The sequence below is a fragment of the Labrus bergylta genome, chromosome 17, assembly GCF_963930695.1.
Source record: "Labrus bergylta chromosome 17, fLabBer1.1, whole genome shotgun sequence".
NCBI lineage: Eukaryota > Metazoa > Chordata > Actinopteri > Labriformes > Labridae > Labrus > Labrus bergylta.
In genome coordinates, this window is record NC_089211.1 from 16,202,522 (window position 1) to 16,274,610 (window position 72,089).

General features: G+C 39.9%; 1 protein-coding gene across 2 annotated transcripts; it reads left to right on the forward strand.

Annotated features, from left to right (window-relative positions):
* Nucleotides 1-8,818: 8,818 nt before the first annotated feature.
* olfm1b (olfactomedin 1b) lies at nt 8,819-33,040 on the forward strand. Of its 2 annotated transcripts, none has more exons than XM_020634610.3 (6): nt 8,819-9,387; nt 17,946-18,095; nt 18,812-18,967; nt 21,235-21,454; nt 27,876-27,982; nt 30,862-33,040. In XM_020634610.3, exons 1-6 carry the CDS (start codon nt 9,322-9,324, stop codon nt 31,534-31,536), a joined length of 1,374 nt encoding a protein of 457 aa, XP_020490266.1. In that variant the 5' UTR covers nt 8,819-9,321; the 3' UTR covers nt 31,537-33,040. The 2 variants fall into 2 exon arrangements, with proteins under 2 accessions (XP_020490266.1, XP_020490265.1); XM_020634609.3 differs by lacking the exon at nt 8,819-9,387 and adding an exon at nt 15,874-16,640.
* Nucleotides 33,041-72,089: the final 39,049 nt, after the last annotated feature.

Here is a 72,089-nt window from a genome sequence, read left to right on the forward strand (position 1 = left end):
TGTTTAAAACCTGAGCAGCATTTGAATCTATAGGGATGGATTTTTTTTTTTTCCTCAAGAAATAATCACACACATTTATTCTCATAAATCACCACAAGCAGCTTCAGCAAAGTTTACCAAGGTCTGACTTTGAATACTAAGTTACTTTTCCTGGCTACTCATGAGGACGTTCATTTTCTTGTGTGCTGTTCAACCAATTTAACTCGTGTTGCATAATTGTACAATTTATGTATGAAACTGTTGCACAGTGTCAGACTTGAAAATCCAATTTCCAGATACGTGTATTAATGACCAGTGAGATATAATTTGCTGTGAGATATCAAGCAAATCAATTGTACTGCCAAAACGACCTACCCCTCATACATCATACTAGTGTGAAATATTACTGGAATTGTTTTCATTGGAATCAGCTAAAAGGGGATTTGCTTATACCTGTAGTGTATTACCTGTTTAACTTACCCATTTGAAGCAGCAGATACCTTACAGCTTACATGTAAGGGAAAAAAAATGTATGTACAGATCCAAGACATTTACATTAAGCTGTTTAGTTGTGTTTCCGGCCACTCGAGAAATTTAATTCCAAAATTGACTTTCTTTCGCTGACTGACTTTTTATTTTACCATGGGCTTAAAGACAAACCTTTAGATGCTAAATGCTCCATCGTGTTAACAACAAGAGAGTATTTATGCTCTTAGGGTCGTTTGTTTCAACTTTTTCCCTTTTTAATTTGACACGAGACATTTTGAAGGTGATATATATGACGTTTTTTCCCCTCTGTCAGAAGTCTTAGCATTCTCTTTGAAACCTCAAACTTGCAGGCACTGCGGTAACCTTGAATTCAAGTTCCATTGAAACAGTAACATCTACACTGTCACTTTTTAAGCATTTGAACAAAGTGGCAACCCTTCTGTGTTGAATAATGAAGCAGTTGCGGAAGTGCAAAACCCTGCAGTTTGCCAAGTGTGAGGCTGGCTGCAGAAGCACTGGAAGTTACACACCTAGTCAAAAAAGATAGTTTTTACAGCAGAAATGAAAATGTTTACAGCCTGGTGGGCGGCTGTGGCTCAGTTCGTAGAGTTGTTCGTCTCTAAACTGGAAGGTTGAGGATTCGATCCCCAGCTCCTGCAACAACATGTCCAATGTGTCCTTGGGCAAGACACTTAACCCCAAATTGCTCCAACTGCCTCGTTAGAAGCTAATGAGTGTGTATGAATGGGATAAGTTACTTCTGATCTTCTGATGGTCACTTTACATATAGCAGCCTCTGCCATCAGGGTCTGAATGGGTAGGTGTGACATGAGGTGTAAAAGCGCTTTGAGAAGTCAGAAGACTATAAAGTGTTATACAAGCTCAAGTCCATTTACTATTTACCATTTGGTTAAAAAAAGCTAAATCAGTCTGATTAGCTGATGTGTCAGTTGGCAAACACTGTACGGGGGGTGGTGTAACGGTTTGTCAAGGTAGGTCGAGACAGCATTTCCAGTTTGGCTTGTGTGACGTCATCAGGCTTGGTCCATTAATGTTTACAGTCTATGACTTCAACCGAAATGCCCTGGATTCAAGAATTATATGGATGACCTCATTCATCAACCAGTTGTTGGGTTCGTCTGCAATTTGACCTTAGGAATGTTTCTGGTTTTTTTTATTGCATTTTTGCTGAAAATGATCTATTTAAAATGCTGAAAAGAGTGTTGAGCGTAAACCAGAAAAAAATATGTCTCTGGCATGTTTAACAACCATGAGGTAAATATGCCAAAAATAGAAGCTCTGGGATAATTGAGTATGTCATTATTTGATCCACTGTGTACACTATTCATTGCAATTTCTTTAATTGCAGCAAAAGCTAATACAATTCTAAAATAGATAAGTTGAGCCAAAGAAAACCCCTTTAATTTTCACTACTTCATTGTAGAGACACATTTTCAATTTGGCAAATGCTTAAACAAAACATTGCACATGCAGCTGCTGTATACTTCTCATATACAGTAAGAATCATTTCAATGAATGCTGATATACACTGCGTTGACCTTCAAGGCAAACATACTGCAGAAATCTGGATCCTAGCAACGCTATTATTTGAGGACACGCAGAAGGTGAGGCATGGCTTCGAGCGTTTACAGCGTAATTAAGACACACAAATCTGGCCACCCAGTAGGGTGGAAAGCACATTGCTGAGAAGCAGCTCCGTCCTCTTAACTACTGATCTGGCAACTAGCGGCATCGTCCTGTAATTAGCTCTGACATGAATACAAGAGCCACACAGAGATGCTGTGTGTGATGAGCAAACAAAGGATGGTACCGTATGACAGAAACACTAACATCAAGAACAACTGAGAGCTCGCCGCTGCTCTGTTCTCTTCAGCATCTTGCTTTTCTCGTCCATCTGTCCTTCTCCTGCTGAATAGTTCCCAACAATTTTTTTGTTTTGCTTATCCATAATGTCCTCAGTCTACTCTGCCTCCTCCTGTGTCCCATTGTCCGTCAACGTCCCTCCATGTGTGTGTGCTGCATCATTCCTGCCTGACCTACATAACCTCGAGTCATCAATTTTGTATTACTGATGTATTATGATGCATGGATCTCGATGGCAGAAAAGTCCCACCAGGGGCGGTGAGCAGTGCCATGTCACTCACACACGCATCACACACACACACACACACACACAGGCACAAATCAGAGCCACAGCAGTCGTTCGCTGACATAAGCCCTCCAGCAACAACACACTCGAAAAACAGCACTGCAGCCTATTCAGGGGCAGAGAAACATGGAGAACTGACTGCACAGTCTGAGTGGGGACGATAATATCTCAGCCCAGACTCGAGATGAAATGAATAAAGAAATAAATGGAACGGATAATTAAGACACAAAGAGGGAAACACACGAACGTTGATCTAAGAAGAGGGTTGAAGCATGCTAACGGAAAATACAGGGAAACAAATATAGACACACTGAAACCCTTTAGACCCATTCAGTCAGTCAACTGTGAAGCTGTTTTGACAATGTGGTTCTTAGCAGCACATGCCATCTGTTTATTAGACTGGAAGTACTAAATAAAAGAGCATCTACAGTAAGCATGTTGCATCGTAAAATGTGTAAGGACTGGGTGCATTTGTGGCTCAGGATGTATACGTGGGAAGCATATATTTGTCTATTTAGGATTTGTTGCTGTTGCTGTAAATGTCGGCATTAGTCAAATCACAGTGCTTAGTCAGTGAATCAAAGGCAGGGCCCGAGGGCTGGCCTGTAGGCTTCTCTGCCCAGGGGCCTAGTGTTGCCTGTGTTTACCGAAGCAAACTCTGTGGGTTCAGGAGCACACACGCAGCCCACACAACCCCAAAAAAAACAACCAGCCCATAAATGTCAAACACATGGCGGATTTACCACATGAAAATCTTAGTCATTCTTGAACATGATGGATTCATGATAACATCATGCTAGACAAAAGAAGGGCTTTTGTTTCTAGCCATCGATTTAAATGTCAGTGGTCGCTAGTATATTCTGTCCACCGGGTGAGTTACCTGGCAACGTCCTGTATCTCATTGCTTTCCTTGAGCCTGACGCTAAGGCCGCTAAAGACACTGAAGTGAATCCTCCTAACGCATTATCATAACAGAGCTCTTAAATGCTATTTCGGCTAACAGGCTGGGGTTGCTGCAGTATAAACATTCTAAATTAGGAAAGATGCTAACATTTCCCTGAACTCTGGTGGGATATATATACCTGATATTTACACAGCTTATTGAAATAGCATCCAAAACCTGCTTCTACACAGTGGGTCTAGAAAAATGTCAAATGCAGAAACTGTCTCCGTGTTCTGAAAAGTCGCCAGCTGTATTAATTGTAATTTAAGTCCTGTGTGAAAGGCGGACACTCTCCAGTTCTTCCAGTTCAGTTCCAGTTTTTTTTATTAGTTTAATGAAGCAGGTCAGATCACAGAGGTTTGACATTAATGATCTAATTAATCTCTGTGATTCTGAACTTGCCATAAAGCATTAATGATTTTTGGACGTGGCGATGGGAGAGGTCGTATTATGTATTTGACTTCATGGCGACATTGATGAAATCACTCCTGGATTACTCCTGTAGTGTGTCTGCTGACATTACCATCGGTGTGAGAGCAGCATGAGGGAAATATATTCGCCTTGCTGTGTGCACCTGATGCTGTGAACACAGTCTAATATCCTTCTGCTATAGTACACAATCATGTAAAGCAATCATCGAATTGGACCTTTTGAAGTAGATGGCTGTCTTTATCTCTCCAGGCTGAAAACATGTTTCACAGCTAAGATCTTAAGATGAGTATAAAATCTGTTTACTTCATGGTTACACCAGTCTGCCTGGATGGAAATTAATAAGTGAAAAAAAAAAATCAATCAGGCCACGCTTTTCCAATTGCAGGAATGTGGAATTCATGCCGTTTGTGCCAAATATTAATCTTTATGCTATGGCCTTGTCCTGAAAGTCAGCTATGCCATAATCAGCATGCCATATGTGAAATCTTTTGTTCGACAAGGTCAGACCTATTGGTAATCAGTAATGATCTATGGACAAACTTGTCATTTTGTCTTGACCAAAAAATATAATTTTTCATCTCCGTTTTCCTCGGTTTCATTTCCTCTTTTTGCTTTTATCAGCCACTCCTCTACCGTTCTAAATTTCTTTACAGACCTTGAGCACGCTCTTGCTTATCCTCCCAAGGTCTCAGGGCTAAATGCTGATTGCAGAATGATTATCTAAGGCATCAACACTTATTCAAGTTCATCTCACAGGGCACTGTTAAATCGCGCTTTTATACTTTTATCAGGCTCTCCCCTTCAAGCGCAAAAAACTGTTCAAGGTCCAGACGAGGTTGCAGCACAGGTTATGTACAAAGCATTACCATGACCTAATTGACAGGCAAGAAAAAGCTTTGATAGCTATCTGTAGCATCAAGCCTGCAGAGAGCACAGAGAGCAAAAGTGATGAAAAGGGGAAGTAATGGCAGTACGCCTGAGAGGAAAGACACAAATTGTATTAGGACCTAAATTTAAACTGAAGCTCTTTTACTCACTTTCTCTCCGTCTCTCGCTCCCACTCTCTTTCGCACATTTTGCAACAAAGATGAAAAAAAAAATGAAAAAAAAAGAAGCTCAACTGGCAAAATAGCTGTGCCTTATATTTCAAATGAGGACACAATTTGGAAGGTTTTTTCCTGTGGATATCTACGCCTAATCGCAGCTTTTCAGGTATTTTTTCTGCACAAAGAGAAAAGTAAAGTGACTGAGAGAAGAGAGAAACAGAGTGATTTATGCCTTCAGCTCAGGTTGACTTCCCCTTTCAATGCACCTGCAATAAAGACATTTTACATACATTTACATGCAAACAAGACAGGCCAGCTATTTGCATTTTGAGCTCAATGGGCAGGGAATAAATCTTGAGGAGTAATATCCGTACGTGCAGCCACATTAAATCAACATCCCCGTTCAGTTTTCAGCTCCGTTTGAACTGCCTTTTCTTCAACTTCTTCCAAATCACAGCGGTGCTCCATCATCTCCTATTTCCTCCCTTGGCGTTCTTCAATCACTTATTGTTTTCCCATTTATCACTCCTTCACCACTGCCCTTATCACAATCCCTTATGAAGTGAAGAGACACATTATCCTGCCCTTATACTTCACACTAACCAGGGTGCCCAGAATAATCAAAGCTGTCGTTGTAATTAAGTTTTTGTTTTTACAAGCTAAGAATGTGCCAGAGACCGCTGTGCTTGAAGTGATCCAACTGAAGCTTTGTGTCTTCTTTAACACACATCCAAGGAGAAACAGACAAAGGCACAGTGCCTCCTCTGTCTTCCTTTACGACTCTTAATAACAAAGCATTTCATCAGGCATGATTAAAGTGTCCGTTGTGCTTAGTCCTATCTACTGTGGCTTCATGCCTCCCAACAAACTTTAATGTTGGCCAATGTGCCAGTGAGATGTACCTCCTGCTGGCCTGTGTGTGGGCTGTGTGTGCTGCCAAACAAATGTTCCTCTTTATGTGGGGAGTAGTCCACTTCCCACCAAGCTCATTCCCCTGCCCCGCATTAGAAAGTCCTGATGGAACGCTTCAGAACTGAGACAGTATCAGTTTGTAAAATAGTCCTGAATTTTTATTCAATATTTTTTGTGTAAATGTTCACAGATCTGAGTTCAGCCAGTCAGTATGAATTTCAACTCATGTATTTATTAAGAAGTCTATTTTGTGACTACAACACAAGAGCCTTTTTTGTAAGTAACCATGATCACATTGTGTTCTGATGGCATGTACATAGACTGTATAAAACATGGACATCGTGCCAGTGACGTCTCTGGAGAGGCATTTTGAAGACCAACCAAAGCGGTCCCACTATTGGAAATACTCTCTCAATGTAGCTTTAGATCATTTTAGCAACGGACAACGGATTGAACTTAAGGTGGGCCTTAGGCACCCAAAAGTTACAATGCACCTGCATGTCAGACAACCCAGCCATCCCTGAGTAATACAGATGCATGCCTAAATATTATTCATTATTATTACATCAATTATTACTGCTCTAAAATTGGACATTTTAAAATGTGACCCTAATGAGGACTTCTGAGGTGGACCCTTAGGGAACTGAAGGTTTTTGCACTTCTGCAATGGCTTTTTTTTTTCAACACTGGAGGTTCCCATGGCATGAATTGCATGCATCTGCAGAAATATTTAATCAAGGGGCTCACTGTTAATGCGGCAAAAAAAAAAGGCAACACTGATTAAGCACAATCTTAAACTATACAAAGTTAATAAGAGAGTTCCGACATTTGGATGGTTATAAATACAAATACTCTATTAAAAAAGTTGTGGTTCTGATTATTGTTAGTCCAAGGAATCTACCAAAGAAAGGACAATGAATGACAGTATGTAAATAATGTAACTCATGTATTTACCAGGATACGAAGCTGGTCTCCTCCATAAAAGACTCCTTACACTACATCACTCAAAACCCTAAAGGCTTTCTTTTAGCAATATAACAAATATCACAGTATAATATATCCAATGGAAACACATTTGATTGACTGAGGCCAAAAAAAGATACTCTTGTGTCCATGTTGAAATATATATAGATCATGATGTTGTCATTATTTCACAAACTGTATTAAAAACTTGTTTGGTTCAGTATATAGACACATAATTTAAAACTTCCAGAGCACCATGGATGCTAAATTTAGAGGCACAAGTGGTTTTGTTCAATTTCAATCACCAACCTGAAATCGTGACAGCTGCAGCTTGAATCTCCTCACAGTTTTAAGTTCTTTTCCCTTTTACCTAAAAATATTCCTCTGATAATTAAGCATCCACAAGAATAGAGCTCCGCTATGAATTTTCCCTGATACTTCCACCATGCTTCTAAGAGCACCAAAAAAGAGAATGAATCTCAGGTAGGCAATCCATAAGCTACCAATCTATCAGAGAATACAGTGTTCCCCAAAGTGGCAGGCAGAGGCAGAGCAGTTTAAGAACCACATGACCACCCAATTAAGTGCCTTTTGCTTGACATTCAAACAATAGGCACTGACATTAACAACTGTGTGGACTGCCCACACAGAGACCCAGTGTTAAAGTATCAAAGTGCTGTTCTGCATATAGTTAAAGGAACAAAGCATAGTGACAGGCCGACTGGTTCAAGAGGGGAAAAGTGTGTCCTTGTTCACAGGGTTAATTCATGTGCTTGTAACCCAAGTGCTTAGATTTAAAGGTCCTGCTTAGCTCCATGGGTGTTATCATTTAAGAAGGCTGATTTAACCTTTGAACATGTTGAGGTTAATTGTGGAAAGTTTAAAATCCAAATTATAAAACATTTCAGGCTTGATGCTGTTGCTTGATGAATAGTTTTGTTTTTTTAAAGGACGTTTACTGCTTATATGTTCTTATCTCTGCACGTTTGTATTTGTACTATTCCCTAAGCATAAGACCTCAATACTTCAATATTTCTATACTTTAAATACCCTAAACTTTCAATGTGAAAGGAAACAGTCTTCTGCAGGGTTGCTTCCTAAGAGTAAAGATATGTGTTTTTAATTCAGTTTTTTAGCTTCCATTTTTTTCAGACATGATGAAAATATTTGGGGAAGACACACTGTGAGTCACCTCAAGTACTTGATGATTTGGGCTCCCCCTCTGGACAAAGGAATGTCTTGTCAATTTGCTGATTTACTCCTTGTAGCTGTGTAAGTAAAGTTTTCTGATCAAAAATCTATTTTATCAATAAACATATCACTTACTGCAAAATCTGCTGTTGAAAATGTAAAAAAAAAAAAAAAAAAAAAAAAAAGTCTTAATATGTTATTTGTAATGTCTGACACCTACCCCCTACAGGGTGAAGTCACAGGCACGTAAAAGAAGCATATAAACAGTCAATTTTGTCGCTGATGGTGTTTTTTTTTTGCTTCTTCGGGTCACAACAAAGCATCCCCATCAAATTCAGTGTGACTTGAGACCAGTTAGTAACTCCTCACAGGAGCTTTAAAATGTGTTGGTGAGTAAAACTGTGATGCCACGCAAACACTGGTATGCATGCAGTAAGATAAAAATGATAAGAACCTGAAAGAAAGTTCCCCAAAGTGAGAATAATGCAGTGATGCATGAGCCACTAAAATATAATTAGATACATAAAATACATAAGGGACAAAGGCTGCTGCTGATATTTACTGTCAGAAATAGTTTATTTAACCAGTAATTCAATAAACATCGAATTCAGTCCAATAAGGGAAAAAATGACGAGTAGTGATATATTCCATAGGGTAACATATCACATTGGAAGGGCGCTCTCCCTCCTGTGTTGTTGCCAAATTTAAATCTCCCTCTCCCGACGATGCAACTTCCGTTTTCAGCACCATGTACAGCGCCGTCACTCTCATTTTTTCATCGAGAGCTTATACGGCAGCTTGAGGCGGGGAGGTAAACTTTTGGCAATACCGGGAGTGAAGGTTTATAGCCGTGAATACGACAGTGTCTGCGCGTCTTCAAGCCCAATGTTCATCCCAGCCCGACGCAGCGAGAAATAAGTGCGGCCACGCAGAAGGGACGGAGCGGAGGGGAGAGGCATCGAGGGAAGATAGAGGGCTCCCGATATGAAATGAACATGCACAGGAACGAGTCCGCGAAACACATCTACCGCTGCCGGATTCTGGGTTTCTGAGGGATAAACAGTTGTCATATTAACAATAGCGATAAACAAGAAAAGAAACGCACGAGAGGAGGAAAGGACTGCTGCGCGCGGGGGGACTCAAAGGGACTCGATCTGCATGTGAGACCGCTGGTCCACCAACACCGGAGGCAAGAGATGCAGCCTGCGAGCAAGCTCCTGACTCTGACTCTCCTCATCATCATGGGCACAGAACTCACCCAAGTAGGTTCTTACTTTAACGCCATTTTCCACCTCCTGATTAAAAAATAAACAAAAAAAAAAATCTTAAATCGTGTATTAATTGGCTCCAGATCCTGGGAGAGATTACCCGGTAACCTCGCATAAAGAGCCCCGGTGAATTAACCCTCTACCCTGCTTAGACAGATTAACGGGTGGGATTACATGATGTGAATACATTGTGCTTAACGGGGAGATCCAGAGAGCCCTGTTTTGTCTTTCCACCAGATATTGAGGGGAATGTAAGGCTCGATCTGTCAAATTCCTCATTAGCAAATAGCCACATCAATCAACTGCACGGTTATTCAAATACAAAGCAGCCTGTAGATTTCTCTGTAAAACAGGCCATTGTTTGACTGAGGGCTGTTGCTCTTAAATCAAAGCGCCTCAATCAAATGCAGTGTCTCAAAGAAAGGGTTTTGGGCATGCTCAGTGACCACAGTGTGTGTGACTGACTGTTGACTCTGGTGTGTGTGAGGAGGAACGAGAACATTTAGTCCAGCAATGCAAATCAACTCAGCAGTAGTAAACAGTGATTTCTTACAGGAACTGGAATTACTTCCTGCTGTCTAAAAAGGCAATTTGCTGCAATACATACAACAGTTACATTAAAACTGTTGCCATTATAAATCCTCAAGGTTGGGAGAAAGAGAGAGAGAGAGAGAGAGAGAGAGAGAGAGAGAGAGAGAGTGTGTGTGTGTGAGGGAGGGGGTTTGTTTATTGCCAGGCCATGCCAACACTAGATTGGAGAATCTGATGATTTAATTGCCCTTGCTTGAGTCATATTTCATGTTCTTCACTCTTGCGTGAATCCAATTGTGGTGTGTAATTGGAGGCGAAAAGAAAAAAAACAAAAATCAAATATGCCACTTAGGTACTATCAATAAATGAATCTTTGTCCCCTGTGTTTCTGTAATATACTCCACTGCAAGTGACAAACTCAATAAGATGTGTTGGAAAGTAGGTTGCTGACAACCCGGCTGGCCCTGACAACCCATGTGTTAGAACAATATTGATGTAATATTGCCATGGTGGAAAAATGCCGGGCAATTGATTTCCCACAAATTTATGAGGAATGTCAGTGTGCTGTACGTGGGACATTGTTTATTCATGGAGCAACAGCTCGGTTTTGACATTCACGTGTGTAGCCTAATTTGTAATTAAATCAAAGCTGGAACCTCCCTTTACTGAAGCATCAAAATGTGCAGCCAATAATCTGAACAACACACACAGTGCAGCTGCAGAGTGCACAAAGATGCTGACACAATTGAACAATGGGGCCGTTTGCACTGATTGATGGAAGCCATCAGTCCGGAGGAAGAGAGGGAGGGAAGAAGAGCGTGTTTCACTTTGGGTTTTCATGACAGTCGAGCCCTGCACCGTGCGGGTCAGGGCCCGTGTTACGGTGACAGTGTTGGTCTGATGGACTGAGAGTGGTGTGACATCTTTTTGAAGGTAAGTCGATATTAGTGTGCTCTCTTCCAGGAGAACAGAAACACACGAGACACTGACAGGCTCTATTTATACTGCCCTTGCTATAGAAACCTCAAACACCACCAGGCCTCCGCACATATCTGTTTTGAACACAGATATAAAGAGTGAGAGGTGTAGCTAGAAATAGTGAGGCTTTTGTATCGCCAGGTTGCTCATAAGTAAGGGTGGGTGAAAGAAAAAAACATACATCAAAGGATTAGCTATTTTGGCAGACGATATTGTATTGATAATGCGTTGATCTTTTATGACATGAGAAATATGTAAATGCAACCTAATCTTTGTCGTTCAAAATTACCTGGAACAGCTCAGTAGCATCTGAACTTTCCTTTGACTGAAAACTTTTTTGTTATCCCACTAACTGGCATTGGCAGCTTTTTTTTACTTTGGGATGTAGTTTGCAGTTGAAAGAAGGCAATAAACAATATGACACACATCACAACACATGCATAACAATACTGTCATAACAAAATAATTATTGGCAACACTGTACATGAACGCCACGTTTCTTTGTCAGTACACTAGACGTGGCTGAGTTTATCTCTGGGGGAGTCAGCAGAGGCCTCATTACTTCATTTCAACTGTAAATCATGTCCAGTTTACATCCGCTGGTCTTTTCATTTTCAAGCTGCACTGTTCAAAATAATTATAATAGTTCAGTCAATCATCTGAACCTAACATTGTCGAAAAACTTCTTCTCATTAGATAACACAGCCTTGTTAGCCGTTATTATTGTAACAAATGACACTTTTTGGTGCCATGATAATAAACACAACCACTTTTAAATGCACTATGCATAGTGCACAGTTAAATAAAGGCAATAAACCACAATCTATGTTTTTTTCCATACTCAATACAGCAATGGTAATAATATCAAACCATGTTCTGTCATGATGTCAAAATACCATTGCCATAATATCGTATCATCAGGCCTCTAATGATTCCATTAGGCTAGTAAAAAGAGAACTAGGCTGGTATGAAAAGTGTAATGATGTTAACCCACCGCCTGTGGTGCATAGAGAAAGGGGTTGAGGTGGGTGACACAGCATGTAATATTGTATTGATAAAGCTGTGAATCTTGTATGTAATAAATTATTACATATCTAGTATTTAATAAGTCCCCAACAATGTGCATTCAGCTGAGTTGGTCTGTACATGATATAATGGAAGTTTAGTTTTGTGAACTGTAAACGAAAACTTAAAGAAGCCGGAGTTTACCTTTAAGGTTACAAAAAGGGAATACATCACATTATAAGTACGTTAGCCTACTTCTCGGTATATGGTGAAATGTTTAAAATAAAAAAATATCATATCAGGGCTAAAGTATTGTTATAAAATTGCCTCTGAAAAATGACTAGTATTGTATTGTGATATCACTAGAATATTGTGATGATGTATGAAATCATGACTAAAGATGGCATGGTATGGTATGGAATATACTGAAAGATATAGTATGGTATGGTGTGGTGTGGTATCTTGTGGTATGGTATTGAAAGGTATGGTATGGTATTGAAAGGTATAGTGTGGTATGGTATGGTGTGGTATGGTATTGAAAGGCATGGTATGGTATTGTATGGAATGTTGCTAGATTATTTTGATAGTACTATACCGTTTGGCCTCTTTATCCCAACACACGAGGGGGTGAAAAAAGCCTTCAAGGCAGTCTGGCCTTGACCTTTGATGCCGAACAATGCTGCTCTCTCTTAATGACCACGTTAACCAGCTTGCTTCAGAAGTCTCACACAGTTTGAGATAGATCAGGGCATCTGTGACTCTTCTTTTTTTTATTAACATCTGGCTGCAGGAGCAGGTAGACACCTGATTAGTAGTTCACTCTCCTCCTCCAATTCCGCCCGCATTTATTCACCTCTATCCCCTCGGCCTAAGGATTTGGCTGCTGCCTGGTGTTCACACAGAGAAGAATAGTAAGCAGCCTGAGAAGCGGCATCTGTTCCTCACCGAGTGGCTCCCCCCTCGGCTTCAGGCTCACATCCTTAAGCATGTCTAAGACACCTGACTGAACAGATGGCGCTACCATGCTTGCCCCCCTTTGACACCATGCAACCTACATACCATCCTACAAACAGCCACCATGCAAACACCTGCACATGTTAGGGTTTTACATGCGGGCATGAGTAAGAATGTCTATGTCAGGCTCACGTCTATCTAAGCTGTAAGGGCTCCAGCAGGGGAACATTTTAACAAGTCAGGGTTTTTTTTTAAAAATAAGAAAATCAGTCCGGTTTTATGTGAGAAACTGAGACAGAGTTGAGCTGAATTGCAATATGCGTGGTGTGATTGGCAGCTGGGGTTGAAGCTATTTATTATTCAGTATGGCTGGTTGAGTGAGGAAGCAGTGAGAGAGAGTGAACGAAGGCGAGCAGAAGAGGAGTAGGTGGAGACACGGTGCATTTTGTAGTTCACTTGCAGGCTGGAAATGGGATTTTTCACCACTTTATGACCATTTATTACTTTGGATTTCGAGGGTGCCAGTGTGGTTCAGATACATTGCAGAAGTATAATAGAAACACCTGTTCAGTCTAACACAGTAAGGCATGATAGCTGAGTCTGAAATACCACTTTTATTATGCTTTAATGTTCCAGTGTTTAATGTGTATTGTTTCAATCTGAGGCTGCTGTGTTGCATTTTATTATGTTTTCTATCCTATTGAATTATCTTGGGAGATACACCCTCTTGTTTTTTTTTCCTCCGGTCACATTTACTCTTTTTATCCGCCTTTAGTTTAATGTGTGCCCTTTATTTTTTAATGGAACATAACTTTGAAGGGACCGCTTACAGTACACAGCACCGAAACATAAACGATTATCATGTAATTGGATCAAACCTCCCTTACACAAGCTCATTATGTATTCACAATGAGATCATGTACACAGAATTATTTACCAACCCTTCCGTGATAAGGCGAGAGATTCAGCTTTGAATTGATTTAGCAACGACTTAGTCAAAAGAAAATAACCTTCGAGTATTTTGATAATGGATGTATGACTTTGATGATTCTCTGATTTCTTAACTGGCTGATTATTATGGCCGAACTGTTGGTTTGACTAAAAGATGCAATTTAAAGACATTGCTTTAGGCTTTAAGTCATTGCACAATGCAACTGAAAGATGGTGTTTTTTAATGTGCAAATGTCTCTTTAATTACAACAGAGAAATAGTCAAAATGAATGATTGCTTTTTCCGTTGAATCAATCGTCTTCAATCTGTGCATCTGCGGTAATCCTCCTGCAGTGTGTATGATACTCAGGACTCTATATGACAGACTTGACCTATACCTATTGATATTTTGCCCACCTCTAATGAGGAACATGAAAAGGATCTATACATTAATCTGGGACATTTTTTTGATTTTTTCATTAGAACTGCTGTGCTGCACGGAGAGCAAACAAGACTAGACTGGACTCTAGGCAGCAGTGGTTCAAAGCGGCGAGCTGAGCCCTCTGTCGATACTTCACAGCAATGTGTTGGAGCCATTGGCCCTGTGAGCTCTCACCTCAAAGGTCATAAACAAGTGGGAGAGATAAGAGAGACACATGGGGGTTGGGGGGTTAGAGGGGGTGAAATATAGATGTGCAGTGAGTGCAAACTTCACTCTCTTCTATCTTTCACTTTACCAGGGAAATGCATTATGGCGCTGACAGAAATAACAGTGGACACAGAGCCACTTTCCGCTATTCTGGGGACCTCATGTATCATGCAGTGCTGCAGTTTAGCCCATAGGCTGCAGCATTAGCCTCTAAATATGCTGATGACATGAGCACACATTATGAGTTATGTCTGCGAGATCTAATTCTACACATCCATTTAACCACCCTTTACAATGCCTTCCATTCTCATTCCTCATGTTTTTCTACATGTGATGTCACATCCTTCGATTCCAATAGACTTTTTGGGGCTTTTTTTTATTTTTTAGCCATTTGATAGACAAACAAGAGGAAAAAATGGTTCCCAGGTCAACGTGAAGGTGATGGTTTCACCTGATCTCAGTTATGGGTTCCACTGCAAAGCTCTCAAAGCTTTGTAATGTGTCATTTAACATTCAAACACAGGGTAATATATCCTTGCACTTCAAAATAAAGGACAATTTTGTGTTGGTCCATCGCATGTAACTCCAAACAATCCATTTTAATTTTCAGTTGAAACATGGCAATGTATGGGAAGTTCAATAGGGGATGGATATGAATACAAGACACCGTAGAAGCTAGAGAACTGGGAAGCTGGATGGATTGAATTATTGTGCAGGATTAATAAAAGAGAAAAAAATACACGTAATCTGGAAGAAAGAAATGTATAGACAAAACTTTAAGAAGTGACATTATTAATTAAAATACATTAAATATAGTTATGCATATGTCCCATTGACTACAGATTAAAAGGTACTAGAATAAACTCTAACAAGAGAATACACTAGAGATACAGAAAACAAATCTACACTATAAAAGGCCTACTGCACAAATGCGTATATATTTAGTGCATAAACATTACAATATAGGGTGAATGCAAGTCAATCAGTTGTCCCACGAATACTGAAATCTATTTTTAGATTTAATGAAACACATTTTTCGCATGGTTGATGATTCCTTCTCTTATTCTATAGCCGTTCACTTTTGATGTCAGCAACGCCACGATCAGCTACACGATGGCGCCAGAGTCTAAAGAATGAACAGCTCGAGCTCAGCTTGGCAGCTCGAGGCATCTGAAACCCCCGTCAATTAAACATGAACCGAGTGCTAGATGTCTTTGAACTGAGACATGCTGCAGGAATGTGTGTTTGTAGCCATGCATTGTGGTGGTTTTTGGGGTTGAAATGAGGGTTTAGTTCGTTTTAACCGGATAGGTCCGAAGAAGTAAGGCGAGCCTTCTTAGGCCATCAAAACAAGAAATGTCATTGTGCGCGCTTAATAATCCCTTAAGAGTCAGTATCAGCCACACTGCTCATTGTCAATGTCTCTGGGGTCAAAGAGCCAGCGTTGGGCAGCTATTTGAGCGACTAAAGCGCAATCCCAGATAACACCACGAACCGACTCCAACCTGGCTGACATCATTGCGTCTGGCGGTATAGATAGATCCGTAGTACCTCCTCCTTCCTCCTCTCATCCACTTGGAGCAGCAGCCTGTGTGTGGAGTCGGTGGCACTTAATCACAGAGCGCGCAGAGGCAGGAGGCGGACCGACGGGCGTGAACGAAATAGTAACTGTGAAGCAGAGAGGCAGCAGTGTGCAGGACAACGCAGACAGAGGAGCTTATCCAAAAGGACATTTCCAGCAGAATCCCTCTGCTTTTTACCCACTTTTTTTTTTGCCAAACTGGAGCAAGTGTTGCATATTTACCTCCCTCTCGACCCTCTTGTTCACGGTCGTCTCTCCCCACGTCGCGTCCACCGCCACAGCTTCCTTGGAGATGTCCAAAAAACGACCCGCCGAGCCGGAGTCCCGGGTGAAACAGCAAGCTGCTCTGGGCTGCACCATACCTCTCCGCCCTTGTTTCTCTCCGGATTCGGTAGAATGAAGACGGCTTGAAAAAAAAAAAAAGAAAGAAGAAGAAGAAAAGTCAGAGCTGTCCCAAGCAAAGCAAAGATGTCGGTGCCTTTGCTGAAGATCGGCGTCGTGCTCAGCACCATGGCGATGATAACCAACTGGATGTCGCAGACCCTCCCCTCTCTGGTGGGGCTAAATACTACCAAGCTGACGGCGGCGCAGGGAGGGTACCCAGACCGGAGCACAGGAGTAAGTGCGCGCGTAATTCCTGCACCTGCTTGGCTTTTTTTCTGAATGAATTTTGTGGTTGAATAACTACAAAAGATAGGCATCACGTGTGCGCTTTTGGTGCGCAATTTAAGAGGTGAAATTGGGTGCGAAAGTAGAAACGATTTGGAAACGCATTTTAAAAATCCTCCCCCTGCGTTTGATGTCGCTCCAGCCGCTTCTTGTTGCTCTTTCTGTGATATGAGCCTCCTGCACTAAGTGGAAAGTTATCAGTCGGGTTTTATGTCCTCTCACATTGATATAAAAGAGTGATATATGTTGGAAAACTAGGATTGACACCTCAAATTTCAAGGCAATCTAGGTTTTCTTTGCATCTGAAACAGCAGGAGTCCCTCATTCTTCCTCTCACGGGTCTGTGTGAATGAGAGAGGCGCTCAAAGCCAAGATACTGTTGTAGAGTCGAGATGAAGCGTTTCTTTGTTTCTCTGTCAGGATGCTGGCACTTCCTGAGCTGCTCCTGTGCCAGGATGACATGAGCGAGCTGTCAAGTGGATGTTTGCACTAGAATGGAGAACAAAAGGTGTAGACGATGAAGGAAAACACGTTATAAAGTGGATGTAGAGAGGTGTTTTCTACTCCTTATTTGCCGTGTCTGCAAGATATTGTGAAAATACCTCGATTTTCATTTGGCATATTTACCAGTATCCTGTGTGAAAGCCTTGACTGATTAGCAGAGCGGAAATCTGAGACAGCAGCCAGGTGCTTGATAGTGATTTTCTTTGTCCTGTCAGCACATCCTGTTGTAGGAAACAGTGCAGCTGACTGACAGCTGCTGCAATTGCTCTTTTTTTCTCCGCATTTTGTGAAGTCACTCCTTCTCACTTACGGAATTAATCAGCACTTATATTAGATGCTGATGCATTCATGTATATCTTTCTCTTTCCAAGTCTGTCAGCAGGTTGGTAACTGGAGTTGTCGCCCTCTTGGAAAAGGGGGGGAAAAAAAATCCCTCTTTTCTGACGTCATACTCTACACAGTTTTACTCTGAGCTTTCACACACCCAGCTCATTGAATAATGGGAGAATCTGTAGCTTCAGTCCACATTGGTTGTATTTTTCCTTTGTGTGGCTTGAAAAAAAAAAATGTTGTGAAACAGGTGTAGCCTGATAAATGAAATACAGCCTTAGAGAGATTGGGTCGATGCACTTACTGTGAAAATTTAGTGATTTTTTTTTGTAATTTCTGTGGTTTTCGGCCACTTTTGCTGCTCACATTTTGCGCCCCTTGGCCCTTTTTTCCTCCTATTTATCCTGTCTATGTCCTCAGGTGTTGCCAGCCATCCCTGAGGAGTCATGGCAGGTGTACAGTTCGGCCCAAGATAGCGAGGGAAGGTGTGTCTGCACGGTGGTGGCGCCCCAGCAGTCCATGTGTTCACGGGATGCCCGCACCAAACAACTGAGGCAGCTGTTAGAGAAGGTAAGTACAGCGTAACATCAGCTCACCCTGCCAATCAAAGTCGCACAATACACACAGTTATTTCACACAGAAACAAAAATAAGCACATTGCACACATACAGTACAGGCTTACCCATGTTTTTGGTCTTTCAATTCTCCTTCTGTCCGCCGGATAAGAATAGGAATCATGCTCTAATGAGCTCCCTGGAAACCCAACTGGCATCATGGGATGCAGCTATACGCTCATGTTGCCTGAGTTTCTATTTTTCCGCAAACATCCAAAGTAGCACATGTAATGATGCAACACAGCTCAATACCAGTCGACTTGAAGCTATGGCAACCACATTTACAAAAACGAAAAACTAAGCACATTAATGGAAAACACTATTTGTTTCCAAAAGATGGAGATAATCACCAGACACTGTAAATGTCCATGATGATTTCCCTCAAACATAATAAACAAAAGCAAGAAGTGCCGTGTCTTTGGGAGTGTCTGGGTTGTAACAGTTTTGGAGAAACCAAATGTCTTAACAGTGTGCACTCTACACCTCCACCATGCGTGTGAGGCCCCTGACTAGTTGGCCTCATGTCAGAGTTTGTGAATCATTGCGAGGAGAAAGTGGAGCCAAAACGACATAATGAAAGTCTGTTGCATTCTCTCACTCTCAGTGCTCTAATTACAGCATTAGTAGTACTGATTCCACAACTATGTCCAATTTGTCCATATGGCGCCTCAGGTCCAGAACATGACCCAGTCCATCCAGGTCCTTGACCAGCGAACCCAGAGGGATTTGCAATACGTGGAGAAGATGGAGGTGCAGCTCCGTGGTCTGGAGACCAAGTTCAGGCAGGTGGAGGAGAACCATAAGCAGAACATCGCCAAGCAATACAAGGTACGGAGACAGACAACCGGCCATTAACTCCAACCGCCCATTGAATCATAGCTGCTCTGTAGCCCATCAGACATGGCCTTTTGTTGTGATCCCATAGTGGCCATGTTCAAAATGGCCTAAATCATGATCATCAAATGACATCATCAAATTACTTGTTCCATCCAAAAAGACATTCAAAGTCAGGGAATGCAGGAAACACTTGCAAAGCTGTAAATAAAGAATTTACTGGAAAATGACTGAACTGAACCAGTTATCAACATTTTTGATGATAATAATAATTTCAATGAACTGACCAGTTTATAGACTGCTTGATTTTGCTCTCAAGTTCAGGGATCATGGTTAGGGCTAACTGCTAGTGTTAGCATGCTTAATGGTACTAAAACTCAAGCATGTACACAGCTTTCAATATGAAATGATAAGTATTCAGGATAGGGACTCCTCAAAATACTTGACAATTATTTCCCAATCAATAAACTGACTTATTAGTCAACTACTTGTTTCAGCCCTCGATTTAAGATTTTTAGGTTTTAGGTGGAGCATAGTACATGCGAAATGCTAATTGTTGTTTAAAGCAGCTATAATAAATGTAATGAAAAAAAGACAACAAATGAAGTTTGGATATGACAAGATATTTGATGCCACCTATTAGCACTTCACTATATTTTCTTTTCTGCATGAACTGTATACAAAAAGTAAGCATAGCCTCATGCTTTGTAAAGTAAAGCAATGCATTCTGTCCAACGGCCCGCAAGTGGTGACCCCACTGGTTGAAACAAGACGCACTGCTTGTTTGCAACCAGATAAGAAAAACCTACCCTTTGTTGATTTATCATGTTAGAAATTATTTTTGTAACGACTTTACAGTCTAGATTCGCTAGTTCAAAGTCTTCTTTCAAAGGAGAAGATGGATGTATTGAAAATGATGTAAAATAGACCAAAAAAAAAAAGGGCTTGGCTACTTTTAATTGACAAGTTGCTTCCCCAGCAACATCAATTGAGACCTAGTAATGCCTATCCACCCCATTGTCCAATTATAGCCAATAGTTATTCCAAAAAAAATAAAACAAAGATGGTGATGGGCAAAACAACAAAATTGAGGTTTGAAATGGTAGACCACCAACCCATGGCTGACATGATGGTGGTCATTATCTTCTTGTATACAGTAAATGATACCTTTCCATATTTGGAGTTGCCAAACAGCAACTCAAGCATTGCTTTAGTTTACCTGTATTTTGACTTTTACATTAAAGCAGCTTCATGTTTGTATCGTGCATTGTACTTAGGAATCCTGTCACCCTTGCATGCTCAACAACCCCCCCATGCATCCAACTCCACATTCAGCGCATGCTCGCAATTGTCTGTAACCTGTCCTAAGTGCAAATACTAAGTGTGTGTGCAGTTGTTTGTTTGTGTGTCTGTTAGCTAGGTTAGCAAGCTCCAGCCCCTGTCAACAGTTTGTCATTTTCTTGCTTGCAGGGCTAACTTTAAGACATGTAAAGAGAACCACAGGGAAGAAGAGGCAGGTCAATTCCAGATTCCCCTGAACTGGGCCACAGTACTGAGAGCATTTGGGCGTCAAACAGTTAATTTTACCTTTCTAGCACCATTAAGACTAAGAAACCCCACCCCTCTCCCAAACCAACCCACCACTGATCTCTTCCTGCATGTTACTGCTGTCAAAGTTTTCCATTTAAAAGCTTTTTATTAAACGTAAATACATTTATTATTATTATTATTATTATTATTATTATTATTATTAATGGCTGTTATTCATTTTATTTTTCTTTGGCTTTTGTCTATGCATATTTGGTTACTCAACAAATCTCTACGTAAAACTATAGACGTACAATTCGAGACACTTTGTTGTGTGTGACATGTAAAAGCATGTAACCCTTACTACAATGTTGCATTTTAAACGATGATGACCAATAAAGAGCTTTCCCAATTGTTGTCGGTGTACCGAGGGCTTGCTTTTTAACGGCTGCTCACTGCCGGGACGGAGCCACCTGCTCTGCTCGTCCAGCGGGCGGAGAATATTCTCCGGGTTTGTCTGCTCAGACACAAACACCTGCACCACAGCTGTTCACACACAAACACTGAACATTGCCACAAACAGGGGGTCTTCATGTCAGTGGAGAGGCAGGATAGAATCAGAGTAGTCAGGTTCAGACAGGTGTTTGATTTTATTTTCAGGCTCTTTTTTCTTTTATGGACAGTCTCCTTTTGTCGCGCATGACACTCAACCGAGCTCATTCTAATCCTTTCAGGCCATAAAAACGAAAATGGACGAGATTAGACCGTTGATACCAGTGTTGGAGGAGTACAAAGCCGATGCCAAATTGGTATTGCAGTTTAAGGAGGAGGTCCAGGAGCTGACGTCAGTTCTAAACGAACTTCAGGAGGAGATGGGGGCCTATGACTACGAGGAGCTCCACAACAGAGTGTCAAATCTTGAGGAGAGACTCCGAGCATGCATGCAAAAATTAGGTAGGCACAGAAAGTTGTTGGCACACACTCTGCTGCAAACACGGGCATGCAACATTTCCATTCTGACTGAGAAGAGAGAGATGCTCAGGCACATTTACATGATTCAGAACATCACAGGGTCATCATGTGTAGCTGCAATACTCTACGCCTCTAATGCATCGTACAGTCTTATAACACACTGATCATTTACACTGTTTCTGTCTTTATATTGGTACGTGTTCCCTCTCAAACAAACTTGTTTTTGCTTTAGCTATCTTAAATCCCACTAAAAAAAATTTTTTTTAAATGAAGTTAAATAGAGGGCTAGTTAAGTATTCATAGAACTGGATTTCCATTTTTTGACTTCTAGTCCTGATAATTGGTACTTTTCTGATTAAAAACAAAAAACAAGGCAATGGTGCCAAACCATTTGTGATTGGCGAATGGTGAAAAAGTAATAAATCCATCAGTTCATCCATTCAAGCGATTTATTGATTCAAAAGCCAAATGCTGATTTGGTTACACTTAGTCAAATTTGAGTTTGGAATTTATTTTTTAAAACATTTAGTGACAAAGTAAATGGCTCAAATCTGGAAAATGAGAGATTCAAAATTCTTTCTGAAATGTTGTAGAATCATTCATGATTTAAATGCTCATCTATAATGCATATTCATCAGTGACAGTCCTAAAAATGAACTTTTGAGGCATCATATTGGTATTTTAAACCTGGGCTCTAATTTTAAATATTTATGAGTAAAAATGGCTCAAAAGGTACAAAAATCCCTTTTGATGGAAAATGTTCCACTTCAAAGTACGCCCACTAAAGGGCTCTTTTCTGACAGTGATGGGCTGAGATTGTAAATCATAGTATCTGACTATACTAATGAAACGAACCCCATAAAGATCGACCTTCATGTAATGGTGAGATCCTTTTTTTTAAAAACTTTTTTATTCCTAACCAGTAACATACCTTTAAAGCTACCAGACTCTTTTGACAAAAAAAGGAATTTAACCCTGAAGAACATTAGCTGCTGATATACCGTTACACCTTGAAGTCTGGTTGACTGTGTTATTTTGTGACTTTGGTGTTTTTAATTGTTAGTCCATATACAACCTGTTATTATTGGAACACTGAAAAACGAACCATCAATCAGAAGTAGACAAAAATCTTCTGCTTTCTGCGAGGAAAAAACGACCGCTTTAGTCAGGTGGATTCGAGCAGAGCACTTTAAAGGCTGTTTCTAGTCAGAAAACAAACTTCTTTGGTCTTAGAATAGTGTGTCTCTGAAGGGATCCTTTACCTATTGTTGGTTGACACTTGGAGCCTGTCAGTGGCAAAAAGAGGCACTTTTTGTGGAGCTACTTTGGTCTGGCACTCTTGTCCCAAAGGATGTAAATGCAGCAGTCGCAGTTTACTTTGCAGCCGCCAGCTGAAGGGATCTAATGGAGCAATTCAAAAGTTTTTGTCACAACAAAAAATGCAAAAGTAGAAGGGTTAAAAATAGTGGAATTATCCTTTAACTCTTCATCTAATTGGTTATGCAGAAGTGCAGAAGAACAAATGCAGAGGCCTGTACCACAAACAAACCTCCCCTTATGGATTAGAGGCGATGTTCATAATAAGGCAGGGGTTTAGCGTGGTACAGACGTGCAGACACAAATTGACAGCACACAGAGGGAGAGAGAATCAACATCCTTCTCATCCTGCTACTTCCCATCTGAGTCTTATCTGTGCTTTTAGCCCTTGTCTCTGTCTCTTCACACCTCTGTCACAGTCCACAGTGCTAATAGATGCACACCCACACCAGACTGACTAAGACGTATTACGAGAGCACAAACACTTCCATGCAGCACATCACGGGTATATTGTGTTCCTGTTTGGAATTATTCACAGTCCATGATGACAGAAAGAAGTTGCGAAAAAAAAAGCTTTTCGGTTACAAAGCTTTGTGTTCTTTTTGGAAAGCCGGTCAAGAGTGTGATGGTGAGAAAAAAAAATGACATAGCCTTCGCTTTAGAGAGCTTCCGTTATTATTTCTTTCAACAATGCTTACATGCTTATTTTATAGCTGCTCTCAATGAGTGCTTTTTACATGGACTTGAGTATTCTGGTTTTGAGCCTTATCCCAGTTTTGATCATATTTGGGATATGACGTTTACATACACTACTACACAAACCGCTGAAATTTAGAAATCTGAGAAAAATGAGACCACTGTGGCTTATATTGCGGGCTCAGCGACTGGTAGTGAACCTGTCACTGCCACCACATAGGACAAGGGAGCAATGGGTGATGATACCTAGTTGTGGCTGGTGAGACAGGGCCGTTGTAATATTTCTTAGGCTAGGCTACTGTCCAATGTGGCCTGACTTGCTCCATGGAACATGATGGGAAACTTTGCATCCTGATGCATTTTCACCACAGACTTAAAAAGGTCAGCATATCGATACTTTGCTTCAATAAACCTCCAATTGCATGTCTTTTTTTAATCAGCGAAACACAAAACTCAGTTCCTTCGTCGCTCCACAATAAGACGCTCACATTGTCGGCGTCATGTTTGTTTTGTGGGGACGTCACCTGGCCGTGCCTGCGCAGCTAGGCGTGTAAGGTGTGTACATGCCACAGTGTCAAAATTCGGGTTTCTCAAAACCAGGAGAAGGACTTATCCCGGTTTTCTGAAATCGGGATATGATGTTTACATTAACAACACAAAAACGGGATTCTTAAGAAACCCAATCAAAACTGAGATACTCGCCTGCTGGACTTGAGCAGGAGTCGTGTCAGGTTTTTTTTCACTTTCAGTTCAATGCTAATAACGTGAGAGGGGACTTTAGGAGTGACTTCAACATGTGTGTGTGTGTGTGTGTGTGTGTGTGTGTGATCAGACAAGATAAAGGCGAGGTCACTCAGCATGGCACTGGCTGAGGCAGAACAGAGGGTGGCAACTCCTTTCATCTTCACTCAACTGCCGAGGCACTGATGCATCGTGCACACAAACACACTCCTGTACACGCCCCTTATTGAGATGAAACTTGTGAAGGTCACTCTGGAAAAATTTGCATCGGTAGATCAACAACAGGGGGAAAACAAGAGGAAAAACAGAGAGGGCAGCACAAACTTGAGTTTTGGGTAATAGAAAAGGAGCGACAGGAGGAATTGATAGAAGGCATCGAGGGGAGAATGAGAAGGAGTGATAAAGTAAAGGCGAGCAGGGAAAGTGAAAGAGAGTAACTGGAGTCCCTGCAGAGCTGTCCTTCAAGCTGTTTTGTGCCGGAGAGACTAACAGCCCCGGCGGCTGCTGGGACACAATGGCCATCGATCAAGAGGACATGCCAGCTTGCTGGGCAATAATCAAATAAATAAATCACCCCGCGTCATGCCCCAGAAACATGGAGGCACAGAGGGCTTCAGGCAAATCCAGACCCTTTATGCCAAAGTACTGATGAATGGAGCAGGGAAAGTCATACCAGCACATAAAAACTTCTGTTACCTGGCCTGCAACCACTGTTTTTCACCTTTAATTTCCCCCATAGAGAATCCTATTACAAGGTCTAATGTAATATTGTAGTTCACAGACGACAGCCCTAAACTTTTCCCCTTTACAAAACTCCTACACACATATTATATTTTTTCTTAAAATTGACATTTGGCAAGTTTTACCAAAGAATAATTTTTCCATTTAATTTATTTTGTCTTAACTTTAATTTTTCTGCTAATTTCCAGGAACAGGGAGATGTAAAGATTGAAAAAAAAACCCATAAAAAAAGCAGTCAGGCAATAAGATAAAAACTATTTTAAAATAAATAACCATATTTCTCAACAACGTTAAATATAATTGACTATATATTAGCAAATTCAGCTTACTGAGGCAGTCATGTGTGAGTGTGGTGAGTATGAATGTTTCCGGCTGTATTCCAACATCTGTTAAAAAAAAAAAAAAAAGAGTCAAAATACATGTTTGCAGGATGCAAAACAGAAGATCTGTCACATTGATTGAGCTGCAGAGAGAGAGAGCATGGCCAGATGTGCTCCAGGCTGCAACAGATGTATAAGCAACAGGATTATAGGTCACGGCTCAATGTAATGACGGTGTAGTCGACCTGATTGTATACAAACTGTATGCAGTGTGTGTGTTATACTGCATGTAGGGGCAGCTGCAAGAAGGACTGTGGTGAAAAGGGAAAGTTTAATATGGCAAAAAGGGAATAATGCTTAATATTAATACGTGTCATCACCTTTTCCAACTGAGCCCCGCCCACTTCAAACCAGAGATTTTCGGAAATGTGATATAAACAATGCTCTGACAGGGATTAGTGTGTTCATGCAGAAGCCCGTCACTCATAGTCAGAAGCTCTAAGGCCAAGTCCATTTTTAAAGTTTTTAAACAAAACGGGCATTAGACAAACTTATGTGGAACACAACTTGAAGGCGCCACCATTTGTAAAATGTAAACATCTATAACAGTTTACAGATTAACTTCCTGATTCAATTTGGGCATCTCTCTTGTGTGCACTCGTTTTTTTTTATGGGTGCTTTGAGTCCCTACTATTGACCTAAGGTGACAATGAATCCATTGTCAGAAATTAATCTGATAGTTTTACTGAGAGTGACTTCTTATTGCAGCTTCTAAGATGCAAGTCTTTCTTTTTTTCATTCATTAAACGGACGACTTAGATGAATATATTTAGCTTTGGGACTTATAATCGAACAAAATGAAACAATTGAACTTGTCAACCGGGGCTTTGGGAAAGTGCAACAGGAATCAATATTTTTGACGTTGTAAAAAAGAATGTGCAGATTTTATTTCTTTCTGACGTCCTCGAAAATAAATCAACTCAAATGGGACGTAAAGTGAAAATATTTAAGGTCACAGCTCAACTTTAGAACGATTTTTGTGCTTTGTGTTTTACCTCAGAAGTAAGCGATATAGATTATTGGATTTACAAGCCTCCTGATCGTCAGACCACTCATGATTATGGTCTTAACTGCCACACTTTGGGCTCACCAATACATTATTATTGCAACTATTCTCCATTTGGTGAGTACTATTTTATCAGAACCAGTAAATCTAAAGTCAGAACTAGAAAAAAAAAAATTGGATCCTCTTGGGCATAAACCTAAATTATCCTCTAAAAACAACCATACTCCTCAGGAATTGGAGTTTTTATTCAGTATCTTAATCCTTACATTTCAGCATCAGTTCCCATTAGATTTTCCATTCTCTCTGCCCTCCGCGTCAGCCTCGCCAAATTCAGGCCAAAAGGGGATTAGACCCTGTCTGAATCTCCAGGACGCAGATCCATCAGCTGGCTCCCCGGCAGCTGTGAAAAGTATTGTCATCTAAAGATAGAGGCACGATTAGAGAGGAAAATAAATAAATCAATGTCCAGTGTATTACGGCGAGTCTCTAATCCCACTGTGGGGTTATGTAACCAACTCAACCCCCCCTGGAGTAGGAAGATGGTGCTCATGTGACTGAATGTTTGTCTCAGCTGCCGCCGAGGTGTGAGGCCCACAAAAACTCACAGGCACGCCATATGTTGCACATGGAGACCGAACAAACGCCCCAAACTCGCGATTCCTATTATGTCATTGAAAGAAATGCGAGTGCATGAGAAAACAAACTGAGTTCACAAAGGGAAAGAAAATGAAGTGACTGCAAAGTAGAATGACATTTCACAACAACAACAACAAAAAAGAACAAGAAACATGATAGTTGCTGCAAATAAAGAGTGATGATGAGTGTTACAGTCAGAGGTTAATGGATGCATCGCCTGGCAGAGAAAGACGCTAATGAAAACCAGAAATGAGCCATCACCACAGTAGCACTTTTTGAATTATCATAATGGAAGGACTCATTACATTCATGGGATGGAATGAAATCATCAGAATCATGTAATTGACCTCCATCCTGCAGAAATAACCTCACAAAAATGTATCCATGTTCTGCAGTGGTGTTGTTATTTGGACAAAATCGTGTCTCTATTTTGCGTCTGTGCTCATTAGAAAGGGAACATTAGCCGGGACGGCTCTTAGTCACGAGGGCCGCACAGCCCAGCGTTAGGTTTGTCAAATCCACATTAACACCTCAATCAACACTAATTAACACTACAGCAGCTTACAAGCAGCACACAGGAGTTAAACACACAGAGGCGCTCCCTTTTCCTATTCCCCGTTCCTCTCACTTTCTCACACATCCACACAGAGAGGGGGAAACAGACATTAGCATGTGTGAACTGAATAATAAGCACCTCTCTGCACAGTGCATCACACAAAGAGAAAGGCAGAGGCAGGCTGGACAGCAAAGACCCTCAGCCTTCAGGCAAACTCATTCGCATTTGAAGTAAATGAAAGTAAATCCCTGGTAATAGATTTTGAATCATTCTAAATACCTTGAATAGGTGTCGCTGTAGATGTTTCCATCTCGCTTCTTTTCCTTGCAGCATGCGGCAAACTGACGGGCATCAGCGAACCGATCACCATCAAGACCTCAGGATCCAGGTTCGGCTCCTGGATGACCGACCCCCTGGCACCTGAAGGGGACACAAGGGTACGTACAGTCGCACAGATTGAATGGGAATCATCAGTAACATATGCTGACGTTCCAGCTCAGATTTTTCTCCTCTTCACTTAATTAGGGAGTTGAAGTCATTAGTTTGTAATTTGAGTCTGTTTTTCATTCAGGCTAAGTTCTTACATAGCTGCTTGTGCAGAGACAACATCAAATGTTGGATGTTGGATCTCTTTTTGCTGAATAAATAAGGATGCTGTAGACAAAAATATTTTTTTTTTCTCGAAGAAAGGTATCAAAAGATCGCTTTAGTGGTCTAAAGTGTATGTATTTCTTCAGTACTAGTTGGAGAAAATGTCAAATAGTACCAAGTCTAATTCTTAAAGGTCACATATTATGAAAAATACACTTTATAATGGTTTTCTAACATTAATATGTGTCCCTAGCCTGACTACAAACCCCCCAATTATGAGAGAAGTCCACCCTCTCCAAATTTTGCCTGCTCCACTTTCTCAGAAAATGTGTGCTCAAACAGGCCGTTTGGAAATGTTCCCTTTGTGACATCACAAAGGGCAGTAACCCCAGGGGGAGGGGTTGCTAGGTGTTTGTTCTACCCTCTACCCTAAACAATTGGGCATTGTGCAAGAAAGCCTGAGTCACCTATGCCCCTCCCATCATTTAAGCTATAGATACAGAAACAGCCTGTTCTGAGCAGGGCTGAAATAGATTTAAATTTAATAAGGAAGTCTTCACAGACATGTTTTGGGTAGCTCTGAGACTTATTCAAACTGTTCAAAAAGAAGAATAATATGTGACCTCTAATGTCTTTAGATATGCCAAGATCAAATGACAATTTGTGATTGTAAAGTTGAAAGCCTTCACACTCACTTCCACTCAGCTTTATGGAGCATGTTGCTGTCTTTCAGCCCACTGTTTTGGTTGTAAAGCCCAAACTTCAGACATTGTAAGAGAATTCAGAAAACGTTAGCCGCTAGTTAGTGAACACAATGGAACATTGTGCCTCTAAATTTCAGAATATTTCCTGCAGGAAAAGCAATCTGAGCCAAAAACTGATCATTTGAAACACAGTTCTCGCGTTTCCAAAAAGATGATTAAAAAAGGGAAACTTATGATGCTCTCAGTCTGCAGGATGTATAAGAATGTCACTTCTTGCTCATATTATCTACATGTAATGTGTTGCTTCAAGTGGCTGAAAATACAAGTTACTGCAGGTTTAAGGTACCAATGTGTCACATGATCCTTTAGCTTTCATAATGCTGTAATAATCACATTATATTTGTCAATTTCTTGTGTGATTTCCAATAACGTTTGGTAAGCGCGAGCAAAAATAAAGCTAGTCAGAACATATTTTTTTATTAAAGGTGTTTCCACAAAGCTGTATTCAAACTTTTAACAAACCTTAGTTTTTACCCCAAAAATTTTTTTGCACACTTTATGCGTAGTTGAACAAAGTGATAGACATTTTTGAGATGACAGTATGACAGAAGTAGAAACACCATTGGGTTTTAAACTGTTGGTCAAACAATAAACACAGTTTATGCTTTGGGTTTATTATAATCTACAGATTAATCCTGCGCAAAAATAATAATAGCAGCCAAGCAATATTAGTCCTACACACTTCTGTAATCAAGAGACAAGTAATTGAAAATCTGGAACAAATTGTTCTCCAATGACTTTAAATGAAGAGGAAACCATGATCGTACAGGCAGCGTACAAATAGAGAATTGAAGAGTCTGTGTTAATTGGTCAGTGTTCTTTTTAATCAGTTGATTGCATCTGAGTGGCTTCTGTTGGCTCAATAAACAGGTCTGATGCTTTCATCACTAAAACACATTAAAATGAAAGGCCAGGGATAAATCTATCGAGAGAAGCTGCCGAGAGGACATGAAAGGAAGGGAGTTGGAAATAAAGAACGTTTATTTGATGGCTAAATGATAACACTGTCTCTGTGCACCAGCTTTATGTGGACTATTCATAACAGGAAGGACTGTCGAGGTCATATGGGAGTAAAAGAGAAATAAGGGTAAAAGGTGTACATTTGTGCTTTGCTTCCTGGAGGCTAATTGTTGGGACAACACAGCTGTATAATGTTTATATATTCGACAATACTACAAGAGTGATGCTTCATTCTGCCTAGGACTATATTTAGCATACTGTTTGGGGCTACTTTTTTGTAGGAACTAATACTTTTTGAACAGAGCGCATAAAAGATGCAGTGTGTTATCAAAAGGCCAGAAAAGGAAGAGTGAATGTAATTGACAAGAGCAGACAGGTCTGCTCTATTTCTTTTTATCTTGCAGTTTCCTAACTCAGTTTTTTTCCCCCTCTGGAACCCCCAGAGACCTGCTTCCTTTTATATGAATCATTTTTTAGTCAATCACAGCAGCACGAGGAAGCAGGTAAAGGAAAGGCTTCAGGTGTCTCAGTCCCGGTGAGACGGAGGAAGTGTTTGAGCCGCTGGCAGCTCCGGAATAAGAGCTCTCTGCCCACCACCACAGGGGCCAGCAGGAAGCCGGGTTGAAGCAGCTGAGACAAGCCTTTTTATGTGGAATGGTGGGCATTACCCCCGTAGGGCCCAGCTCATGCCACCTTGCGGCTGTCATCCTGACTGTTTGTATTGCATAGACTTCAGAAGCTGCTGAATCTCGGCTTCGTCCACTCCTTGAGGAATTCCCAGCGTGAACTTAATTGGGATGCTTGTAGACGGTGTGATTTGATTTATTCTCTGTATGATTGGAATGCAAGATCCTGGAACTCAAAGCATCAGAGTATCAGAAGGTTGATGATAAGGGTTGCTGATCCAACAGCTCCTACAGGTGTTTCAGTATTGGACAACCTGTGGTAGTATCTCTGCTTTGTTTGTTTCTTATTCTTCTTTTTCCCTCCCTCCTGTTTAGGTCTGGTACATGGATGGCTACCACAACAACCGCTTCGTTCGGGAGTACAGGTCGATGCAGGACTTCATGACGTCGGACAACTTCACATCCCATCGGCTGCCCCATCCGTGGTCGGGAACAGGTCAGGTGGTCTACAACGGCTCCATCTACTTCAACAAATTCCAGAGCCATGTCATCATCAAGTTCGACTTCCGCACCTCGTCCATCAGCAAGTCCCGGCAGCTCGACTATGCCGGCTTCAACAACGCATATCACTATGCCTGGGGCGGCCACTCTGACATTGACCTGATGGTGGACGAAGGGGGCCTGTGGGCTGTCTACGCAACCAACCAGAATGCCGGAAATATTGTGTTAAGCAAGCTGAACCCCAACACACTGCAGATCGTCAAGAGCTGGACCACAAACCACCCCAAAAGGAGTGCAGGAGAGTCTTTTATGATCTGCGGCACGCTCTATGTCACCAATGGCTATTCAGGAGGTACCAAGGTGTACTATGCCTACTCCACCAACTCCTCCACATACGAGTACATTGACATTGCCTTCCAGAATAAGTACTCGCATATTTCCATGCTGGACTACAACCCACGTGACAGAGCCCTCTATGCTTGGAACAATGGCCACCAGGTGCTCTACAATGTCACGCTGTTTCACGTTATCCGCTCAGAAGAACTGTAACCACGGAAAATGGGATTACGTACATTAATACATATTGTCTGTGTAGAGATCTCCCTATATATACAAAAATATATCTGCGAAAGAAGAAGACTTTATCGCAAGACCATTCTATTTATAATATCAAGAAACTTTTACCGAAAGACTGAATCATCAGAGAATGCAAACTGGATTGAATGTGCATATACATGAGACTGAAAAAAATAAAATAAGAAGAGTTTCATTCCAAAATGTGACATATTTGTTATAAGGAAAACAAAGCTTTATATGTTAATATCACAAGTTCAGAGTTGCTTGGAGAAAAAAAAAACAGAACCGTTTTTGTAAATAAAAGGTCTTAACACAACTTCTAACTTTAATATTTTCCCATAGTGGACTTTATTTTGATAGATGCCATCCTTTTCTTAGAAGTTTTTTGATTTTGGAATGAAACTCTTCAATTGTTTACTGCATAGAAAATGATTGTCAAAGTAGATAAATATATAAGAGTTAAAAGAATAAGAACAGATGCCAAAAAAATAACATCACGCCTTTTCTTTTTATATAACAGAATATCAACCTGTGGCTGCGGTGCCTCTGCGGAAATCCTCCCAACTGAACTTTTACTTTTAGTCAAGGGGTGGGGGTGGGGGGGTCCTGAAACAAAGACTCTTAATAAACTGTTGGACCCTTCCCATTCCCATGAACAGACAGGAAAATGGGACGTGATTCTTGTCAGAAGACTTGTTAGCCTAATGGGTGAAGCCTGTCATATCCTTTTTATCAAGTACAGTAGCAAATCAAAAGTCTGTAGAGAAACAGCATACAATAACAACATCCACTATAAAAGACCTGAAGGCACTGACTGTTGACAGCGCTGTTGTTTGAGATGATTTTCCTGTGTTAGTGACTGTGTGTGAAAAAGGCTTTCTTTGCATGAGTGTTTTCTATCACTCTGGTCTGCTCTTCTGAATGTCTTTTGCTGTATGATACTATAAAAAAAAAAAAAGAGGGAGGGAGGGGGAATAAGGTAAAATACCTTTGGGATTTGAGCATTTTAAATGATGTTTACTTTTTATCCTGCTTCGTTCTATTTAGTCCTTGTTTTGTTTATTTTGATTATTTTGCAATTGTTGATTTTTCAAATGTTCTTGTATCACTGTAACTGTTGGCACCGGTTTCGCCTCTGTGTTTATTTATTTGGACTGTGTAGGAGGAATCTATCTAGCTCACATCTCTCTGAAGAAAAAAAAAACAAAACAGAATGTATCAAGTATTGTATCCCAGGATCCTGGTCCTGGTATCTCCAATTCACATCATGCGCCTGTAGTAGGGAGAGTTTTTCTTTTAAAGGATAATCCTGTCTCATGTCAGGATTCTCCCCCACTGCTATTGAAGGATAATGCTGTTTAAATGTATACCCTTGCCGAGGACAAAAGCTTTTCACTCTTTTTGCGCTTTGCTGGACATGTGTTGTATCTGAGATGAGATAGTTAATGATTCGTGTCAATAAAACAGAGAAATCTGATGCTGCGATTGTTGCCTTAAACAGCTACAGGCTGTCATGTGACAGCTCACTTAGTGCTAAGTGTGCTGGTAAGGAGATCATGTTAACTTTCAAACTAATGCTCTTATTTCCGTCCTTTTGGTTAAGCCTATCCTTCAGAGGATTACAAAGCGCGGGCTTGAGTTGTAGGAAAAAGAGTATTTAGCATTTACATTTGATAAAGTCTTAAAGTAAGACTTCATATTGCTTGAATGACAAAATAATCTGGCAAACCACTGTTTCTGTGTCCCCTGCAGCTAGCAGTTAGCTCTAGAGTATTGTCTTTGCAAGTTGGAAAAGAGTTTTAAGAACACTTATACGATCTGACATTGTACACTTTTGGTTATTTAACAAATGTCTTTCCTGATTCGCCTCCCAACCTTTAATCCTTTTTAGAGGTCTTCCTTTTGAAACCAAAAAATCTTTCTGTATCAAATGGAAGTTTAATAAGCAGTTGAATTCACTGCTGGTTGGGTCACTACATCAATGGTTTAATTGCTAAAGCCTTAGGCTACTGAGTCTGCTATTAGTAGAAGCATGCTAACGTTTAGCAAAGTTTAACAATGCTGGCAACCTTGTTAGCTCCATGCTGGCCACAGGCTATATGTAAGGGCTTAAACATCACAAAATATATTTGACTTTGTAAAACTAATACAAAATGTATTATGCACTCTATCAACTAGATACTCACTGCTTTAATCCCTTGTTAGCTTGCTAACTTGCTACACTTTCCCTGGTTTAAAAAAACATCCATACACTGTAGTGGCTCTTAAACTGGTCAACGACAGATGTTTCATTGGTACTTCTTGCCTCAATCACCTTAATAATGACTGGCAGCATTAAATATGCTAACAACACTTTTATCCTTAGTACTATTGGTGGCTAAATGTTTCCTTTTCATCGACAGTCTTTCATCCATCACACTATAAAAAGTGTTAGAATGGAAAAACCCCTTTCCACCACTTGACGTTTCTTTCATTTCTTTGTTTTGATGACTTCTCATCTAGGCAAAACGCTTCACTTTTTGTACACTCAACAATTTTCTCTCCCTCTTTGTTCTCCATCAAACTCACTTACCCAAACCTCCACTGCCACCCTCTTGTTTTTTTTTTGTGCCTCACTTACCCTCCAGCCAGTCTATCTTTCCCGCTCTTTGTTGCTCCTCACTGCCTCTTAGTCCTCTGATGTTTCAATCGATGAATAAATGATTGCTTCTATTTTCACTCCGAGTGCTTGGCCAACACATGCCGCTTTGCTCCCCAGAAAGAGTTTGAGTTTTTGGGAGACAGGCAGAAAGACCTAATGGAGGGGGGAGAAACATTTGCATTGGTAGGTCTCGCAGCATATGACACGATGAACTGTCAGTCAGGAAGTGAATATATTAACATCTATAAGTGGGGATTGACTCATCAAGAGACACATCAGTACTCCCCTCTAGTTCCAGTTCCCCAAATCCCAACACACTCATACGCCTGTGAACCTGACAGTTGCATTTCATTTCATCATTTTTGCTTGTAGGCTCTGTCTTTTCATGTCTGCGCCACTGTTTTGTTTACTTCAGCCCTTAAATAGGTGTATAGGGCTAATTGTCTTGTGTATGCTTTGCACTCTAAATGCCACCGCTACTGCAGAAGCACTTCTGGGATTATAGAACGGACACTGTGAGAGGTTTGACCTTGCTCAGGCCAGCTGTAAGGTGCATCATTCCCCAGGGACAAAACCACTTATCAGTGATAGAAAGTGTGTGCGTACGTGCCAACAAGGCTTGCATAAATGTTGCATTGCACTGCATTTTACACTTTTATATTGTTGCACAGAGTCTAAAGGCATGTTTTCAAGATTTAAGACCTCTCCCTTTGGCGTGTTACGTAATTTACATCTGCTATTGACTCTGAGGCAGTGTCTCAACGGCGTCTTTGTGCTTTTAGAAGGTTGAGTTATGTAACCTTGAAACTGACTGTCAGGCACTAATTAAATCTGACACTACAGCTAGGCCCCTATTGATATTCAACTTAATAAGCCACGTCTGAAGTGTTTTTGCACTTAAGAAATGCTAGAAGTGTTTATTGAAATTATATAATCCTGCCAGGGGAAATGTCTCAAATTATCACAATAGTAAACTCAAAAAAGGGCAAGAGAAACAGTTGATTTAAAAACAGATGACAGGATATTTGCCTGGTATTTTATGAAAAGCAGTAATAATTCAAGCAGAACACTGCCTGCATTGATTGATTGATCGATTGATTGGCATCAGCTGCTTAAATCATGTTTCACCATCAGCAGCTCATTCAACATCTGCTTGGCCATCAGATGACTTCCAACCATATTCAGTCAGGTGTACAACCTGTATTTAACACAACAGATATCCCTTGATATTACTGAAACATGCGTGGGTATAAACAGGCTATACAGAGTTTTATTGGATTTGAAACAGTCTCAATTAAATCCTTATTGCCTTTTTATGTTATACAAAAGCAAACCACAGCAACAGCTGGAGGATAACTATTTCTATAAAGTCATATTTAATGCCTTTATATCAGATGTCAGGTGTACAAGGGCAGGATTGAAAAAGAGACAAAAGGGAATTAGCCGAAAAAATAGACTGAGATAAGGAAAAGGAAATACTTGAGTCAAACTTGGTCAGTAGTTGATCCTATCCTGACCGGTATTGAAGTCTATGTGGACTGTTACACTGGCTTATAATGTATAATTTAATTTGGCCACTTTGTATAGCTTTACATGGCTGTTTGTCTGTTATTTGGAAGACATTATATTAATAAACTAAACTAAAGCTTCATCAATAAAATGTCCATCAACAAGCCAACAAATCTATAAGTTGATTGCTGAACGATATACTGTATGGAGTTAAATCATAATTATGTCCTATTTCTGAGCCAAAAATACAGCCATTATGTCATTGCCCTGCATCCTTTAAACAGTTATGTTAAAAATCATTGAAGAAAAAGAGAAAAAGGCAAACTGTCCCAAAAGTCCCTATGGCTGGACATAAACTGCAGGATAATATAAATCTGTTGTGGAATCTGTGGTGGAATCAAAAACTCACAAATGATGTGAGCTCACACTGATTGTCATGCCCGATCTGAGTGTTAACACTGTATGTGTTACATGGAGACAAGGAATTGGCAATTGAATTGAAATTCAGAGTTCTCTTTGAGTACTCCCACAGATTGAAGTAGGAGTCAGATAAGAAAGGGAGGAAGTTGTTTTTGTAAATGGATTTAGAAAACGACTTTCAGACACTTTCATGTTTCTTACAAAACCTCTTACAAAAAAACAACGATGTTCTTATGCCCAATCAGGATAAAAAGCCCTGCTTGAAGATCTGTTTTCACTGTATGAGTTAATGCAGTTGTACAACCAAAGTTTCTGAAATGCCAGAATTCATCCAACCAGTCGGGAGCAGCTGATTGAGCCAGGTTTTGCCTCAATTCACATAATGCTCGGCCTAACAGCTGATTTAAAGGGGTAGATTACTTTTATAAGGAGTAGCCTAATGTTTGTATAAAGTTCATTTAGCAGAGCTAAAACTGAACATCCCTGACTAAAGATCAAAAATGTCCAATGTATGTTATCAACTCCCCTGACTTTCCTGAAAAAAACTCTTGTCAGATTGGTTATGCCTCGGTTTTTGCATGACCATGAGCACGCACATGCATGCAAATACTCTCTTCATTTTGAGCACATCAGATCCAGTTTAGATTCAATCCATCAAAATTCAGACTTTGAACCAGGTGACTGTCTGTTCAGTGACCTTCACTCCGATTGCTGGTGCCAAGAACATGACTCGCAAAGGTCAGACCAATCCATAAATTATAAAGTTTCAATGACGCTGCTGCAAAGTACAAAAAAATCCCAAGGTTTTAGCTCTCATTATTTCAATATTGAATTTAATTTGTACCAGAAACACTTGGTTTGGTTTCCCGCTTGTGATCTGCAATCCAGCCAAAAAGTTTTATTGAAAAGATATAAAAACCTGATTAATCCCTGACTGTCAAGAGCACCATAGCAGTAATAACATTTCCATGGCCTAGGACCTGCCCTGCACTCCAGCAATTACTGTGAGCCCTTTTATATTTAATGCAAGACGACACATAACGACAACTTCTCGATCACCTTCCCTTTTTTCCCTGTTCCATTACAAAATTTTCCATTCAGATTCATCACCCTGGCTGGGGAACTAAACAGAAATAAAGTTGAGGTTTCACATTTTCATTGTAGCTGGGAGCAATCTCCAAGCTCAAACTATTACAAGCCCGGTGCGGGTTGGAATAACAGCCAATAATAAATCAATAGAACCATAAAGAATAGGACTGAGAGAGAAAAACAACGGCAATAAAGACAATTCATTTTAATTATGGCGCAATAAAAAGGCAAAGTAAAGACTAGTTGTCCCCTTTGTGATTCTCAGTGCACTGGTTTGGTATACAAATGTGTCCTTGTCAGCAATTCAAACACCTGCTCTGTAACAAAATTCAGCCCTTAATTAGCATTTCCTTTAATGCACTGCTCTCATAAGGGTGCATGCATGCTAACACAACACAGCTATCTCATAAAGAATCCAAAACAAAGCAGTTGTTTATCAGCCGTGTACAGATAAAGAATCCAGGTGGTTTTGGCAAAGCAAACTTGTAAATTCATTAGTTTCTTTTGCCAAAAGATTAATGTTGCCTGGATAACTCTCAAGAGCGGCGCTTTTGACCAATCTGCAGGCTTTTATTCTTTTCCCTAAATAGGCGTCAGTGTGGTCGTGTACACAAAGCAAAGACTTAGACACCATAGGCTAAGGTTTGTGTCCACATATTGTAAAGGGAAGATCGATTTTTAACAGAAAAAATTACATTTCCAGGCACAGATTCAGACATTTTTCAATGATTGAAACTTGTATTAACTGACCTTTAGTTCTCGAGCTGCAAAAAAATGGACACTGTATAATTCAGTCCAAAGGTAAACTTAATCATCACAGTAACCCTAATGCATTTGCACACAGAGCAGGTAGAAGGCATTATGAATATTCATAGAGAAGAAAAAGAAATGACCTCAACCTTTGTATACAGCAGAACATAACGGTGGTATTGAATGTTTTTACAGTTATGTGCTAGCAACACGGAAACAATGCAAATGCAACGTGTACTACACAAAAGATTTGTATAGTGTCAACTCATAACAAGTGTTATCTCGAGTCACTTTACAAAAAGCAGGTAAAATACCTTACTCTTTGTCTGTTAACATTACAAAAGAGCAGGTAAAAAGACCTTACTCATTGTTATGTTACAAAAAGCAGGTAAAAGACCTTACTCATTGCTATATTACAAAGCCTATCCATCATGAGCACTTTAGCAAAGCAGCAAAAGTTACAGTGGTAAGAAAAAACTGCCTTATTAAAAGGGGTTTCTTTAGGGTTTACAAAGACGGTTGTAGTGAAAGTTTTAGTTTGGTCACACAGGTGACCGGACATAAATATTTCAACATTGAATTTTAGTCTCACATTGGACTATGAAGCTCTGTTCTTTTTTGCCCACCTGCACCACTCATTAAGTAAAAGTAAACTGTGATGATTTGTATTTTTTTTTTTTAAAAGCAACATTTTGACAGCATTGGTCGGTTTTGTCCTACACTGTGGGTACGTAATACTCTCAGGCAATAGCTGAACAGCCAGGCAGAGACTTACTCTTGCTTTGTCCCTATCTTTTTCTCTTCTAGCCTCCATCATTCAAACCACTTTGCCTCTGCCACACCGTCCATACTGAGAATACCAAAGTAATGGGAAGAAGTTTGCCCTCAGGGCTTTCTGTCGGAAAGTTGTACTGTAGCATTTAGAGGTTGGCACTAGTTGACCTAGGAAATTCTACATGCAAAGATATCTGGTACAGGGAAAGTTTTTCAGCATGTGGATGGAGGATAAAATTGACACTTTTTTCTTATTAAAAGTCAGAGTATGTGGGGCGCGCAATCCACTTGGCGACATGTAAGGAGACTAAAGTCCTCCAAGCAGGCGACCCAGGTTTGAATCAGACCTGAGGATCATTCTGGGCATTTCATTCCAAAAAGGATCCAAGTCTACAAGATGACCTTTAAAATGACAATCTAAAATGCTCATAAATTCTGCTCTATTATACAACATTATTTGGATCTTAATTCTTTGAGATGTGGAAAATAGTCAGCTTTAAACTTTTAAACCTCTGCCTGCCTGCGGGCTTAACGAGCAGAACACAGCTCGTATTTCCTCGTATTACCATTTCTATACCTCAGTGAAAAGCCTCTGGGCAATGTGTGTTTGTATATTTATGGGTGCGTACATTGTGTTCATATGAGGGTGTGTAACTAACCATAAATGTGCTTCATGAAGCATGCAGTACCCTTGCTTTTTATACTTAAGTGGCCACATGTAGGGATGACAGTTATGCCGCATGCAGCATTTTGCTCCGACAATATGGGTGGTGTTTTTGCCAAGGGTCAAGCAAGCCCCGTGTATGCAGTATGTGTGTGTTCATGTGTCCTTGCACATGTGTGTGTACTTGAGTGTGGGTATGTATTTCTAACAAGCTGTGGTGACAAAATGTGTGCCATCTGTGCACACAGGAGATTTCACACTCTTGTTCGTGTTTGAGTTGTGCCAGTATTCTCATCAGGGACGCTCGCCAATCATCACAGGGAAGTAAAAAGCAACAAGCTCCAGCCTGTGTCGAGAGTCACATGTTTGCACATTGATTTTCAATAATAAATGGTCTCCACGTGGGGAGAAAGTGTTGTTTGTGCTTAGTACGTCTTTGTGGAAGTCTGGCATTGATTTTTTCCAGTCTGAAAATGTTTCATCAACTTAACAATAGGTGTTTGTTTTTCATTTTAGGAAATGTATTTTCTTGTTTTTGGCTGGCAAGTAAAGAAAAGTGTATCAACATTTTGTGTCAGTAAATGAGGTATACTGTTCAGGTGCCTCTATCATGAAAGTAGCTGGGGAAGGGGCTAGCAGGGTCTTATGCTCCCCCTGAAAAAGGCTTAATCCTCACTGAGCCTCCCCTCTCTTCAGCACTTCTAAAGACATTCATTTAAAAGTAACAATGATATAAATACACTTTAACATGTTAAATACACAAAAACCCTCAACATGCAACAAATATAGATTTTCCAAAACAGGGAGTGGTAATGGCTGTTTTTTTCGTCAATTGATTGGTTGGTTTGTATTAGTAACAAAGTCACAATGACGTTAAGATACATTAGCCTAGCATTTTCTTGTCCAGGAGTTACCACAGTATTAGATTGGTGAAAATGCAAGAAGTTTTAGCATTGTTGATTAAGACCCAAGGAAGAGAGATGGTGGTGGCAAGGACATCTAATTCCAGCAGCAATAATGCTTATGTGACCTTGCTGAACAATGATTATAAGAACATAAGGCAATAAGGAGAGAAATGAAAAAGACTATCTGAATAATGTTTAAGTTAGAGTTGTGAGCTGAAAGTGAGCTTCTTCATGTACTGAGTGTCACGGGCTGATATAAGCTTCAACTGGCAGGCAGCTGCTAGCTGTAGTTGTGTATTGCTGTTTTATATACGGCGAATGATGACTACCATATTGGACTTTACGAGGGTTTCAGTTTTTTTGCTCAAAGCTTGCAACTTTTAAGTGTTTTTAATGTGACTATGATTTGAATTGTAATTGATTTTTTGTGGTTCTTGTGTATTTTTCCACATGTTTAATAAACAGGACTGAATGTGTTTTCATCATACATTCACTAAACTGCATTTTAACCAGGCCAGTACATTATTTGTGTTTTTTGGCTGTTAAAATACAAATAAAAAACGAAGTGGCCTTGTAGTCCCCATAATAATAACTTCCTGGTCTTTGTATGAAAATTAGCTGTAACTTTGAGATGAAAAGCTTCTGTGACTTAAGAGTAGTCCTCAGTGATCTGTGATCAGCTAGAGTAGCCTGTGTGTGCAGTGACTCATGAGTTCTGATTCACTACAGGCATTTCTAATCCCTGCTTCCAGGTGATTTGACGGAAGGCTGCTACTGAACAATGAATAATTCAGTGTCAGCTGTTCACCTGGAATAAAACCAGGAGACGGAAAATCAAAATGATGTGGCTGAATAAAATCAAAGAGCAGTGTTGACGAAGCACAGTCCCCCTCCTTCACTTGAGCCGACCACAGAGTGTCACATGTTTCTAAAATCACCCCCTGCTATTCATTGAGCACTTCAAACTGAGTCACACTGGGATTCTGCACCTGTGGAAAACTGCTTAGTTCAAAGTCTGCAAACTATATCATGTAGGCCGCCTGGCGAATCACACCACTTCCTGATTGATTAGCCATTGAACAATCAATGGGCAGAAAAAAAATCCAGACTGTTAAATACTAGTAATAGCTGTTTTTAATTGTCTTCATCTGCTTTCTTTTCACTCGCCATTCAATTATGATGGTGTGATATGCTCACAATTTCTCAGCTACTCTAACCTTATATGGACTTGGGCTTGAGCTTGTAGAGCTATATAACATATCAACACAACTGGAACTTTCTGGAACTGGATGTGAAAAGGGTCAATTATAGCACTGCATTTTCTGCCTCTTCTGATTCATGATTGTCTGGCAACTCTCATAGGTGTCAATATCACAATTACTTTACTACCATATGGGCGCGCTCACATGCACAGCCTACCTTTCGTCAATATTTTTCACTTTGGAAACCAATTCAGCACACGTCCCTCTGTTTAACTCAGCGGCCGGAGTCCTGTCAGCACAGCCTGATTACTCTGTTACTTCTGACACCTGAAGTCAAGCAGCCAGAACTGCATTAGACATAACCCAATCAATACCCTCTCGGTATTTTGCCCCCTTTTTGCACCATCAACACATAATTATGCACTCAGCCTCCTCACCTCAATCACATGTACAGTCTGACCTGCACTCCAAAGGTTATAACCCACGCATAAACCCCTCGGGCTGCTCTTTCTCATCCATTGCCGAATCGTATTTGTGCCGCTTGTTGCCATCGTGGACTCCCATAACCTCGTTTTCATCTCTCGCCGCCGCTGCCTCAGTCATCAAGAATGCAAATTGGGAGTGACAGAGCAATCGTAAATTCCATCACTGGAAGACAGAGTGAAGCTCGGACAAGATCTGTGGGAGGCTGAGTGTTAGTGATTGAACTCTTTGGTGTCTGCAATTGTGTGTCATTTTGTGATGTGTCAGCCATAAATCCATAAAATTTCAGGGAATAAATCTCAGATTCTATTCCAAATCATGACAAACATCAATCCTCATATTGTCATTATGATACATGATGCACAGTAAATCAACTTGACATCATACAGAACAGGGCAGGTTATCAACTGGTGCCTAAGCAACCGCTCAACCAACTCTTCCCTGTATGTACATCTGTACAAATGTGCATGCATAAATTGGGACATCTTCTTCTTATATGCCGAGTTTGGAGATTGTGCTGTTTCCAAACCACCGCAACATCAACCCTATACATCCGCCCGCCGCCCCCCCACCCCCCCCGCCCCCCATCCCCCCCTCTGCCCCCCATCCCCCCCTCTGCCCCAGGTGCATTGAGGCAGAGAGCAGAATGGAGCAGAGCTGTGTGCGGTGACAGTGACATCCATCGCATGCAATGAATAATCAATGAACACCATCTGGTGCATACAACAGGGGAGCACAGCACCAATCGTTTAGTTCAGGAAGGCATCTCTCTCTGTCTCTCTCTCTCTCTCTCCATCCTACACTGTCTCGTACTTTTCACCACCTCTCTCACCTGTTCTCTCTCTCCTCTCTCTTACTTTTCCCACACAAATTACCACGACACAGCAACTGTCTCTCATCGTCTTTTCCCCGAGTCTACATCTCTATGCCCTGATCTGTCCCTCCCCACCCCCACCACCTCTCCCCGTGCTCCTCAGTGGCCTCTGTGACAGGCTAGTCATGGTTTTCCTCATTCTCATTCAGCAGTACAATTCCCATGCAGCTAATAAGGTGACCTGTTGCCCTTTTAAGGACATCCACTCCTATGATTTAGAGTAAGTGAATTGCTTATTAGAGCGGTCTAAAAGTGCTGTAAAAGTGTTTCAATTATGTAATCTAAAGGACACTTAGTTTAGAAATAAAATTTCTTACGCAGAACTTACAAAGGTCTGACTACAAGAATGATCTTTCTATCTTCTAGTGCTCTTTTTTTTAATTTTCAAGCTTTTTTATGGCTTTAGAAATTACGCAATAGTGGTGCTATCAGCCTTCAGTGTTCTAGTAGATATGCTTTTACCATTTGCATTAGATGCTTTCTGACCTCAGACTTCAATGCAGTGACTATAACTGCATAAGGTCTATAACTCTTTTCAGTCTTGGCACTCCATTAAGCCCTCTGTACTGTATTTCATCAGGAATGGCTGTCTTGACTTGGCGTCAGCTTCCCTAAATCCCGTCTGTGACCTCTGTGGAAAGTTTCTATCAATATCAAAATCTCTAGGCAGGACTTCTTAATATAGCATACACTGCCCCATTGTCAAACTCACAAGTTTACATTCACTTCTATAATTATTAACATGTTTAGCTTACTAGTGTACCATGCACAGTAGTTTAAGGGTTGTACAAAAAAAACAAGGGAACACTCCATTAAAGGATAACTTCAGTTACTGGTGTTACTGGTCACATAAAAAATGTAGAGAAATAAACCACCCTGTGTTTACAGTTCTGTTTTCCAAGTGTTTGTGTGTGTGTCAATTATTGTGTTTTTATTATCAGCAGGGCCAAGGGAATGCCCATTGTGAAATTTCAGTTGTCCTAAAATGGCCCCAAGGGACAGAAGCCCCTTTAATCAAACAGCACTTCATCGTGGAAAAACAACCTCCACTTGTGAGACCCCAATATTTTGAACATTTGGATGTTATGTATCTTGTAGTCAGGGTTTGGACTGGAGTAAGCGGCATATAAACGAGGGTTTTCATTTGTATTAAAGTATATCCTGTATGTGTGTGAGTCTGGAATGGAGTGTTTTAAGAATTGGAGCAACCGATTCAGCACCATGGACAGAGACAACTAGCAAAAGCAACGCGATAGAAGAGCAGCAGCAAAAAAAAAAAAAAAACTCAGAAGAAGTTTGAGGAAAGTAGTGAGTGTTGGTCAGCGACACATTGGTAGCACTCAAAAAAAAAGAAGTAAATTAGCATGAAGTATAAAAATTCCATATATACACAACAGTTATGCTCACATAGAACCTTTAAAACATCAGCTGTTATAGGGCCTGTGTAGACGGCTAGCTTGAAAATAGAAGTGTTTCTTTTTATTTCGAATGACACACACCTCTCCTTTAACCACCACTTTAGGATAAGAATTTTGATTGGTAAATATTAAACTGTGGATATTGTACAATTCTTCTGAGTAGTACAGGAAGGGAACAAGAGACAGCTTTAGAAACAATAACAGTTGTTGGCTGGGGCTCTGTAAAAGGTCAATTGCTTGTGTTTTGCCAGACTTCAAAAATTGTGTCATCCTTACAGCCCTGCCTCTTTTTATTTTGAAGGCCAGAGGATTTGCAATTAAAAAAAAGCTGCACTTTGAAGTAAATGCTCCACACTCTGAGTTTTTCTTTTGTGTGTGACAGAACTGTCGAGGCCAGGCTCCAGAAACGTGGCATCAAATGTAATTCTTGTCAGTTTTATTAGGTTCAATGCTGTCGAGCCTTTGCAAATGGCTTGGCTTCCTTTTGAGAAGTCACAAAATAAAATGAGAGATTCCAATAACAACAGTAATCCATTAGAAGTCAACTGGTTTTCAGTGTGATTTTAAAGTCATGAAGTTGACTGACAAGGCTTTAACTGTTATTGGTTTAATTTTCACAGCAGCATTTCATCAATTTGGGTTGTGTAAACTAACTGCAGCACCGAAGCTGTTTTAATTAAAGCCACAAGTATTCTCTTAAGAAGAGATGACAGCAAGTGTTCAGGGTTTTGTAGGACTGTAGTCGACAATAAACACTTAAGCTGTAGCTATGGGCTTCTCAAGATTATATCCTGATTTAGATTTTGTTGCACAAGGTGTTGAAGTACACTTTCAATATGTTAATAGTCTATTTCGCTCAAGAAAAGCTACAGAACAGGAGAGAGAGGACCACTTAGGAAAGCTGCTTTTGCATACAAATAAGAAAAACAGAATTAGGGGTTGGCCAGAGATATCAGAGCAGTTGGGATGATAACTCTCCTAAATTGAAAGATGTTCAAAATGTGGGAAGGCAAGCAAAGGCTTCATTAGCCTGGGGCTGCAGGGAGAACTCTGCCAGATACAGGAAAGTGCACTGAGGATTTAGTGAAAGCCCAAATAGTCAGCATGCATTGGAAAGGCTTTTATTTTATACTAGTGCAGAACAGGTGTAAATTTAATTCATATTATGAAAAATACATGCGCCTGGCTTGTTTGTAGAGAGAGAATTTGGATGGGAAATCGCAGCTCAACAGGGATCTTTTATGTCAGCTGTTTGATGTTTTTGTTTTGCAACGGTTTCATTTGAGGTGGAAACAAAAATACATTCAGATCTCAAATTTTGTTGCAGCTCAAACCGCTTGTGAGAGAAACAATGGAAGAAACAATAGGTTTCATTTCACCAGCAGAAAGACTGATCTGCTTGATATGGGCTTTTTAGGGGTTATATATAAGCTGAAGATAAATCCTTGTTTAAGAAGTTTCTACGAGCAAAATCACAATAAAGAATCATCGTCCAGTTTGCCTCCACTAAGTAATAGCAAAGAAATCCAATCACATTTGTTCCTGGCAAAACATTTTCCTTAATACATCTAAGTTCTTTGAAAATTAAACTGCCATCCTCGATGTATTCTATAAGGTAATCCTGAAATGTTCCATATATGCATTTTATTTAACTCCAAATACAATGTCAGCAGTAAATACTAGTGTTGTAGTCAAGACCACACTACAGTTACTGAGACCAAGACATACCCGAGACCAGAGTGCTCGACATTGTCTGTATACTTTCAGATTGAATAGTTTCAGTGATTTTTAAATTTTCGATCTTAGTGTTTCTTTTTTCCTCTGTCGTGATGCTTTTGATGTCTTGTGTGAAGCACTTTGAATTGCCTTGTTGTTGAAATGAGCTGTATAAATAAACTTGCGTTGCCTTGCAGTCAAGACCCCACAGCAGTTACTGAGACCAAAACATACCCGATACCAGAGTGCTCCCAGACCGAGACAAGACCAAAAATATCACAGAAAAAAATCATCAGCTTGTGTTTTGGGAGTGTGTCACTCACTTAGGCCGTAACTGGGAAGGTTGCAACTGTAACTGAGGGATACAAATCTAACTACAACTGAATTTAAGTTATTTATTCTTTTAGAAAGAGTTTTTCTTTTAACTGCTGTAATTTAAGGAAAAATTACCTTTCAGAGGGGATCTCCACCCAGTCTGAGACAGAGACAAGACAAGACTGAGAACTTTCAAAAAGTGCTCTCGAGAGCCGTCTGGAGACCAAGACCAATTTCGAATACTACAACACTAGTAAACACATCCGATAAAATAAGCAGAATGGCATCAAACTGTCAAGGAAACATTTTTCTCTTTCTTTAGCAATTTCCTCTGTCTTCTATGAGCCAAGGAAATGATGTGCAATCTTGTTTCATACAGGTAACAATTTTGTATCTCACTGCAAACAGGATGAGAGTAGACATCACGCCATCCTTTTAGAATGCATCTTCATGTCACTTTGGTTTAATACAAGCAGTGAAACCCAAAACAGGATCCCGGTAATCTCATAATCAATCACTGATTGGCTGGGTCGACAGCCAACGTATCAGGGATCATCATGAAGGCAGTGGATATCCAGAAAACCGATACTGTCAGACAATCTAGCAACTTGAGAATGGATTTATCGTTAAGGAAACTGCTCCCTTGACACAATTTGTTATCAGCACTCGCCTACAGGTATCTGTTTGTAAATGTCTGTTTGAATAGGCAATCTGGTCCAATGATATCATATGGTTACCATGATTGCATTTCAACCTTATTCTGCATTTTGTGTTCTCCACCTTTTTACTGCATCAACCCAGAGCCCACTCATCTGTGAACCTGGGCCAACACTACCTAGACTACAAATGGAAAGCAGAGTGCTTCCCACACTCAAACTCAGTTGTCCTTCATTCACGTCAACAGGCAAATTCACGTCTGTTTTTAGAGATAAGTGAAGAGGGGACCAAAATAAAATAAAAAATTGCTCACATTAAAGCGTGAGATTGGTACAACAAATGTGCCTCCTGTATAATTTAAGCTGCAAGACTTCCACACTCCCCATTTGTTTTTAGGCCTGATAAACAAAGGCTCTTCAAAGCTAAGCAGCTACTTTACATGTCCACCATTGACTAAAAGGCTTCAATTGAGGCTTGTAAATGTTATCAGCCACTGATGCAGAGTCAGATAATGATGGCAGAGAGAAGTAACTTTCCCATCTTTGGTCACTTCAAGTGAAGAATGAGGTAAGTAGGGTAGAGTTTGAGCTGGCTAGCAATGGTTAGAAGCCAGTTTCTGACAATAATACTCCATTAAAATAACCCAGAAATAGTTTTCACTTTGAGCTTAGTGATACACAGGTTTCATTATCCACCCTATGGCTTACAACACTCAAGCGGCACAGCAGCATTTGAGTGTGTAATATATAAGACAAAGCTGGCCCTTTGTGTTTTGAACAGCAGTGACTGCACACTGGTCTTCTGCAGAGTGCCTGGCATCCTCCCTGACAGACGTGGCTTTGGCTTTAATTAATTTCCTGAATGATTGGGCTCAGTCTTTTTAGAGCTGGCCGGCAGTGATAATGGCGAGAAAAAAAAGCCTTATGGAATGGAAAGGCTATTTCTATAAAAACAGTCCTTTAAATTGACCTCGACTCTACTGGTTCTGTGAGTATCTACATAAAGGGAATGCATTAAGCAGACAAGTTCAAAAAGGTACATATAGTAAAGAGTTGTTAAAATGGTAAATATAGTATAAAATATTATAGCAAGTGTCAGCTCATTGAAATGTGTAACTTTACTACTAATGCAGTCAACTGTAAAAGACAGAGCATGTGTTTAATACCGCTGAGGCACTATAAGCGTCACCCTGTGACCCACTGGGACTTTCACTTTGTAAGGCAGTATTCCCAGAAAACTCCAGGAGGGACTTCTCTTGCCCCTAAATTCGAGTTCGAGCCAGACTGAGTTGGCGTGCAGCCCCCTCTGTGTTTGGCACACACAAACCAAGTTATGGCTGCAAGACCAAGGAAGAAAAACAGTCCTTTGTGCTTAGTTAATCCCGAACGTTCCATCGGTCTGAATTGATTTCAGTTTGTGTTTTATTTGGCTTGAGACTTCGATGGGAGGATTTCTTCTCCCTCACCATCTGATTGCTCATATCCTCTCAGGAGTGAAGTGATTGCAGATGTCACCGTCTTCACAAACGTGTCATCATAATGGGTCACCAATTACATCAACACAACAAGAAAACTATAGAGGACACTTTTAGCTTTGGTTACAGATGACTTATACTGCTTAAACTAAACAGACCAGATACAATGAAGAAAAACACTTCTTTTTAACCTCCTGTTCCTTATACGCTCTCTGTTGGTGCATTTGTTGTCAATGTTTAATTGAGGAGAGTTCAGGGACACCACCCGCTGCTCCCTGGGCTGAGAGCTGCAACTGCTCCGACCTCTCTGTTTAAGGAGGAAAAGACAAGGCAACTGGGTGGTGAGTTGCTTTAATTAGCTGGGTTCTTTATATAGAAAATAATGAAAGTCAAGGATGAAACCCATTTGCCCTGATTCATCTGGGAGGGTGGGGTGTTCTCAGAAGGGAATAGAGAGAAGACAATGCCATAAACTTGGGCAAACAAGCCAGGACAGGAGACATTGTGTTTGCAAAAAGTGGGCAACAGTGTTTGAGCTCGACTAGGACACCATCCAGATGTATTGTTTCAAATGCACCTCATGCTATATGCCTCAATTTTCTTTTTTTCAACCAATTACTCTTGATGCCTAAACATAACCAACTTGAAAATGATTTCCTTTTTGAGGCAACTTTTTTCAGGTCCATAGAATTTGCAGACATTTTTTTTAAATGGTTACAGTTATAACAGGAATATATAATAAGGAAACAAACAATCAACTCCCGAGCCAACCACCACGGTCTCCTCTCTTTGCACATTCTGTGTGTCAAATTACAAATTATAAATTTGCTCCTAAAGCACATAACTTATAAATCCTTACTATTATTAGGCTTTGCTATTTGAATATATAATTTAAGTAAGTATATAGGTTTTATATTGATATTTTAGCTGATATTGTTCATGTTCTAGGGAAGACCATCCCTTTGGTAGGATTGTAGAGGTATGAAAGGGGTTTTTACTATATGCATTCCAGTTGATGGGCAACTGTGGTCGTGCTGGTTAGAAATGAAAGCTATACAGAAACATTTTATCGTATGAACAGTTTGGTGAGTTAGGCTTGTTAAGGCGTTCAACTGACACACTCATTTTAACCGCTGAGTGAGAGGAACCCATTTTCCATTCACATACATGGTTCAGAGTGCAAGACTGAGATGTTGCAAAAAATACAAGAAGTACATGATGTACAGTCTGATGCAACAGATGATACTGCACACATAAAACAGATACTATGGTGGAGAAAATCTTTAACAGGCAGGTCTCCTGTAGTGATGTGGTTTTGCTTCTATAAAGGAAGCATGAAGCCTTGGGGGGAAATCAACACTACTAACAACAACAAAAAACGAACAGCGCTATGATGGGGATGTGAAAATCTAAATATCAAACACTTTTTGTTCAGTAATTAAAACAGCTTTTGATTCAGATCAGTGGGTTGTGTATTGAGAATTTCATAACCTCTGTGTGTAGATTTTCTTTTCGAATTATCAAGACAATTACTGCAATTCAGAGAGTAAGATAATCTTTAAAAATTTTCTAAATAATTAATTAAAAACACCTTACACTTTACACTTCCATGTTTGAAAAATTTGCCGGTTGACAATGTGTGACAGTAACACAAGCGAGATAAAAATAATCACTTGTAAGCGTGAAGATCTGCAGACTGATGTGTGAAAACCGAGACAACTCTCAGAAGACTCGAACAGGAAACAAGCAGACGGCTAACACATTAACGATAGCTAATGTTGGGCTGCTTTTCATGATTACTTCCATGAGTGCTATAGCACAAATGTAATTCTTGATGAGCGATGCCTTTAGGTTTTCAAGGGCACCAGACCATGGGTGTCAATTTGTAGCTTTTCTAGCTCTGGATTTTTTTTTTCGTTTTCATCTCAACCCCTGTGATCAGTGATCTTCAGTTGCCCTTCTCTCTTGTTCTGTGGGGACCCACAGCTAGACATTGGTCTAATCACAAAGAAGAAGCACATAAATGTGGAACATAGCTGGGAGCCAACGTCTCCACTGAAAACTCCAACGACCTCTGACAGGAAATTGGCAGTGCCGTTTTATGACCTCATCTGGATTAGGCTTTAAACCAAAGCTAATATACTCAGAAAATCCTTAAAAAAACACGTTATAAACCTTTCACTGAGTTTAATTGAATCAGGTTACATCAAGAGGGTGAAGTAAAGTAACTCAATATCCAAAGTAGCTGGAAAAAAAAACAGTACAAACTGTTTTAAAAGGCAAACTAGAGCGTTTTAAAAGCACAGGTGCAGGCTCAGTGACGTTATTGACTCCACAGATATAAATTCATTATTCCTGTGGGATCTAATTTTTCTTTTTAGCACCGTTCAAAGACTAACAAAGCAGAAAGAGCCACAAAAGGCTTCCCTTTTTTTTCTGCTACAATGGGGGTTTATGCAAAGTGGAACAATCATAGTTTTCTTGCTTTGCTTCAATTCTTCCTTTCTATTTCATCCTTTTTAATCAGCAACACAGAAATCCTGGAATCTACATTTCATCTTCCCATTAATGGACGCCAGAACGGCTGTGGTATGCAGATCCAAACAAAGAACTGTGCATAATCTAAATTGCTCATTTATTGTGAGACTTTCATATGAAGCGTGTCCAATGGTACAAATTCTGTAACAAAGTAGAAAGTCTAACAAGTAGAAAGATTAAGTGCCCATAGACCGTTGTAAGATAGAAGAAAAGTGTTCTTCATACTGTAGTCTATAATAATGTGACGAGAATTAAAAGGATAGTAAAGGTTTCCAAACTTTTGTTAAACGTCACATGCATGCACAAAGACGTCTTCACCTGATAGTCTGAATCCAATTGTTTGTGTCTCCACCCACACACCTGGGGAAATCACGTTATTTGCATAAACTGTATAAAACTTTAATGTAGTCTTAGTGGGGCGGCTGCAGTCAGTGTGGTAGAGTGCATCGTCTCTCAACTGGGAGGTCTGGGGTTCAATCTTCTGCAGTCACATGTCACAAGTGTCCTTTGGGCAAGACACTGAACCCCAAATTGCTCCCGCTGCTACGCTAGAAGCATGTGAATATACATGAATGCAATTAGTTAATACTGATGTGCACTTCATGAAGCAGCCTCCCCCATCAGTGTGTGAATGCTGCAGTGAAAAGGACATGTGTAGTGAGTACTCTTTGAGTAGTCAGACGACTGCTTTACAAGTCCATGTTCATTAAGTATTTGACGTCATCCTGTTTGTATGTGAAGCCAGCACAATGCAAGGCTGAGTTTACTACAGCTTTATGTAGCCTTACACATAATACCAACAACAACAATAACACTATTTATTATTTATTTTAAAATATCGGAATCAGTACCGATATCTGAACATGTGTATTGGAATCGGCTCAGACCTGAAAATAAAGTGGATCGATGCATCTCTACCTAGCACCCTGATGATTTTGTTATTTGTTGTTTAAGAAAAGAGAAACATCTTGATTTCATGTCAACTTGACAAAAAAGTGTAAGGGTTACATTTGGAGCTGGATAAAATCCATTGGAGCAAAGAGTGGTTTAATATGTGCTAGGTGTCAGCAGAGCCCCTGCTCGGTCACAGGGGAACCCCGTAGCTGAGTTGAGTGAAGCCACATTTTGCAAATACTATGTATTCACATTGTTATGTAATTTAATATATTTTGCATTGAAAATGTTATTATCTGAACAGAAATAAAGTACCAGTACTTTACTTTCAGTAATTGCTGTTTTTGAAATTATAATAATAATAATAATAATAAGATCTAATTATAATGTAAAAAGATAAATCTGGCTAAAACAGTCTGAGGAAGCATCCCCATATCACTTTGGATGACTATATCCTCATTGATGAAACCTGTTTTATTATAAAAACTGTCTGTGCCTTGCTTATTGAAAAAAAAGTGTTTGAGATTTTCCAACAAGTAATGGCATTAGTGTCAGAAAGACACAAATCAAGCATTGCTAGTCTGTTGCTCCCCAGGGAGCCATACGGCTGTCAGCTGCAACTTCAGGATATGGATTTCTGAGTCAGGGGCCTGGAACGACATAATGATATATACACAAAGCAGCTGACAAACAAAGAGCGATGGCGAGACAAGGTCATGTTTTCTGTCGGGAAATAGCACATCCCTGTCTCTTTACACAGAGAAAAAGAAGTCCTCGACATGAGCAGTTGGTTAGACTGATGTCCATTTCATCTGGGAGACTGTAGCTTGGAGCAGAGCAGAGCAATGGATGAACTCTATTTCACAGGCATAGAAAGTTATACATTTAGAATATGTTGTAGTTAAAAGAGTAAAAATGATGAAAGCATGCAGGTGGTCACAGCGAATCAAAAGTACCACAGAATGAGATTGTGACTCCATAAAGCAAAAGCCACAAAATAAATGATCTACGTAGGTACAAACCTTTGAAAAAACGTTTTTTTGTTGTCTGACCATAGAACCTCGGAACCTGCCTGTAACACTCAAGTAGATGGAGTTGGCAGAAAACATTTCAAATCAAACTAAATGCATCAGCAGTCAAACCCAACTCTGTCTAATTTGGTCCTTGATTAGACAGCTGTCGTGTTATTTGTGCTTTGTGAATCTATTCGCTTTGTGGCCGGGGGCATTGCAATTCAGGTTGTTGCAGATGACAAAGCGTTCTTCTGCTTAATTTAGAAGTATTTGACTTTTGCAGGTGTTGTATTAAAGCGGAACTCCACCAACTCCAACAACACATCAAATTCTATTCATGAGTATTGAGAAGCATCCAATGCATTCATGAAAAGATTTGAACTAAGACTTTGTTACTCAAGAGGTAGCTGTGCAAACTTTGACAGATTTCATGAAATGTTGCTATTTTTAGCAGTTTCAATTTGGACAGATGTCTGATAGATTGACAATGAACCATGTCTTGGGGTCTTGAGTTTGAAGAAGTGTCAATCAATTCTGAGCCGCTTCTAGCTAATGCATGTTATTCTCTGAACAAACATTCAACATAGAGTCACATTGTTGCAAAAGTATGTGCCCTATTATCACTAAGACAAGGAATGTAAGGGGAGTTGCTAGCCTAGTGGTTAGAGGGCGCATCCCGTGTATGGAGGCCGTGGTCTTCAATGGCGGGCAGCCCGGGTTCAAATCCGACCTGTGGCTCTCTTCCCGCATCCTCTCTCTCCCTCCCTGGTTTCTGATTCTATCCACTGTCCTATCTCTAAAATAAAGGCATCAAGAGCCCCAAAATAAACCTTTAAAGTAAAAAAAAAAGGACAATCTAAAAATACATTTAGATTTTTGCCTCTTTAGTCCAATTGTCCATTGAACAAATGTAGCCGTGTTAGTATAAAATCAAAGAAGTACCTATAAAAGATTACTGCTAACAAATGGCTGTTGAAAAGAGGCTCCGGGGATTCATTTAAAGATAATTTCAAATTGCACTAAGTGGGTGAGGTTTGCTGGCCATACATTAAGCATTAAAAATAAACAAATGTAAAAAAAGCAAAGTTTTGACAATGAAATCAACATATCTACATTTTCTAATCTTCTGGACGCATCCTAGAGTCCTCCTCCCATCTGAGCTCCCCTCATATCATTTACCAGCCTGTACATTGTATCATAGAGTTATAAATAATAAGCTTCTTTCTTTATTGCTCTGCAAATAAAAACCCTGCTACATTTCCTCCACCAAAGAGCCAGAAGAAAGACTAATCGGTGTGCCTGGAGTTTATGCCTACTTTTACACTGCCTTCAAAAGTCCTTTTTTATGGAGGATTACAAAGCGAGGTCAACACAACCCAATCACATTTGTTTGTTCAGTTTCATTTTCAAGAAGACACATTTCCTCCCCACATCAGCAGGGAAGGAGAAGAGAAGCAGCGGGAGAGAAAGAGAGGATGGGGGAGGGGCGTCTGATCAAAAGCAGGGTGTCTCATACAGCACATGAAGCCGTTTTTATCGTCTCTGATCCTCTTCCAACACCTCATATGATGGAGTGTTTGCTTCTTGGGGAGGTGTGTGTGCATGTAAGTGCGTGTACAAAGACTACTGGATGGATAGAGATTATAAAGCTGAGCTCATACAAATGTCAATTCCCTGTGTGATCTTTAGTGCCATGGTTTCTGGGAGGCATTTCTGTCTTATAGCAGAGCGATGATTTGCTTCATAAGACTGGAGTTTGTTCACCAGATTTTTCCACTTGAAGATAACAGTATGCTAACCTGACTTGCCAGATGGTTGCTTACAAAAAAACCATCTGAGAAGTCAGCCTGGGAAACGGTTTGGAAAAGGGCAAGTACTTTCAAAGAATACTTGGCAGGTGATTGGGTAAACCATCTGTCTGTCCCTGTCTGTCAACGGCTAACTTAAACCAATCAGATAAAATGAGCGTATGACATCAGAAAGCCTCTCATCCAAAGAGAAAAAAGCCTTCAGTACAGATCTTTGATGTTCCTTAAGTGATGAAATATCCTCCAATCCAGATAAAACTCATAGGAACTTCAACACCTCTGTCCTGGTTGTGGCTGTGCATGGTTGCAACTTGTCAATTAGAAATAGCAAAGTCCTCCAATACCCCTCTTTGATGTGAATTCTACTCTAAATGGATCACCATTTAGAAATACTTTACATTACTTTACAGTCCCTTACAGACTCAGCTATACTGCTAAATGTATAAAAGAGATATTACTTCTTGTAGGAGCCATATTGTGTGGTTTACCTCGGTTGATTATTTGTTATATTTTGCTCCTTATATGGGTAATCGCAGTGGGCATGGCTGAGTTTATCTTTACCTGTGCATTTGGGGTGGCGTGAGGCTAGACAAAGGGGGTGAGTGAGTTTGAAAAATGTTCTGTTGACCGTCATCGTCTTTGTTATATAATCATCATCACCAAAATCATAATTTTTGGACTTTTTTTTTTTTAGAAGTACTCCTCAACTCCTTTTTTATATTTTTACACGAACAAGTCACAGGTACAAACCCAAATAGTATCTGTGCGGCACTTTTCAATCGTAAACCGCCACAATACTAATAATCGCTAACATTTTGAGGGAATCAAACCCTCTTTCTCTTAATACTATGCATTGATGATTCAACACCTTCATTGTTATCATTATCGTGAGGTATAATAGTACTGACGTTCACACCCTGGTCCACCCACTTTGCCGTTAAACCACATGTGTTGCTGTATTCATTTACTGCTACTGCAAATCAAACGTGTCATACAACGAAAGCTTATCATCACATCCGTTCAAACAAGACTTGAGTCAGAAGAAAAACAGAATGTCAGTCTGGTAAGCGTTAATCGTGATTATTCACAAAAAATGCTTCAAAGACCACAACATAAGTTCATTTTTAGCATTTTGTTTTTGACAGTGAATCCGTTTGAAAGACTGCTGGGAGAGATGGAACAAGAAGGAGTCCCCGTGGTGAGCTGTAGATGAAGAGCTGCAGGCGACGGGCTACACACCTCCAGTTTCTCAGCAAGCTAGCCAACCTCTTTCATGGTGCCCTGCTGTTGGCAGACTCGCACCATGTGCTGAATGGAAATAAGATCACAGTTGCTCATGGACTGATGGGAAAATGGCGCCAAATACTGCATGACACCTAAAAACAACCGTAATTTGTTTGCAGTGCAGTGTCAGTGAATATGTAATTTGTTTACGTTTCTGAAAAAGCAGCTGTTGATGAGTTCATCACATTCCCCTCTACTCTTGGTTCTGCAGTACTTAACCCCACTTGATGTTACCAACAGAACCACAAGTGCTGCCATCGACCAGGAATGAAATTGTCATACTGCACATCTTGATTATTTAATCGCACGCTTAAAAAGGCAATGCCAAAATAGATATACACATAATTACTCATATTATCATTCGTTAAATCTCCAGATCATTTTACACTCATCAGGAAAGACATTTTGGACCACTTTAGTTTGAAATGATCCATTAAGATAATGAGATAATGTGCTTCATTACATTTGTTCCAGAAATTCAAAAGAAAAAAGCTCTGCTGTTTCACAAAGGTGCAAGTAAGAAATGGAGACATAAATACCATAAAGCATGTGATTACAGGTGTAATCTAAATTGACTGAGGAGCGCTGCCTTTAAGAGATCAAGCAGAAGAAATAAGGAGCAAAACTCAAACAGTAACAAATCTTCAGGTGTACGACCGCAAAAAGACCTACAAGTAAACAGAAAAGTCAGCACACTTTATGTCCTTTTTACAAAATTTACAATCTAGGTAGAGCAGCAGCGAATAGATCAGCAACGGGCATTGACGCTGATAAAGGCTTTATGCTGAAACACATCTATTGTTGATCTGTACGCTGCTGTTCTACCCAGATTAGAAAACATTACAGGACATTGAGTGTGATGAACTTTCAGTTTGCTTTGTCTGCCTTTAAAAGATGTAGCTCATTCAAAATTGGAATGTGGAGATGGGACAATCCAAGGAAAACTGAGACAGGATCCCTCCAAGGTGGTCAATAAGTAGTGCACAAATTGCATATGACAAATCAATGAACTATAACGGACCAAAACGTCAGTGTACCTTAACTCATTCTCTTTGTTTCATTCTTATTTTTTTACTGCATTAACTTGCTCGTGTGAAGCCAGAGTCATAGTCAGTGGTTAGAAACATTGACTGAAAACTGTGGCCTGTTGAGTTTTGAGTTGAGTGTGCACTATTTTCTTTCACCATCAGTTGAAGTCAAGTATTGCACAAGGAGCAGTTCAGGTCCACAATGCTCCTAATACATTGTCAAATGTACCCACAATTGTTTCCCCTCACAAAGGGGTCTAACACCTTGAGGACAAATGCATTGAATCTGCCGATGTTAAAAAAATAACTTACTAACTTTTTAAATTTAAAAGGTAAAATCTCTAATCTGTAGATCAAGGAAAAGAAATGTACACTTTTAATGCATCTCTAACTGAAATGACAGGATCATTTATGTCTCCTCATTTTTTAATCCTCGCGAAATGAGCAATAAAAAGCTTTAGCCCAGTTTAACTTTTAACACGGCTTGTAACTCATCATGTCAAGACATACATCTTATATCTTGTTTCTCTTACTAAACGCCTTTATAAATAATTAATTTTGAAGAAAACTACACATTGAAATATATTTGCGCTATCAAGCATAAGGAAGCTTTAATGAAGCTTTACGAGAAAGTGTGATTTCCCCAGTCACCAACAATCTTATTTGCGTGCTTATTAGTCCTGAAAGTCAAAGGGGGTTCAGCAGCACTTTACCATTACACTTGGACGTTTGTGGACTGTCAAAAGACACAATTTAAAAATATGAAAGATACAAATCAATGCAGCAGAGGAAAGAAATCCTCGCTTTTGCTTTCGTGTAAGAGTCAAGCTCCAAAAACTCTGCTGTCCTACATTCCAAATGATGCAACACCATCCTTTATCCTTCTGCGACGTTATTGAAGACGTATTTCTGTTGGTCGGCTTTCTCTTAAAAAAAAAAAAAAAAAAAAAAAAAATCTACAGCCATGGTAGCAACTACATGAGCCTGCAGTAAGGACAACAGATTATCATTTAGCTCCATATATGAAAACATGTGACAATAAGAATTCTTACATGCTGATATTTAGGGAGAATGATTGGTGTGTGAGCATGCTGCTATTCCCAAGTGAGTAAAGCTGAGGCTGTAAACATGTGATATTTGACAGCATTGTAACAAGCCAATTTATTTTCCATTGAAAATACTTTGATAATAATGGATACATATATCTAGTTGAACTATATGGTATCTAGAAAGGTCCACAGATATCAAGATAGATAGATATCTGCAAAGATACATTGATATAACAATTAGACTAAAAGATAAACAGAGGGATAGATATCTAGCTAGAATAAGTTTAGATTGATTTTACAGTAGAGAGATACAGAGATAGACTTTGATTGATATCAATATATATCATATATAGAGAGATTGATAGATGAATAGATGGGCAAGAATAAACATATATCAAGATAGAAAGATATCAAGAGACTGATCTTGATAGAAAGAGGCCTATGCCTTACCATGTCTGGGGATGTAACAATCAATACCAAAACACATTCTCCTATTGCATGCCAATGTCAGTAAATACCAGGTAACATCATCATTGACATCCCCAACATCCTTCAATATCGTGTTAATTCTGCTGCTCTACTCTTCATCAAAGTGGAACAACGTGCATCAAGATCCCTAATAGCTGTGAACGATTCACTCCAAACAGAAGAAGGTCTATTTTAGGAATAACAACAGGGGTGGGGGGTTGAATCAAAGATTCTTCTCCCAGTTATTGAATAATTTACAGAGCTTGCCAGTGTACTCATTAAGGCTCTACAGTAGGCAGACAACGAATTGGGGGAGGGGAGGAGAGGGGGAAGCGCTGTCAAACAGAGAGGCAAAGGAGAAGAGGGAGCGGCTATTTGGTGAGACGTCCGTGAGAAGAGAGAAAAAGAGGGAGAGGGAGCGCAAGGAGGATGTTAAATACATGAGAAGAAAGGGCGGGATAGCAGAAACTACAGGCAAATCAAGGGAGATAGAAGGGGAAAAAATAGTTTCTGTCAGTGTCATGATTAAAAGATTCATGGGAGTTGAAGGGGAGGGGTTGCTGACTCTTCCCACAGCCACTCTCCCTTTTGTCTTCTTTGAACTTGGGATGTGTCGACAGGCTAAGGGAGTTTGGCTAAACCCGACTGATTGCAGACATGAGGTGCCGCTCCGGTCTTTGAATTAACGGGTCCCAGAATACACTCTGAAGGGAAGGGAAGAGAGAGGGAGAAGGAGGAAGATGGAACCAGGGAGGTGGGGGAGGGAGTGAAGGCACAAGGGACTGGAGGGTGGATGAGGGGAAATGAAGAGAAACAGAAGGGTTACAGGGATTTTCAGGCGAAAGCACAACAGAGATATTGGACTTTTTGTCACTGTACTACCGGCTTTACTGTTATAGCACTGCCTTCAGCCAAGTTCACATTAAAGTGCAGATGAAATGCCAACACTCTTGGCCCAAATTACCTCTGAGAGTTTACTGCTAATGTGTCTGTTGCTGCTCTTCTCTCACACAAGACATTCAGTGTGCAGTAAGAGGATTTTCGACAGCACCCCCTCTTCCTCCTCCTCCTCCATTCTTCTACTCCAGTAGCCCTGTGTTCATGCTCTGTTCCACAGTTCTGCACATATACTGTAAAATATGGAGCAACCAGATCATGACGAACCACCATGTAACTGCCTTCCTTCATGTGTATGTCTGAATATTTCATAAATGGCACACAGCAGATGTTGTTGTAAAGCGCATCAATATTTGATGCCCTCTCTATGTTTCCCTTTTCTGATAGTTTGTATTCTGGTGACATTGGCAAGTCATGTTGGTCTACCAGCCACACTTTGTCTATTATGACGCATTAGGGTTTGAATCATGTTCGGCACGCTGGTTAATGGGGGGAAACAAGTCACAACATTGTTGGAACGATAGCAGGATGATACGTGAGTCTGTTTGCAGGTGGCTAATTAGAAAAGCTTTATCTCTGCTCTAATCTTCCCCTGATCCTTAATTCCCACGTGTCATAATTCTCAATGAGCTGATTCTAGCTACACACTAACCACGTTGATGTATTTCATCAAAAATTACAGTTTGATGCTGAATAAAAAAGGATTTGCATAATATACCAATTGTGGAGCACGCTTTGAGTCACCCAGATGAATGGATTCAAGTTGGCACAGAGACTAGCTATGAATGAACATGAGGTATGATTGAAATGTATTTCCTAAAGTCAAACGATTCACAGTAGCTCATCTTGTCTGGGCATGATTTATAAACCTATATTTGTCACTCCTGCCACATACACACTGGCATGTTCTTATGCCACACATTGCTTGTTTTGGATTAATGCAGATTAAGACAGAGGGGGAGTAAAAAAAAAAAAAAAATCCCAATATAATCTGGATTACTGGCAGCTTCATCTACCCTTCTGGACACGGCAATTCCCTGGAGAGTAAAAAAGCCTCTGTGCAATGGCATTTTCTTTGACCCATTTGCAGCAGTGGTGGTACTGCAGGAGGAAATGTGGAATATGAATGAGTGCCTCCTCCCCTAAGAGCTTCCATTAGAGATCACTTAAGGGGCCCTGGTCCATTATTGAGAGGTTGCAGGGGTGTGTGAAGCTGCTCTCTTTGAAGTCTGAAGGGGCGGTGAAGTGTGTGCATTAGCTGGAGTAAAGCATCTCTGTATCATTATGATCAATGGGCATCTACAAACAGGAGTTGCTTACAATAACTGTTGATTCTAATTCGATTGTTTTTTTGTCATTTCCCCCCACTGATTTGGATTCAAATGTGTGTGGTGCAAAGACACATGCAGAAAGGTAGCTACAATTTAGAATGCATGATAGCTACAAAGAAAAGTAAGATGGCAAGATATTATTTGTAATACAGCAACCCTGAACAGCTCTGTTTTAAAATTTAATTCATTTGTTATTCTTTTGCTGTTCTTAATTCTGAGTTTTATTTTCCCTTTGGCGATGTAAATGAATGTTTCCCTTGAGAATCAGGCAGAAAAATTTAAATCTAGCTTGAGTGATATAGAAATAGTCTAGTGTAGTTTAGAACTATATCTGCAATGGTTGCTCCAGCCTGAAGTGTATTTAGCATTACAGAGAGGACAACAAAACATGAAATGATGCAAAATTAACAGCAACACAGAAATGAGTAACATTTCCAGATTTCTGTGAGGTTATTTTTTTTTTTTTTTAGCATCAATGATGCCTCAAGTTGATGAAGTGTGTGGTCAATGTGAGAGCTTTGAGTGACACGCGAGGTCCATCAATTTGATGTTGGTGCAACAGCGGCTGCAGTGGCTAGCTCAATCACTGTTCCTGTATTCCACTACAGGGCAGGGACCACAGACTCGTTTATGTGCTAATGAGGTAGGACATTGTAACTTCGGCTGCAGCCCGTTTAATACACACTTGAAGCCAGGGTCTTCTTACTGCTGGATGTGCGAGCATAGCCTCAAAAGTGTTCAACACTCTCTGCTTACACACCCAAAAGCTTTTTAGAAACAGCAGGAATAAATAGTTGGAAAACCTCTTACTTTTTTCCTACTTCCAGTGATTGGCACCTCCATGTGACGTTGAGTAATATTCATAAGCATGTTCGATGTATTGCCAATGACATACCAAACTGCTAACCTAAAGTTTCCCAAACACAACTGATTTAAAGAAGCAGGCAAATCTTCCAGCTCTGATGTGTCACCATAATATATTACTAATATTTATAGTGGTTCTGTCGCATCTGCTTTTTCTTCTGCGTTTATTGTTTAACAGTGGTAGGCAAAGTGTTACAAACATTACCACCACCTTCATTGTTATGTGGATACTGTCATGTGTGATTGCCTTTTTTCCCCCACCCAGACATATTCATCTTATTCATGGACTGCACGCACTGAACTGTGATGGTCTGTGATGAATACAAATACCGTTACACTCCTAATAGCGAGACACCAAGGTAGCTAAAAAGATAGAAGTGGCCTAGACCTAGAAATCCAAATGTTAAAGGTAGATATCCAAACAGCTAATGCTATAAAGAAAACAAGGCCTGAAAACTAAAACATCTTAATCAAATAGATTGTTATCAGATACATGGAAGGTAAGCTGAGTATCAAGATTACTGAAAAGATAGCTACCCCGACATCTTAATGGTATAGATGAACAGGTATATAGATAGCTAGATAAAAGTTGCTATAGCTAAAAAGCGAGAAGTATTAATGACATAGGTAGCTATAATGTTAGAGAAGATAACAATTTGCCAGATTGGAAGATACCTAGATATAAAGTTGCTAGATTGATCCACGGACAGGTACACAGGTTTTGCAAAAAAAATGTATTTTCTCTGTGAAAGTTCTCTCTTACTGAGAAGAGCATCTCTGCTGTACTGATAAGCACATCTCTGCTCTGAACACATACTCTGGCCTTTCCCCTCTCCCCCACACACACACACAAGTTCGAACTGGCAGCCAATTCTCATGGGAGGAGCCGTTACATAGCATCTTAGAGGGTTATTAAGGCTAGTGTGTCTGGGGGAGGATGCGCTGAAACTGCAAAGACAACCGGAAGGCAGCAGCAAAATGGCCTCTTTTGACAGGCTGCTGTTCCTCTTTAAGTACAGTAAATCTAACTGCAGGTGCAGGGTGGTCCATCATAGTTGTGAGCATTAGAAGATTGTGATGTGTGAGCATGTATTTGTGTGATTTGCCTCGGGGGGGGGGAAAGGGGATTTCTGTTCTGTAGGCCAATTTGATTTTCATGCCTGTGATCATTACTTTTTCTTGTTGGTAGGGATCAGCTTAATCCCTCCTGTTGGTGCGCATTTCATTTGTCACAGTGGATCATATCCATAAATTTGCTTTATCTGACAATAGATGGCGCACGCAACGTCTAACAACATGTGTGATTACAGAGCTCGTCGACATCTCTGCCAAGTTAGCCACACAATGTAAGAGAAAGCATGAAATGAACTGACGATTTGCAAGGGCTTCATTGTGAATTAGCTATGGTATAGTGCACTGAAAAGAATGAAGATTTGGGTTTGAATGCCAATCTTGAGATTAATGACAAAAAAAAGACAAAGCAAATATAGGGAAGCGGCAGCAGCACATTTTGTCTGCATTAAACATTGCTGCGCTAACAGGTGTTATTCATTCCAATGACATTGACAAAGGAAAATGACTGAGTACAAAAAGCACTTACAGTATTACACTCTGCTCTGCTGTAATATTCTTAGGGATTGACAAATGTGTTTGCTCGAGTGACTGAGGTTGAAGATAACCACAAACATGTATTCTGCTGCATGCTGATTTTGGTTTTGAGAGGAAAATGAATGTACAGTAAAAATGATCAATCTTTAAATGCCCCTCAATGCCCCCTGTTTCATCCCCCTCCATTCCAGCAGCAGAAGTCCTTGATAAATAACAAAGCTCACTTCAGCGGTACCTTCTGCTATCATAGCCCTCAGCAAAGTTCTCCAATAACATTGTGGAATAGTCTTGATATAATTGGTTTCGATGTCTCTCGTGCCAGTACGTCTGCACGTTGTTATACAATCTCAGGACCTTGGCTAACTTTGTGTAGTCACTTTTCTTCTCCTCTCTGAGTGTCTCTGAGCACCTTATAAAAAAGTTTCCTTTGCTGGTCTGCGAATAGGTTTTAACTTGGGATAGATAGGAATTTATCATTATTGGGGATTACTATTATATATCTATATATGTGTGTATGTACACTAAATGTGCAGTTAGAGCCAGGGTACTGTTAGCTTAACATAGCATCTCATGACTGTTTCTTTATTGGTAGCACTGACTTCCATATGACTGGTTTCCCTAAACTGTAACTTCATGGTGACAAGAATCAAATGAAGCCATTGTTCTAAACCTCAAGTAAAACCAGAGATTGTTATTTTTACAAGACAACTATTGGTTTGGTTACTGCCAACATGTTCATCAGTGAGTTTAAGTGTTGCAAATGGGTTTATATTTTCCCCCTCCAGACAGAATAATGCCTAGCTGTTTACTCCTCAATGCTAAGCTAAGCTAAACACCTTCTGGTTCTGGTTTCACATTTCAGGTACAGTTATGAGGCTAAGACGTCTATTAAATGAATCACCCACATTTCAAAATCACTCCTTATGTTATTATTTGGCCAACCTCTGGAACCACTGGCCTATCTGTCAAACATTTATTTTCTGTAATGCTTGGGGGTGCTTATTTCTCTTGTTCTCCTCTTTGGGTCCCTCAGAAAGGGCTTTTTTTCTGGTCCCTATTCTCAGTTTACATGCTGCTCCCGAGTCTAATACCGCATAGGCACGGCATTGCCTTTCATTGTTACACCAATGTCACTCAACTCTTGGCTGATCTTTCACCTATCATATCCTATCAAGTAGAAAATAGAAGGTTGGATGTCAAAAAGAATCTACAGCTCACCAGCTCCAAATCTGAAGTTCTGTTTATCACTCCCTCTGGCTCCAGTACGTGCTACATTAAAAAGCAGCAAATGCTCTATCTCCTTTGGTTTTTAGGTTTGAGGTGGGAACAGTAAGGAGGTTCCTGCCTGAGGATCTCAGCTTTATTTACCGCATAATTTTACAAGAGCATTTAGCCATGGCACAAACATCAGAGCCACGAGCATTGAGATCAGTATTTTACAGATATGAGAAGCTAAGCTACTGTGAGTGGATGAAGGATGTTGTCAACTTCCATTCCATGTTTACACCCTAATTAACAAATAATGAACAAGGCATTTTGAGAAAATGTCATTAAAAAAACTCAATATAATCCTAAAGCAGTGTGGAGATAATTAAGTTCGGTATATTAAATGGTAATGACCTCTTGGTTATGTTTAATTCAACGCCATCACATTTTTAATAGAGGTCTGGAGTTGTTCTGTGAGTGACTGTGATGACATTAAGTAGATGGTGTATTAACAGAGAATTAAAAAAACATCTAATAATGATTGTAAGACAGATTTATTATTCATCACGAGGCTGCTGTTTGCACAACTTCAAATACAGAATTAGTCTTCAAAGGTACCTCCGGTATTGATGCAAAATGCGGACAGAGCTTGAATATAACAGGCTGCAAATTAACTGTCTAAGATGTTGTATTGACTCTCGGTCCTCACATTTATTCATATTTCTGAATCAATATTCAGTCTGCTGGCATGTTGAAGATTTCTGTACAGCCCAGGGCTGCTGCTGCTGTACAGGAAGATGCATTTGTTGACCATTGAATCAGTGGGTGGGTAAGGGTTAAGGTAAGGGTTAAGATGATTTTGCTCAGCCAATATAACCTTACTGTTAAAAGTTCAAATAGCTCTCTCTGCAATAAACTTTTAAAGACTGCAAAGAATTGCTGTAATGCTTTTGGGTGAAAAATATCCAACAATAACAACAATACAAAGAGTGAGTCTGCAGCTAGACTAGAAGCTCTGGGAACATCATAACTTAGAATTTGAAGATGTTGAGCTAATGCACTTGAAATCACCACTGTGAACCTCAAGTTGATGCTGGAGGAGAAGTCAGAAGATTGCAAAGGAGTAAGTTGGATTCATCCTCTAGGGACCATCAATATTTGTACTGAATGTTACAGCAATTGAATTAATAATGTATAAAAAAAGCAACAACAAAAATGACTCAGCAAATATACCTGTTTTAATGTAAAGCACTTTGTGATGTGTGTGAGGTGCTATACAAATAAACTGTAATTACTTTTTAGCATGTTTACCGCAAGCATGTAAAATTGTTAATATTTGCTAAGCTGTATTTAACAAAGTTCAGGTTTAGATTGATGTAAATTACCTTAATTTTGCCAATTTTAGCCATAAACTATAGTATTGAATATAATGAAGCCATCAATTCTATCACATCCCAAAGGGAACATGGATGACTTCATGGCAAATGGCATCACATGAAAAAGTCCCCCATGTCACCCAAAATAATAAATGGTAACCTCAGGGAAGTTTTTAATAAAGGAAAGCACTTTACAAAGTCTTTGCAATGCCTTCGGTAGACATTAAGATATACAATGACTCTGACCTGATAGTGATTCTAAAGGCTTCATGGTGTTACCAAAGCCAGTTAATTCTCTAGGCACATGAAATGGCTTTACAAAACTTCTTCTTTAATAAATGTGATAGTTTTAGACATTTTCAGTAAAAATATTAACCTCATTGAAAAAACATCAGGGGGTAAATGAAGTCGATGGGAATTGTCACAAGCAATAAAAGAAAATTGCCAATCAATCTGGTAGACATTTTGTTATATTGAAAATAAGCAAAAACCCTAAATTATAGGTAGCAATTTACAAGGTAAAAGTCATGACATCAACCAGTCCAGTTCATCCTCTTGGTACCATGAATGCTTGTAAAACACAGCATGACACATAAGGGATTGATGCCAAGAGTATTCACTTCAAACCACGAATGTGAACCTGAAGTTGACACTAAAGGAGGAAGCAGAAGATTGCACAAAATAAGTAGGATTCACTCTCTGGGGACCATGAATAGTTGTAGAAAGTATTAAGGCAATCTACGTCACAGTTGTTAAGAAATTTAAGAATGGAATCTACCAAGATGTGAATAGTCACACTTCCTATTACATCTTATTATTATCGTTTTATTCCATAAGCTTATGAATAGAAATAAAAAGCCGCACAAACAAAGGGAGGGCACGTTGTGTTTTGAGTTTAATTGTATCTTCGACATGTTGGAGAAGGAAACTTTTCTTTAGGAAGTTGACAGCTGGGAGGCAGTTTAATTAGGCCACTCACAGTTTCAGTTTGTCTCTTTTCTTATCACAAACTGCATACTACAAACTCACTAACAAAGCCTTCGGAGATGCTGGTGTGACACCTCCAGAAGGCTTGGCATAATTGGAGCAAAGACAGTGTTGAATTGATTCCAGTACACTCTTTGTTTTGTAACCTTTCATCAGTCGGAGACGATGTCTCTATCAATATGATGGTAGGAACCTTTTATGATGCTATTGATTATGCTCTGTGATATTGTCTGATGATGAAAGTTCTTAGGCAGGATCAGGAAGTTTGTTTTCTCCAAAAATTTCATGGAAACTGGGACACAAATAATTCATACTGTAGATAGAGAAAAACACAAAAGTTTCCGTTTAAAGAATATGGGTCAAATGAGACAAACACAGAATCTTACAGGCTTGTTTGTCCACTGAAAACTGCTGCAAAAAATTCCAATTATTTTTGTACATAAAATGCTTGATACGAAGAATAACAAAACATATGTTTCTTTTCCAACTCTCATCTATAGATTAAAATATCTGTTTCTCTGATTCAACAACAGCTATGGGTGATTGGGATACTTTTAGGGAAATGGTAGCATCAGTGATCTTACAAGCCAATAAAAAAAGATAGAAGCATGACAATTTTTGGCAAGTTTGATGTGTACCATACCCACAAAATCAAGTTAGGCAACTAATCATGCTAACATTTTCTAACCATGACCACACGCAAAGAACATTTTCAGCTAAATAGAACCTGTCACCAGACCACCAAAAGATCCACACCCAAGATATGGATGAATTAAAATATGGACCTGATGAAAGAGCTAGGTAAAACATCAAGGCATAACTAAAGGTATTTCAGTACATCATCAGAAAACAATGTAATCATTGACTAGTCTGGCATTATGTAGAACTGCAGTTATTTTAGATGTTAATATTAACTCTAATCTAAAAGTGTAGATATATCACACTGGAGTGGTTCAACACAGGTTATGATGCTGTCTGTCAATCGATACTTGACTCCATGGAGTGTCAATGGATTTCAGCCCAACCCTTCCCCTTCCTCTCAAGCACTTTCCATTAGTTTTCAAAATAAGTCAGCTCAAATTCATTATCAGTGTTTACACAGCCTAAGATTGAGTGTGAGGAGTTAGCTTGGCTGAGTGATGATTTTGCCTTAAATGGCACTGCTTGCATGTCAACAAAATGGATTAAGACATCTTATCAACGAGGAGTTTGTCTACAATGCAACGTCTCACTTGGTCTTTTGATTTGTGTTGTCCCACGTAAAAAAAATAGATACATTTTATTTTTAATAAATTGGTTTATATTTAAATTTGTAGCCTGTTTTCTTTGCTATATTTGTCCTCATACCTCATTATAAGACACAGACATATGAGTGTTGCTTTTATTACTGATAGAATCCTGTTTGTGCCTCTCATTTGTCCTTTTAACAGATTAGGACTGCTTTGAAGGCCCCATGTGGAGTTTTTATTCCAACAAAGATTTGATTACATTTGCTTCTCACATTAAGTTTCCCCTGAAGGTGTAATAAAACATTTCATAGGGCTTTTTACCTGAATATTTCAAAACCTACATAGTAACACCTTTTTCCTCTTTTATTGGTGTATTGCTACCTACAACAGCACATAATAACCTAAGCTTACTAAGGATATGGGTTTTATGTCCACCCAGTTGACTGTATAAATTATTGCTGTATCCACACTCACATCATCCACTTTGTTTATTGAATGCCATTTTAAAACCAAGTTTGTTACTAATGTAACAAGAAAAGTCCATATTTGAGCATAGCATTGAAAGGGGCTCAGGATTGGCAAAGTTAAGTAATTAGTCTTTAAATAAGCTAGCTCATGTTTCCCACAGAAATAGATGATATTAGTGGTGGTAGCTGAGTTGTACACATACATTTCGGCTAAAGAAGCTAAAAGAGCTTATGGACTGTAACATGCTAAGCTCAAACTAGCTCACCTATTTGGTGGGAGAGCAAGTGGTGGGTCAATGAAACAAACTCAGTTAAAAATTATCAATGCTCATATTACTTCCAACTTTCTCTGAAAAGGCCAACAAAAAATAGCACTCCACTCCAAATAAACTATTGTTTGACAGACAAGAGGTAACAAGTGGTGAGTAGCCTACAGCTCTTTGGATATCCTTAAACATAAAGGTTTGAATACAGACTTCTTCGAAAGATGTTGGTAAAGAACAATCCATATTATTTGTCCCATATTTACAGAAAAAACATCTCAGTTAGGTGGCATCAGCACAAATGGGGAATAGAGGTATTTAAGTTCAGTGACAGAATAAGCTGTGTTGATTCCTAGCAGACAGATAGCAGCGTCTGTCACTAAAAGTGGCAAAGCTTCTAATTTGTATAACTTCATATAATTGAACCATGGAGTTATCATGGTGAGAAAACTTAGCTATATGGACCAAAACCATTTCAGATCAGGCTGTACACATGTTTAGTATATAATATGGGTCTCATAGGGGATTGACTCGCTTTTGGAACCAGTCCCAAGTGGGCACTGCAGGAACTGCAGTTCTTGGCACTTCAAAGTTAGCATTTTTGAAGGTTTGGAGTTCACAGCTTAGTCACTTCCAATGCTTGTGCAGATAACAAGACAATAAAGGGAACAGCTTATCAAAAAACATCGCGCCGTGGAACAACTGGAGGTCAAGAACTCCACAGGGGTCCTTTATCAGAGCAGGAAAATTGAAAACGGTTGTCAAAACTAATGTGGGGCCAGTAGATCAGAAGAACAGCACTTCTGTGTCTTGATCTTGGTAATCACTTTTCTGCTCCAATTACACTAAACTAAATAGCCGGGAAGACAGAAGCAACACACAAACACATACATGGACAATTTCTACCCTTTTTATTCCTTGATATACTACACTTTGTAAAATGTAAATGTAATATTTGAACAATTTGTACTTGTTTTGTGCATCTTTAAATTCAATTTTTACATCTGATTTTTTTGCTGTTGTTTTGTACATTCTCTATATATTGATATGGTTTTCCTTTAGTACTTAAGCAAAATTGTTTTATGGATCTTTTTAGCCGAAACAGCCTTCCAAATTGAATTCTAACCAGGTAGAAAATGGCTGGAGAGGAGGGAAATTGGCAATAGGATGTTTTATGCTCTCTGATGTATAAACATATCCTATATGAAAAAATAAAATATTAAATATGCATAAAACAACGGCCTCTGCCTTTATTTGTATCAAGCTGAGCCGATGTTTCGTAGGATGCTCAACTGAGCAGGGAGACTCAGTCGTCAGGCTTCTTCTCCGGGTGTTCCTCTCAGCCGCCTCGCCTTTCGTCTCTCCTTCCTACCAGACTGACACCTCAAGTGGCACTAATTGGCAAGAGCTCTGACAGCTATCCAGTGTGCCTGCAAAACTTTTAATGACACGCCTTACACCCAGTAGCATCCAGGCTCTCCTCCCTGTTATGGGAAGCCTGTAAAAATACACTCAAGCTGTGTGTGCTCAGTGGCAGTATGTTCCCTCTCCCTCGCTCACCCTTTTTCTTTTTTGCTCTTTCTTTTCTCCCTGTTGCACAAACACACACACCAGCTTCCACTAATACACACTCACTAATGTAATGGAACCCACCGAGGCACAGATGGGTGCTGTCTGGCAGAGATGACGCATAGAACTAATCATTTATTTCTCTAACTTCTGGAGCGGGTATGAATTATGCATGCATAAAGGGGGCTAAAATATAGCACATGCTTATGAAATGCAATAAAACTCTTATTTTCGGGCGCTTGCAATATAATCTGTATTAGCTCCTTTTTTAGTTTGTGCATGCACCATAAAGCATAATCTGTCTTTATATTCCTTTTAAAGCTGTAATCCATATTTTAAGGGTCTCTTGAGAGGATTTGTGCACAGAATGGAAGAACGCCTGATTTATCTTCTGGAATATTACATTCAAAATAAGTTTTCCCTGTAAATGCAGATTCCATTCATCATTCATCATGTTCTGGCTTACTCAGGCATGCATGTGCGTATAGGCGCATTACCAGGACTGCAGACTATGTGTAGTGTAAATACTAGAGCACACACAAATGAAAATGCAAAGAAGGCAAATATAGGAAGACACACTTGGCCTAATTATTTCTTGCTCTCTCTCCCTCTGTCAGATTCTTTCTCTAATACTCTTGTCGCCTTTAATCTAGTTTTCATACTCCCACATTCTCTCTATCACCCTTAAAGTGTTAGCACTCCGCAGCTCTCTCCCTCTGTCACTTAAGCCTCTCATTGCTTTTCACACTGTTCTCCCCTCTGTTTTTCTCACACACACACACACACTGAGTGAAACAGAAAGCAAAGTTTTGAAATAGAGATTAAACCCAGTCAGCAAAAGGCTAAGAATGTTATCTCAAACATTTCCTATTTCTTTCTTCTCCCCATGGGCAACAGCAGAAGATCTGTCTGCTGAACGCTGTATCATTTCTCCACACTGGGAATGGGTTTCTATTTACTTATGCTCCGATATATACCAGGGTACATATCATTCCAGCTCACGAGATGGCGGTTGTTGCAGGAGAGAGACAGGAATAACCTCTGCAGGGGAAATAGAGCTCTTTCTCTCTCTGTTCTTGCACAAGAGGAGGAAGGAGAGGATGACGGAAGAGACTCGAGAGGTCTTCAATCCTCCACAGGTGCCTAAATTGCCTCCTTCCTCTCACAGCTGGCCTCGGTTCAATACGCAACAAATAAGAGCAGCTGGAAATTGTAAGGTAATACCATCTTTCACACACACACAGACACACACACACACACATACACACACACACACACACACACACACACACACACACACACACACACACACACAATAGTCTTTACATTAAGCCTGCTCTGTGGCATTACTTTCATGAAATCCCTGAAGACTGGAAAGGAAGGTAAAGAGCAGTCTCAGCAGGGTCACCTTGTGGATGCTTTGTATCAGCTGGTGGGAAACACACCATATTGCTGTATGCTATAGGACCTATGCTAGCAATCAGGGGTAGGTAGTAGTAAAAGCACGTCTCTCACCTGAGACTAATACACAATGCTTGAATATTTCACTAAATTTCATCTTAATCAAAGTAAGCTTTCTCCTCTGGTCCAGTTATTTCTCCTGATCTTAATTTTAAAATGAAAACGTTATTCTCATCATTTCAACTCTATCCTCAATTTTTATTTTTGTCGTCGTGTAAAACACCAATATTAATCATCCTTGGCTCTTTTTCTTGTATTCCTGGTACAACTAATATGAAGTTTTTAGACTTGATCT

What these genes read in the sequence shown, in the direction of transcription:
- olfm1b (XM_020634609.3), top strand. Translation starts at nt 16,491, where the DNA reads ATGTCGGTGCCTTTGCTGAAGATCGGCGTCGTGCTCAGCACCATGGCG. An exon ending in TGAGGCAGCTGTTAGAGAAG is followed by an intron (nt 18,096 to 18,811) that starts GTAAGTACAGCG and finishes ATGGCGCCTCAG; the next exon opens with GTCCAGAACATGACCCAGTC. An exon ending in CACCTGAAGGGGACACAAGG is followed by an intron (nt 27,983 to 30,861) that starts GTACGTACAGTC and finishes CCTCCTGTTTAG; the next exon opens with GTCTGGTACATGGATGGCTA.